This window comes from Lolium perenne, chromosome 7 (genome assembly GCF_019359855.2).
Source record: "Lolium perenne isolate Kyuss_39 chromosome 7, Kyuss_2.0, whole genome shotgun sequence".
Lineage (NCBI taxonomy): Eukaryota > Viridiplantae > Streptophyta > Magnoliopsida > Poales > Poaceae > Lolium > Lolium perenne.
Genome location: NC_067250.2, coordinates 262894264 through 262966352, shown reverse-complemented (window position 1 = coordinate 262966352; position 72089 = coordinate 262894264). Strand labels below are relative to the sequence as shown.

The following is a 72089-nucleotide window of genomic DNA, read 5'->3' as shown; positions in this document are numbered from 1 at the left end:
TTTAGGTACATTGGAGATGCAATGGAGGCTTGTCTCATCTATAAGGAAGGTGTTGTCACCATATGATAATTGGAGTCAAGCTAGGATGATCGATGAAATCTTATTCACTACATCATGCCATTGCTATCTCGGTAACAAGTATCTTATTCATGCATACTCCAATAGCATCCAACCTCTTGTAGGTTGCATCTTGGCATGAAATTATTTCGAAAATATTGCGGTTCTTGAAAAATTCTTTTTAAAAGAAAACTTCTTATTATACATTTGAGTAATTTGAGAAGATGCATATGATGGGAATATATATATAAATCATGTTTATGATTCACCTATCCCAAATATGCCCTCTAGCAATTTATTGCATATCAATTCCTCAAAGCACTCTTATGTGCAATATTGATGAAACTACGAAATAAGTCCCTATTTGTGATACTTGTTGCCTTTCTCAAACATTCCAACTAGCTTTACTTCCCTTATTGTTAGTTGTGATGTTTATGAGATTTTCTTGGTTGAAGCTCATTCATATACCACAAGTGAAAATTGGAGCCATAGGCTATATATGCTTTTTAAGCAAACATTCTTTGGTATATTTTATGACTTCATCTTGGATATCATGTCTTATTTATTTTATTAACCTCTTGTGTGTGCATGTTTCTTTATGGATTACTTTGTCCACTTTAGAAACTTATATACATAAGAGCGTTAATTCATCACCTTGATATCCTTGTTCTTTGCCGACCATCTTTTTTTATCCTCTTAATTTAGTGGTGTTGGTAAAGAAGATTTATGAGTGCTTGGTTTATTTGTTTTTATTCATGCACTCATATCTCGTCATTGTTGGACTCAAGTTGTTCTTGATAAGCATATTCTCTTTATCTTGGTTGTGTTCTAAATGATATAGAGGGAGTGAGGATTCCATGTTTGTGCATATTGTATTCAAATACAAACACTATAAATTATGCACAAACCTTGGGGAGCTTCCTTATTTTATTCAAAGCACTATATCTCTCTTACCATGATATCTTTGTTTGTCCAATTGGATCTTTGATTGCTTGCTTTATTTGTGAAAACTTTCTCCATCATGTTATTTTTATGCAATCTTTGATCCTCAATATAGTTTGACTTCCTTCCAATATTCATCATTGGATATGTGCATTTGATTCCACTCAAATTATGAGAAGTGCACACCTTGGGGAGGAACTCACATTATATTGGCTTTCTAAATTTTTCACCCATTTTGACAATCGATGCCAATGGGGGAGAAGTTTAGAGGGTTTAAGGGAATGGTTTTATACTTAAGTTTGGTTTGTGCTTAAGTGTTTTGCCTCTCATGCATTCCATATTTATATGTCTTGCATGGTTGTATATATATAGTGGAAATTGTCCCAAAGGTTAATCTTGACAATGTATGCAATGAATTCATGTTCATCACACGTGCATACATTGTGGGGGAGTTTGCTCTATATATATTGGCTCTACTCACATCTCTTCCATTAGTTGTAGTTGTGTGAGTAGAGTTGGTTTGATATGGGATAGTAGCTTTGTGTTACTTGACCATATCAAATACAACCTCTTGTATACAACTTATTCTTGGATAAGTTGAGTACTTGTCTCTTATATTCATTATATAAACCCTCCTATTGTGGTTGTCATCAATTACCAAAATGGGGGAGATTGTAAGGGTATATTGCCCCTATGTGTGGTTTTGGTAACTAATGACAACCCCTATGGACTAATGTTTTCATTGAGTTTATATGAAGGAATATTCCATAGGTACTACTTGTATTCCATGTGTTGGATTCAAGTATGGATGCCATGAAGATAAAGATACACCTTGTGTATTGGCATCAAGATCATCGGTATGAAGAGATATATATGTGATATGATCAAGAAGAAGAAATGAAGATGGAGTTCTCATGTGGAACTCAATATTAGCCATGCTCTATCTTAAGTGAGTATGAGAAGATACAAGGTTGAGTTGGGCAAGTTCAAGATGAGCATCTTGAGTGGATCACATGCTTGAAGCTTGCCGTCCATTTGGTGATAATGGACATGTGAAGATGTGCATCAATGGGGCCTTCCCATCATAGTGTATGGGGGAGCATTTGTGAGTCTTCACTAAGCAACATTGATCAAGTAAGGCATTCCAGCTTGTGTAGAGCTTGAAGTGTTATCATCAAGATCAAGCGGGATGCGCAAGGCAAAGGTATGACCTTGACAGGTTTTCCTTTTACCGGTCTCGAGGTGGTTTATGTGAGACCGGATTATAGGATAGATAGCCGCACTATTAAGAGGGGCTTTCGGTTGGGAAACTTGATCACATCGTCTTAGGGAGCTCAATCCTTTGCATACTTTGCATATCCTTATTGCTTCTTGGTGTTTCTATGTGTAAGGTTCTTGAGCTTGTTGCTAGCTTTACAACAAGCCCAAGTTCATCGAAAACGGAGTTCGCATGCATCTTCTATTGCATTTTCAAGGTTGAGTGATTTTACCCGTTATTCATGATATAAGGTTCTACCTTTTATATTCATGATAAAATCCCCTCCTACAGATTCTTGAGTTTGCACTTTCTATAGGATAGCATTTGTTGTTATCTTTCAAACAAAACTGGTTTCACTCGAATCGGAGTTCGGGAGCATTTGCTATTAAAGAAAAAGGGAAAAAGAAGAAAAGAATAAAAAGAAAAAGGGGAGGGGGGCTGCCGGCCAGCCGACCGGCCTGACCGGCCCACACGCCGGCCCACCCCGGCTGAAACTGGATCTGGTGCTGGTGCCAGCCGGGCCGCTCACTGGGGCGATTCCGGTCTGGGCCGGCCCAGCACCCGGCGCCCGCCGGCCCGCTCGCTTCGCCGCCGCCGACCGGCCTCTGGCCGGGCGGGGCCTTCTCCTCGCCCCCCCGCAGCCCCCCCCCCACCGTGCGCCCTTGCTTATACGCCGCACAGCGAGCGTGCTGCTCCGCCCGGCTGCCCATCCGGCTGGGCCGGATCCCAGGCCGGCCTGTCCGGCTCCTGGGCCGGTCGGCTGGCCGGCTGGGCCGATTTTCCTGCTCCTTTTACTGTGTAGTTTTTCTGTTTTTTCTCCAACGGTTCTTTTTCCCCCTTAGCTATAAATAGACCTTTATTACACCTTGAGCAATATAGTTCTTCCCCTTTCTTCACCTCCATTGTTGCTATTTGAAGAAGAACTACCTTCCCCCCTCGATTCCTCCTATGATTCTTGCCCATTCTTGAGGATTTGAGAGAGGAGATCTAGATCTACAATCCCCACCAATCAATTTCTCCTCTAAGTGAGGGGAACCCTTTGGATCTAGATCTTGGAGTCTTTTGTTGACTTTCCCCATTGTTCTTCCTCTCCAATATCATCTTAGCATTTGTTGCTTGGGTGGGATTTGAGTGTGAAGGACTTGAACACCTCTAGTGTTCTTGCTTTGCATCATTGCATAGTGTTGAGCTCTCCACCACGATTAGTTCGAGCGAGAGACCGTGAGCTTGTTACTCTTGGAGGGAGACCTCCTAGTTGGCTTGGCAGTTGGTGCTCCGGTGATCTCTTCAAGAAGATTGTGAAGAGGCCCGGGCTTCTCCTTCGTGGAGCTTGTGAAGTGGTTGTGGAGCTTGCCATCTCCGGAGAGGAGGAAAAGCTAACCATAAGGAAAGGGCCATTATCCTTCGTGGGTGTGGTTCGGAGAATAGGGTGAGCCTTCGTGGCGCGGGGAATCCTTCGTGGGACCTCCACTCCTCCAAACGTGACGTACCTTCTTGCAAAGGAAGGGAACACGGGAATACATCCTCGTCTCCGCGTGCCTCGGTTATTTCTATACCCGAGCTCTCTTTCCTTGTGATAGCCATCGTGCTTGAAGTACATATATCTTGCTATCACTTGTGCTACATATATCTTGTGCCTATCTTGCTTAGCTCTAGTTGCTATTGTTACACTTAGTTGAGCTTAGCATATTTAGGGTTTGTGCTTGTAGACTAAACGTTAGTTTAATTCCGCATTCTTACAAGACAAATCCGTAAGAGTTTTTAATTGCCTATTCACCCCCCCCCCCCCCCCCCTCTAGGCGACATCTCGATCTTTCAATCAGCAGATGAGGTTTTCTGGAGAGAGCACTCCAAAGCTTCGGCTGTCGCAAAGTTCCAAGACCGGGTCCAGCAAGTCCACCGCTTCTTCGATAAGTGCTACAAAGTTCTAAGAGTAATTTGGAAGACGATGTTTCCTTTGAACGCGGTCCCTCCCACGCTGTTGACTCTAATGTCGGAATTTAGCAACACCAAGAAGATTCGAGACTTGGTGCGAGCTCAAGTTTTTGCAGGAGCCAGATTTACACTTGCCCTCGTCCTTGCGCGTTATCCTTCGGCAAACCTGCTGATTATTGCCAATGCGGTTGGTAGTTTGGAGCCGCTCTACCCGAAGGTAGTATTGTAGGGATTCGTTGCATAGAAAACAAAAATTTTCCTACCACGAGAACGCAATCCAAGCCAAGATGCAATCTAGAAGACGGGAGCAACGAGGGGATGATCAAGACTCACCCTTGAAGATTTCCAAAACCTACAAGAGTAGGCTCTTGTTGCTGCGGTAGACGATCACTTGCCGCTTGCAAAAGCGCGTAGAAGATCTTGATCACGGCGCCACGATCGGGCAGCACCTCCGTACTCGGTCACACGTTCGGTGTTGATGAAGACGACGTCCTTCTCCCCGTTCCAGCGGGCAGCGGAAGTAGTAGATCCTCCTTGAATCCGGCAGCATGATGGCATGGTGGCGGTGGCGATGAAGAACTCCGGCGGAGCTTCGCTAAGCAATTGCGGGAGAGGTGGAGGAGAAGGGGGCGGCTAGGGTTTGGGAGAGGGGGGCGCCGGCCACTATAGGGTGCGGCCACCTTGTGGTCTTGGGGTGGCCGGCCCCCTCCCCTTGGCCCTCATTATATAGGTGGAAGCCCCAAGTGTTGGACTACAAGTCTTCGAATAAGACCCCAACCCAAAACCTTCCATGTGTAGGGAAACCTACCCAAGGTGGGAATCCCACTTGGGGTGGGATTCCCCCCTTCCATGAGGGGGGTTGGCCGGCCACCTTGGTGGAGCCCAAGGTGGACTCCCCCCTCTAGGGTTGGCCGGCCATAGGGAGGTGGAGTCCCTCCGGGACTCCTCCTTCCTTAGTGATTTCTTCCGGATTTTTCTAGAACCTTCTAGAACCTTCCATAAATGCACCGGATCATTTCCAAACTTGGAATATGACTTCCTATATATGAATCTTTCTCCGGACCATTCCGAAACTCCTCGTGATGTCCGGGATCCCATCCGAGACTTCGAACAATACTTCGAACTCCATTCCATATTCAAGTTCTACTATTACAACATCAAACCTTAAGTGTGTCACCCTACGGTTCGCGAACTATGTAGACATGGTTGAGATCTCTCTCCGACCAATAACCAATAGAGGGATCTGGAGATCCATAATGGCTCCCACATATTCAACGATGACTTAGTGATCGAATGAACCATTCACATACGATACCGATTCCCTTTGTCACGCGATATTTTACTTGTCCGAGGTTTGATCATCGGTATCTCTATACCTTGTTCAACCTCGTCTCCTGACAAGTACTCTTTACTCGTACCGTGGTATGTGGTCTCTTATGAACCATTCATATGCTTGCAAGCTATTAGACGACATTCCACCGAGAGGGCCCAGAGTATATCTATCCGTCATCGGGATGGACAAATCCCACTGTTGATCCATACGCCTCAACTCATACTTTCCGGATACTTAATCCCACCTTTATAACCACCCATTTACGTAGTGGCGTTTGATGTAATCAAAGTACCTTTCCGGTATAAGTGATTTACATGATCTCATGGTCTAAAGGACTAGGTAACTATGTATCGAAAAGCTTATAGCAAATAACTTAATGACGTGATCTTATGCTACGCTTAATTGGGTGTGTCCATTACATCATTCACATAATGACATAACCTTGTTATTAATAACATCCAATGTTCATGATCATGAAACTATGATCATCTATTAATCAACAAGCTAGTTATACAAGAGGCTTACTAGGGACTCCTTGTTGTTCACATAACACACATGTATCAATGTTTCGGTTAATACAATTATAGCATGGTATGTAAACATTATCATAAACACAAAGATATATTATAATAACCATTTTATTATTGCCTCTTGGGCATATATCCAACAGTCTCCCACTTGCACTAGAGTCAATAATCTAGTTTACATATGTAAAGATATAACACCTTGGCCTTCTGGTGCTTTATCATGTTTTGCTCACGGGAGAAGTTTTAGTCAACGGATCTGACTTGCTCAGAACCGTATGTATTTTGTAATTCATTTGCGTCTCAACGCATCACTCATTCTCTAAATGAGTCGGCATAAAATATGTTTGGTCTCTGGTGGAACCTTAATTCCGCAGTCTGAAATATGTCACTAATATTGTCATACACAATATAGCTTCAAAGTTCTGACACTATCGGAACTACACCAAGTTCTCAAAGAACCTCTTGACTTAACATCCTCAGTCATTGTCAAAACAATGACATATTCTGCCTTCGTTTGTAGAATCCGTCACAACATTTAGAACTCATCTAAATCTAGCATAGACAACTTCTAGCTCATTGTGCTACCTTTTAAACAACACTTAGCCTAATTTGAGATTGAAATTTTATTTTTATATGTGACCAAACTAATATCGGTGCAACACCTTACAGCGATTTGTTTGTCATTACTCATACAAAACTATATATCCTTGGTTCTTCTAAAGCACTCAGGGATATTCTTACTGTTTATCCAATGATCATCACATGAATCATTCTGTTATATGCTCCTAACCATTTAGAGCATAGGACATCTGATATTGTACATATTATTCGTGATCTAAAATCACTCATGTGTTTTTACTTGTTGAGTGTCAGATACACTCAAGTCTTGTTAAAACTTCACATGAAAAGAATACCTTCTTAATATTTCTATATTGAACTACTTCAATATCCATTCTATGTACTTTGACTTAAACTTATTATGTGTTTCAATCTATCTTCATAGATCTTGACACTAAATATGTTTCTGTCCATATTCTTTCATTGAAGTTAATTCTCAATGAAACCTTTTATAATCAAGTATATAATTACATCATTTATAACCAACTATATGTCATCTACATAAAGTATTATAAATATGTCTCAGCGCTCCCACTTAATTTCTTGCAAATGCAAGCATCTTCATCGTTTCTGATAAAATTCAAAACTCTTTGACTATTTCATCTGGTGAAGATTCCTACTCCGCGATACTCACTTCATCCAATTGAAGTTCGTATACCTATCTAGTATTCCACGGACTAGCAAAACAATTGGTTGTATCTTGTATACACCTTTAATACACACTTCTGTTAAGTAATGTATTTTGCCATCCTACTATCATATCTCATGAAAGAAATATGTAGCGATTACTAGAATAATCCACATAGACTATAAGCATTGCAACGGAAGATCTAATCTTATCGTAGTCAATTCTTTGAACTTTATCGTAAACAACTTTTCGACAAGTCGAGCTTATTCAAGGATATTCCATCCAAGTCCATCAATTTTATAGATCCATTTACTTTCAAAAAGTATTCATCTATCTTGGATTTCATGGCGTATAGCCATTTTAACGGAGTCAGGGCCCATCATAACTTCTTTGTTTGTAGTTGGTTTATCATTGTTCAAAATCAATCCTTTGTCCACAAATCATTTATTTGATCACAAAGTAAACCATACCTACAAGGTTCAATAAGTACTTCGATCTCCATGGCTAAAAACACTTTGTAGTCATGGAAGCCATGATCGTCGTGGCCGCTTCCGGAATCAATTTCTGATGCTGCGCTACTCTGATCATTATGCTCAGGTTCATAAACCTTACCAAGTTCTATTGTCCTCCCACTCAAATACTTCGCTAGAAAACAATTTCTTGGAAATAAGTAAGAAACATTGACAAACACTTTTGTCTTTTACTTCATAGTGAAAAGAATTCCCAATCAATTCTTTGGGATAACCAACAAAGACATTCATCCGATTTTGGTTGTAAACTTATTTACTTTATGCTATGTATTCCAAAATTTAAGAAAGGACTATTAGGGTTCATACCCATGCCATAACTCGTATGGTGTCATTTCAACGGATCATGATGATGCTCTATTCAGTGTAAAAGCGGTAGTCTCTAAAGCATAATTCACAAAAATATAATGGCATCAATATTTTATCTCATCATTGATCCAACAAGGTTTGGATACATCTCTCGGATACTCCATCATCATTATGATACTCCAAGAAGCATGAATTGTAGAACAATTTCATAACTCTCTTAGATGTTTACTAAAACTCGTAATTCAAATATTTCCACCATGATCCAATCATAGATATTTGATTTTTCTATTACGATGATTTCCACTTCATGCTGAAATTTATTTGAATCCATTCAAATGTTTCAAACTTCTTCTTTATCGAATATATCCACATATATACTCAATTCATTGTTGGAAGTTTTCATGAAGTAGAAGAATCTCCCGCACACAACTATGCCCAGTGAACCTCATACATCATCATGTATGTTTCCACTAAGTTAGTTGTCCGTTCAACTCTTGGCCTATGAACGGTATTTTAGTCATTCTCTTTAGAAAAGATTTGCAAGCGCCAAATGATTCAAAAATCAAATGACTCCAAAAATCCATTTGCATGGAGTTCCTTCATGCGCTCCTTTCTAACATGACCTAAATGGCGGTTCCACAAATAAGTGTAATTCGAATCATTTGCCTTATGGCATTTTAGCGTCAGTGTTATGTATGTGTGTTTCACCATTAAGATTTATAATAACTTATCCATCGTACATGGAGTAATGTCATAATTTGAACAACTCATTGTTTTTATTTGACCAGAGCAAAATAACAATTATTAAGTTCTTTATTATAAATTCTAAGGGCTAGATAGAATGCCAACGACGAACATAATAACACTTTATTTTTGTTCCAGACGTGCATTCCTATCATATTCCTTGTTAGTCATTTAGGCCATTGTTTTCTTGTGTTGCGTTGTTTTGTATGACACTTCATACCAACCCATATGGTACTAATACCCAAGAATTTCATTGTGTGACCAAACTAGGAATACAACCATAACATGTATATCATGTATATACACCTGAGCTAGACTTTCTAGTCTTTTCTTTTCTTTCTGCCAACATATCTTTTGTATTTTCTCTTTTAGCTTTCCTCATTATTCAGAAAAACACTTCAACATCAATAATTTCTAGGTTTGTTGGTCAAATACCAATAACCTTGAGGTTCTTACTTTGAAGTTGATCATCATATGACAAGTGTTCCGGATTTCACTATTAGTAACCTTTTAATATGATGAACAGTTTCACTCATAATTTTATCATATCATGAAGACTTTTCGAGACCATGTCTGTACATGCTAGGCTCGTTAAGTATAACCTCAGTATTCGCATGTGCAAATCTGGCTTGCACCCGTTGTATGCACACGTAGAATCTATAACACCCGATCATCACGTGATGCTTCGAAACGACGAGTCTTGGCAACGGTGCATACTAAGGACGATCACTTCATGGATATGCGAATATTATTAGTGCCCCAATAGTTGGAGGATTGGGACGCCTTGCGTCTTCAACCTTCGTACATTCCCATAAAACTTATGAGTTTATGTAGTCTCACCAAATTATATTCTATCATCTTGCAATAAGGTCTTAGATATCACATATATCTCATACCTTGATTATTTCTGAAAACTAAATTTTCAGCTCCTTACTTTTCAAACAGATTTGAACTTCAAGTTTCACGGAGACAAGATAACTTTAGGCACTAATTGAAACCATAGCTCTTTGAATCAACAATGTGAGGTTTACTAAAAGTTTGCAATAGGACTTAATCATTTCTTGATTCTTTAACAATATGGTACCAGTCCGTAAAGTTTATTTTTAGATTTTAACAGTATTTCTATCTCAAAAACAAGACTAGCGCTTGGTAGAAAACGGATGCCAATACTACAAATTAATTCAAAATACTACTCAGACTATGTTTATGATAATTAGTTCATGTTTTAATCTAATTACTAATGAACTCCCACTTAATACAACATCCCTCATAGTTGTTAAGTGGTACACGATCCAAATCCACTACACCAAAACCGATCATCACGTGAGATGATGTAGCTTCAATGGTGAACATCAACATGTTGATCATATCATCCATATGACTCGTGTTCAACCTTTCGGTTTCCGTTGTCCCGAGGCCATGTCTGTACATGCTAGGCTCGTCAAGCAAACCCAAGTATTCCGCGTGTGCAACATGGCTTACACCCGTTGTATGTGAACGTTGAGTCTATCACATCCGATCATCACGAGATGCTTCGAAACGACGAACTATATCAACGGTGCATACGAGGGGAGAACACTTTATTATCTTGATATTAATGTGAGGGATCATCTTATAATGCTACCGTCGCGTTCTAAGCAAAATAAGATGCATAAATGATTAACATCACATGCAATTCATGTGTGATATGATATGTCCCTTTAGTCTTTGCGCCTTCGATCTTCATCTCCAAAGCACGGACATGATCTCCATCATTAACGGGCATGATCTCCATCATCGTCGGCGTAGCGTCAAGGTCCATGGCGCCGTCTTCATGGTTGTTCACCTCATGTAGCAACTATTACAACTACTTTGAAATACTACTCAACATGAAATTTAAAGACAACCATAAGGCTCCTGCCGGTTGCCACAATACAATAATGATCATCTCATACATATTCATCATCACATTATGGCCATATCACATCACCAAACCCTGCAAAAACAAGTTAGACATCTCTAATTTGGTTTGCATATTTTACGTGGTTTAGGGTTTTCGAGTAAGATCTAATCTACCTACGAACATGAACCACAACGGTGATACTAGTGTTGTCAATAGAAGAGTAAATTGAATCTTCACTATAGTAGGAGAGACAGACACCCGCAAAGCCACTTATGCAATACAAGTTGCATGTCGAGCGTGGAGCAAATCTCATGAACGCGGTCATGTAAAGTTAGCCCGGGCCGCTTCATCCCACTATGCCACAAAGATGCAAAGTACTCAAACTAAAGACAACATAAGCATCAACGCCCACAAATTGTGTTCTACTCGTGCAACCATCTATGCATAGACACGGCTCTGATACCACTGTAGGGATTCGTTGCATAGAAAACAAAAAATTTCCTACCGCGAGAACGCAATCCAAGCCAAGATGCAATCTAGAAGACGGGAGCAACGACGGGATGATCAAGACTCACCCTTGAAGATTTCCAAAACCTACAAGAGTAGGCTCTTGTTGCTGCGGTAGACGATCACTTGCCGCTTGCAAAAGCGCGTAGAAGATCTTGATCACGGCGCCACGATCGGGCAGCACCTCCGTACTCGGTCACATGTTCGGTGTTGATGAAGACGACGTCCTTCTCCCCGTTCCAGCGGGCAGCGGAAGTAGTAGCTCCTCCTTGAATCCGGCAGCACGATGGCGTGGTGGCGGTGGCGATGAAGAACTCCGGTGGAGCTTCGCTAAGCAGTTGCGGGAGAGGTGGAGGAGAGGGGGCGGCTAGGGTTTGGGAGAGGGGGGCGCCGGCCACTATAGGGTGCGGCCACCTTGTGGTCTTGGGGTGGCCGGCCCCCTCCCCTTGGCCCTCATTATATAGGTGGAAGCCCCAAGTGTTGGACTACAAGTCTTCGAATAAGACCCCAACCCAAAACCTTCCATGTGTAGGGAAACCTACCCAAGGTGGGAATCCCACTTGGGGTGGGATTCCCCCCTTCCATGAGGGGGGTTGGCCGGCCACCTTGGTGGAGCCCAAGGTGGACTCCCCCCTCTAGGGTTGGCCGGCCATAGGGAGGTGGAGTCCCTCCGGGACTCCTCCTTCCTTAGTGATTTCTTCCGGACTTTTCTAGAACCTTCTAGAACCTTCCATAAATGCACCGGATCATTTCCAAACTTGGAATATGACTTCCTATATATGAATCTTATTCTCCGGACCATTCCGAAACTCCTCGTGATGTCCGGGATCCCATCCGAGACTTCGAACAATACTTCGAACTCCATTCCATATTCAAGTTCTACTATTACAACATCAAACCTTAAGTGTGTCACCCTACGGTTCGCGAACTATGTAGACATGGTTGAGATCTCTCTCCGACCAATAACCAATAGCGGGATCTGGAGATCCATAATGGCTCCCACATATTCAACGATGACTTAGTGATCGAATGAACCATTCACATACGATACCGATTCCCTTTGTCACGCGATATTTTACTTGTCCGAGGTTTGATCATCGGTATCTCTATACCTTGTTCAACCTCGTCTCCTGACAAGTACTCTTTACTCGTACCGTGGTATGTGGTCTCTTATGAACCATTCATATGCTTGCAAGCTATTAGACGACATTCCACCGAGAGGGCCCAGAGTATATCTATCCGTCATCGGGATGGACAAATCCCACTGTTGATCCATACGCCTCAACTCATACTTTCCGGATACTTAATCCCACCTTTATAACCACCCATTTACGCAGTGGCATTTGATGTAATCAAAGTACCTTTCCGGTATAAGTGATTTACATGATCTCATGGTCTAAAGGACTAGGTAACTATGTATCGAAAAGCTTATAGCAAATAACTTAATGACGTGATCTTATGCTACGCTTAATTGGGTGTGTCCATTACATCATTCACATAATGACATAACCTTGTTATTAATAACATCCAATGTTCATGATCATGAAACTATGATCATCTATTAATCAACAAGCTAGTTATACAAGAGGCTTACTAGGGACTCCTTGTTGTTCACATAACACACATGTATCAATGTTTCGGTTAATACAATTATAGCATGGTATGTAAACATTATCATAAACACAAAGATATATTATAATAACCATTTTATTATTGCCTCTTGGGCATATCTCCAACAAGTATTACCTGCCAATATAATTGTCGACAGGCTTGAAGAGGATTCGAAGACACCTGAAGAAAAAGAAACTCTGCAAGAGTAATTCAGGGTCATGCTCTTATTATAAATAGATAATTTGGCTACTACATCCAAGTGTTTGGATTGCGAAGTTTAAACTATTTTTTCGGTAGGTGCATATATATGCACTTTTACCACGTCAGTGCCATTGGCAAATTTTGGGAGGAGCAAATCTTAATTACTCGTTCAAGCGTATGTGTGTCCGTTGGTCAGCAAATTATTTGAGTGATCAGCTCGTGTTGCGGGTCTTGCTAAACCCATTGTATGCGCAACTTTGCTTTCAACCGATGCATATCCTGACAGCAGCTCCCGAATATTTCGGAAGCACTAACTCTGCCGATGACCCCGTCGTTCTTTGATACTTCAACAAGTAAAGTATGGAACGTGGGTCGTTTTAACGTAAATATTTCCTGTTCCTTGCTATTTGCAGCACTCTTTGAGGCAACTATAGCAAAGGAAGAGGGCAAAGTCCTTGTTGTTTTCGCGTTCTTTTAGCACTCGTAATTTCAGAGGCTTTTTGAAGCACAATCATCGGACGTGTTCTTCATCGCCCCAGCGTTTGCCGAAATATGCGAACGAGGCTCATGATGATATGGTTCGGGTGCTCCGAATTACTGCAATGCTTTTCAAGAAACCAAAACTTAAGTTCGCATTAATAAAGTAAGCAAGGAACTAAGGGGCGAAAGAGGGCCCTGTTGAAAAGAAAAGAAAAACTAAATGCTATCTATCTGCTTAAGCAAGGGGAGGATTCTTCTTATCTTCTGACTTATTCACCGCATCAGCGATTTTGGGAGGGTCATTGGTTTCACCAGGAGTCTCGGCGGTGATTGCCAGTGTCTTGGTTTCTTCTATGACTGTTGTGCCATCAACTGCCGAAGCTTTTACTGTCGAAACTTCTAGGGCAAGATCGGCTGGCTTCTTCTTCGTCTTTCTGACGCGTTCATCTTCCTTATTATCGTGTGCCGATGACTTGGAAGGGAGATCGATAATTTCCTATTTTATCCCAAACTTCGCAGCGATCCTCTGAAAGTCGCGATCACAATTGTCCGAGCGTGAGAAACTTCCATAGACTGTGATGTTTGTCCCATTGCTCCCAGGCATTTTCAGCTTGAGGTATGCGTAATGCGGCACAGCCATGAACTTGGGATAAGCTGGTCTTCCGAGTATAGCGTGGTACTACGATTCCCAGTTTACGACTTCAAACTCGATCTTTTCCTTCCTGAAGTTGTTGGGTTTGCCAAAGACGACATTCAGGTAAGCTTTGCCAAGGGAGTACGCCGGTGAAGTGGGGAGAATCCCATGGAAACAGGTGTTTGTCTCTTCTAGCATCCTCATAGTGATCCCCATGCTTTTGATTGTGTCAACGAATATCAGGTTTAATCCACTTCCGCCATCCATGAAGACTTTGCTCATCTTGAACCCTCCGATTTGCGCCTCAACTACTAAGGCAGCATGTCCTGGTTTCGGGATTGTCATCGGGTGATCCGCTCTGCTAAACGTAATGCTCTGAGATGACCACTCGACATATTCGGGGATGTTAGCCATAATGCTTTCTGCCAGATTAATTTCTCGGGTGAGCTTCTTCATTTCCCTTCTCGAAACACCTGTCCTATGGATCATGCTCATCTGCCCTCGTGGTGGTGGAAACGACTCGTTGGGGTTATGAGGCTGAGCCTGCTGGACCTGGTGCTGAGGAGGAGGGGGCGGTGGTGTCGGCTGTTGCTGCTGCTGGATGAGCTTCTGCATTTCGATGAACTGTCGACAATCCCTGAGCATGTGACTTGACTTTTTCTTGTTGTCTTTGGAGTCGATGTACGAGTGCAGGTAGCAGGGAGCATTTATCTGTTCAGCAAAGGGTAGCTCGGGAGTCCTCTGAGGTCGTGGTTTGTAATTGCCGCGATTTCCAGAGTTGTTCCGGCTGGCATCCTGCCGATCGTCTCGTCTGTCGTCATACCGATCGTCCTGCCGATCGGAGTAGCCCGCAGCTACCAGGTTACTGTCATCATAACTGCAGTCTTTTCTTTTCTTACGGCAATCCCTTCGTCCACCAGAATTGTGCTTCGGCTGATCGTCGTCCTCGTCGTCACTGCGCTGCTGTGGCCTTCGTACGTTGTCCTCGCCATCAGCCCAGCTGTTGGCGATTTCCATTAACTTGGTTATAGTTTTCGGCTTCTTGCGCCCAATTTGCTCTATGTAGGTTTCACGTCGGATGCCATCGCTGAAGGCATCGATTGCTCTGTCGACAGAAACGTCTTCGGCAGCGTTTAGGAGCTTGGTGAATCTTCCGATGTATGCGCGCATCGACTCCTTCTTCTTCTGTTGGCAATGTCGTAGTTCCTCAATCCCGACAGGCCTTTTGTATGTCGCTCGGAAATTTGCAACGAAAGCGTCCACTAGGTCATCCCATGATTTGATGGATCCTTTCGGCAGGCCTCTCAACCAAGCTCGTGCCGAATCTTTCAGGTAAAGTTGCAAGCACTGCATTGTTGCTATCTGATTTCCCTTGTGCAGGATCACAGTTTGTAAGTAATCGTCTATCCACGACCTCGGCTCCTGCTGTCCATCGTACTTAGCGGCGTCAGTGGGGGTGGGCTTGAACTTTTTGGGCGGCATCGTCTCACGGATCTTGTAGCTTAAGCATTCAGCCCCCCTTAGCTCGCCGTCGTTCTCTTGGCTTTCATCCGAGGTGTCACTGTCGTATTCCTCCCTAGCGGCGCGCCGTCGTCTTGCTTCATCGATTCTACTCCGGGTGATTTCATCTCGAGCGTCCCTCGAGCGGTGCTTCGAGCCACTGGCCTGTAACGCGGTCTTTTCCTTCCGTGGGACCAAGTTGTCTCCTTATATTGCGAGACTTTCTAAAGCGCCCCGGTGGGCTTGAGCCATAGAACCTTCAGGTCGTTGATTGATGAGGTGCTGCGAGATTGGCAGTTGCGCCCTCGACGGTTTTCGGCCGTAGCATACCCGCGGTGTCCGTGGTCATGAAGGACTTGGTCAGATTCGATGTGATTTCTCTAGCATCATCTTCCGAAAGCCTGGATAGCCTCGATCGGTTCTTGCCTACGCCTTGACTGCTTCGGGAGGCGCTTCCCCGCGAGCCCCTTCGTCGCTCGCTAGATTGCTCCACGGCGAAAAGACGTTTTTCGAGGGTAGCTTGCTCCTTTGATAAGCGCTCTCGGTTCTTCTCCAATATAGAGCGATAGGCGTTGAGGGTTCCAACCGAGGTTCCTGCGGGGAGTGCTGTGTTGTTAAGCACGGCTGCTCTGGCTGCTGCCCACTCTTCCTCCGCGATGGTGTAATCGTTGTTGTTGTTACTGGCGCTGTTTTCAAAACTTAGCCGCCTGCTGGAGCGGGGGGTGTGATCTCCATCTCCCCTATTTCTTGTGTTCCCTGCGTTATTGGCGGCATAAACTTGGTGGCGCGCTGCTTTCCAGGTGGCCCTCTTGACGATGCTGTCAACATTGTCCTCTCCCGACGAATACTGGGCGCTGCAGGTGAACGGTGTGTCGCTCGATCCCAACCCGTGCCTGGTGTCGCAATTCAAGCAGTAGTACGAGATCATCTCTGAAGATACGGTGTCATCGGATCCAACTGACATTGAAGACGTCGACCGAGGAGTTGAAGGCGAGTTCGTCGAGTCCGTTAGGCCAGCCGAAAGGTCGACTGATGACGACATGCTTGCCTCTGCGGCCCATGGTTGCGATTTCCTTACTAACCTGGGGGCACATGGTTCTAGTAGTCGAAGAATTCCTTCTGCGTTGACGTTGTAGTGGACGCTGCCGAACGTCATCTCAATGTTTCCATGTAGATCTGAGAAAGTCGAGCGTGAGGAGTCGCTGTGCGGCGTGAACTCGTAGGAACCGAATCGAATCGGGCTTCCCAGACTTGGCGATGATGACGATGATGGTGTCGACGAAGCTGCCGACGCCATGATTGGATCTGCCGATGTTGGGTCTTGTGCCGACAGGTTTCCCACAGACAGCGCCAATTGTCGAGGGTACTCCTCGGCAATGCCCTCCGATTGGGGCTTAGAGTTGATGGAATACTGTAGGCTGACACGAGACATCGGTAAACAGACAAGCGGGGAGAGCGATTTACCCAGGTTCGGGGCCCTCGATGAGGTAAAACCCTTACGTCCTGCCTGTCTGATCTTGATTATGAGAATATTGGGTTACAATGGGGTGCCGAAGGTTTCGGCTGTGTTCTCGTCGAGAGGCTAAGTGCTACGGCGACCTAGCTCTAGACTTCTGGTGGCTAAAGTTACTATGATTGATTCTGTCCCTCGGCAGCCCCTCTCCTGGCCTTTATATAGGAGGCCAGGTCTCAAGAGATCTGTCCGGGTACGACTAGGTTTACAAAAGGCCTAGCTCTAAACTTTCCTTGTTCGGCTTCCCTCTTGCCTTGCTCTTCAAGGGATCTTCTCCTGCACTGCCCTAGTGGCCCACCTTACCATCGGGTATCTTCATGGGCCTCCAGTTGGGCCGCACATGATAAGGTAATGTCGGTTACCCGAAAGGTAATGCCCACGTCAACGTTGTCTGGCTAAGTCTAGACATCTTGTGCATCCAGTCATGTAATATGGACGGCTAGATCTATAAAGTTCTTCGAATTTTTTTCAAAGAGTACATGATAGTTTTCTCAAGATCCCTTCTTCTTTTATACACATGACAGTTGTAAATTTCTTTTTTGGGACACATACGAAATACACCTGGCTCGGATCTCGATAAAAGTACATGGATGGGATTTCCGCTCGGTGTGAAAAGTCCTTTTACTCACATGATAGGTGTAGATTTCTTTTTTTAACACATAGGAAATACACCTGACCGTGGGACACACAATGTCGCTTTTGTATAGACCAGGAAACCATTCGTAATCTGTTTTTACTATGGGATGGCGGTATGGCCCAATTTTCTTGGCAGTGTTGTTCAATTAACTTGAACATTACCCCACAACATTTTGTATTTTGGGTCGAGACTTACGGGTCTCTGCACTCACTTATTTTAGTTGAGGTTGCAGCATTTTTTGGCCCATTTGGATCCTGAAATGACAGTTTTTGAAGAGAAGAATGCTCAATCTTATATGCAGGTGTAACACATCTCAGTGCACAGGCTGGTTGCGGTTATGGACTTTATAATTTGCATAAAGGTCTAGGTTATTAACTATTAAATCATCTTCTAAAAAAAGGTACATTTAACTATGGCACGTGCTGGCCGTCGGTCGCCCAACACGGGGTCACAAAATCAGTTGTTGTTCCTGCCGTTCGATTAATATCATGCGTTCAGCAGTCAGCTCATCTCTTTTTTTTTTTTTTTTGAGCAAAGTGTACGTGTTCAGACCTGAAGAAGATTACAACACACGCACACACACTGAAGCAAACTGGAGAACCACCACACAGCCTGAGGTCTACGAACAGCAGCGCCGCCCAAACGGCGCCAAAGATGAAGACGACAAGCGTACCACTGATCCAGAGCCAACCGGAGCCCGTCCGCAGCAAAGCTGCCTTGAAGAACTGCAGTAACCATCCGGCGCGACTGCCGGAATCGAGGACGATGAAGGAACATCGGCGGGGAAATACCCCGAGCCACCGTAGGCTCGCCGACGCCAACTCCCGCCGCAGCAGGAGCAGACATCGACGGTGACCACCAACTCCCGCAGCCCCACTCCGGAAGCTTCAGAGAAAGCCACCTCCTACACACTAACCTTGACCACCCCACGCCGGCGTTGGAGGAGACGATGACGCATCGACAAAGGGCGCAAGGACAGGATCCCCACCGAGCACGGACGGCCTTGTCGCCACACCATCCGCACGGAGGAACTTCCACAGATTCGCCGTCCCTGCACAGAGCAGCGACGAGGAGGAGCTCGAATCGGGAAGACCAAACCGCCGTATGCAGCTCCGCCGCTCCAACCGAAGCATCGCCGCCGGCAACACACGCCCACACCCTATTTACACCCGAAACGCACAGATCCGGGGTTCCCCACCCTTCCGCCGCAGCAGCGGTCGGAGAAGGAGAGGGGAACCCGCGGCGGCGCCGGGGAAACGGTGGAGCAACTGCGACGCCCTCCTCTCTCTTTCTCGATTTACTGTAGCAGAGGATAAGGAACGGGGCTTGTCACGTGGTCTGGATTCTTTCATGCTATTGCGCTGACGCGTTGTGTTAAGTCACTTTCCCCTGCTGCGATACATGCACGATCGCTTTTCCTGCTGCTCTGCGTGCGTTGAGGTGGGCAGGGAGCTATATCTTGAACTTTTGGTCATGTCAGTAGAGCCCTACATGTGCTGCTGTTGGCGGTGCTGCTCTCCATGGGTGGAGGGGTAGGTAGGTAGCTATATTTTGGTCATGCGGGTAGCGCCCATCTTGTGTTTCTATTGGGTTTTACAATTAAAGTAACCCAACAAAAAATTAGGTGTTTACAACAATACTCAGCAGCGATTTTAACAAAAAAAAACTGCAGTTTAAGCAAAAAAATACTTGTACAACAAATCACTAATATAATTACAACAATAATTAACGACAAAACGAGCAAAAATTGGGTGTTTACAATAATTGTCACCAATGATTTAACAGAAAACAAAAAATTCAACACCAAAAAGTTCTAATGCCAAACATATCTTAGCAACAATTCATCAACATATTTACAACAATAATCAATAGTAAAACCAACAAAAGAACTTGGGTGTTTACAACAGCAGTCAGCAACAATGTTAACAGAAAACAATAATTTCAACACTAAAAAATTCCCAAGCGAAAAATATATTTACACCAAATCGGCAATATATTTACAATAATAATTAACAACAAAACCAAATAATGGTTCTTATATGTCGTTATAGGATGGTATTCTACTGGTACATCTCTCCAAAATGCCTAATATACCAAAAAAAAATTATATGATATTACGGTTCTCAAAAGATTGGGTGCATGTCTAGTTCCAAAAGAAATTGCATGCGGTGGAAGAGTACTACTAGTGGTAGGGAAATAATCAGCTGGAAGTGGCTTGGGTCCATGCACGTGATGGTGCATGCATGCTCTGCTTTCGGTAGAAGAGTATGAAGAAAGGTGGGGTCCATGCGATAGAAAGGACAGGAAATAGAACCGGAGCTACACGCGTGAGTCGGAGCGACCATTGAAACGCGTGATCGGTAGACCGATCTCAAGCATTTCCCTTTAACTATGCTTCGAGGCTCAGTACACTTGCACGTTCTTCCCACGAAAGATGTGGATGCATGTATCAACACATGGTATATCTAGCCCGCCTTCTACGTGCCAATGCGGTTCACTGGGAGTTGGAGGGACCGGGAGCTAACTTGAGAGTACCACTGGAATAAGGAGTAGAGCCAGTGAAGCGAGTCGGTAAATAAATTTCGGCGTGTTCTTCTACTCCTATGGTAACGATACTCCCCAGCTCTACAGCGGAAGAGATCATCATAAGTTGAAATCACATGTTTGTTTGAACTTCCACCTGGAGGTTTCGAGATCGATCCATGTTTGCTAGAACTAGATATTTTGATGAATCTACTTGGCGAGATTATCTAGCGCTCTGGTACATGATATAATTAAGCATGACAATATATGCATGAGAAATTGACTAGCTACATTTTATACCTTATCAAATGTTCTTTTGATACGATTTATTTGTAGTGGTCACTTTAGACTTATGTAAAAATAGTTATAAGTAGGTCCTTAGACCATGTATCGACGTCGTCGTAGAGCTCGTATGGACAAACGAGAATTCGTGCCAAAACGACAACCATTGCCAAAGATGAGACCCGTAGATCGAAAGAAACCAGAAACCGTACCAAGAAATAAGAAAATCGACTAGAACCCAAGAGATCCGCATGACACATAACTTCATGTGTGCTTCACCGGCATTAGACGAACCACCAAAGTGAGCGTAGACCGGAGAGGGCCATATTCTAACTTTAAGATGCAGTCGGTACTTAACCATTATGAAGAAGACACTGAAAAACAATCTAAACAAAAAATAACAACCCTTTGGCCGACAATAGGCCATGATTTGCCACTCTTTCAAGCCCCAAAGACCATCGGGAGCAGATTGGGCAGATGACATTGTCACTGAGGGGGTGAAACCCTAGATAAATTTAACGATCGCCTATCTCTCTCTCTATCTATCTATCTATCTCCCTCCCTGGAGCCACACATACCGTGCAGTCTTGTTATCAGGTTAGGCTATGAACATAATCACATGGATGCACTGCCGACCTAATATTTGATTTCCAGGCTTGAAAAACTTCTCATATAGTGTGTTCTACCGTGGACAATAAAATTCATCGGAAGATGATCTAGTTTTTGAAAAGGAGGAAAAATGTTTGCCTCTCTATCGATTGATACGTATAGCCATATATTTTTTTAAAGATAGACAAGTCCAGCAAATGTAACCGTACACAATAAGGGAAAAAAAACAAGCCCGAAGTCTCATGCTCACTACCACTAACCATATGATAAAAGGAAAAAAAACATAAATAAATGCACAAATTCAAGGCAAAGACTTCAAGAAAAAAAATTGTCAGATGTGTACAGATGATAAGAGTCCAACCGTAGGTTAATCTTAGAACTTTTGTCCCCAAAACCGAGTTTCAAGCTGTCACCAGTAACAAGGTATCGATGTGGCGTGCGCGACGATCGAAACCACTTCTATCATCAGCACTTGTTTCAGAAGGCATAAATACCTAGCTTTAAATTAATAAAATCATACGGCCACACATACAGGATACTAATAACGGCTTGCAACACCACGCATGCCACAAGCACACACATATATGAAACAAGCCCATCTTGAAACATGCGAAGATCTTCTCGCTCGATGCTTAAATGGAAGCAAACAACAACAGTTGACCAGCCAGTCGACCTTGATCACAACACCACAGGATCAGCACCAGGAATCCTCCGGCAAAGCACCAGCCTCCTCCATCGCCGAAGAGGGCCCCTACCCTCTCGCCCTGGATCGAAGGGCGTCGCACCGTCAGACGAGGAGCTGTTCACCCTTGAACAAGGAGAGTTGCTGACCAATACACAATCACATGAGGCAACATCCCGCAGTCATTCTCTCATCGACGAGCACACAACTAAAGCTAACAACTTCGACAAGGATAACCGAGACGAAAAAGGAAAGCTTGGGGGCAGCCACTGATCACGGAGATGCAGGGGAGACGAGCGAAATACCAAAAAATAGTACCTTCACACACACACACACACACACACACACACACAAAAAATACCCTTAGCCTTGACTTGCTTTTATTTAGTTTACATAAGTTATTTAATTTACTTTATTTACTTCTTACTTGTATTTCCTATTACTAATATGAAACCTTATGCTTGACAACTACAAGGTGGAGTTAGGGACACAAGGCAAAAACTTTACTGTGTAGCTTGTTAGAAGATGAGAGAAAGAAGACAGCTTCTAAGCCAATTTCCCGAGAATTCGATATAAACCCTCAATTCACCCTTGTGAGGAAAATACGATTGCTACAACACTTTGCACTTGGAGTCCGAACGAATTGGTCCACACACATTGTTGTCCATCACCCACTCCTCACCATCCACATCGTCAAAGAAAAGAGCCACCACCACCGCAACACCGCTTGCTGGAGAGCCATATGTGTAGTCCGCCTTTTGGGGCCGTCGCCCCATCATCCACGGTCTCGCACCCCGCGTAGTAGCACACACCACCACAGTGAGTGCAACGACAAAGACGGGAGATGCCAGCACCAGATCCAGACCAGCCCGGTCTAGATCCGACCCAAGCTCGGGAGGAGACGAATCATGGCAGCGGTCACGGTGGGCCCGCCTGGCCCGGATCTTGTACCTTGGCGACGCACAGCTAGGGGTGGGCCCAGCCTCACCACCACCAAAACAAAAACCCTACATGCCCATATTGGGCCTAGAACTGGGTCGCGCCATCGTAGTCGTCGCCTGGTCGCCGAATTTTGTCTTCCTTGCTTGGCCCATGCGGCCCTCCGTCTCCGCCGGCAAGGCTCATCGCCACCGCGCCACACCACCAGACGTTGGGCTCGATCGACCTTCAGCGACGCACCGCCGCCACCAGAACCACCCTACGCAGCCGGCAGCACGAGCGAGTAGGGGAGGGTCGCCACCTCCGGCACTGCCTGGACTTTGCCATGCGGCTCCCGCCAGCGACGACGAAGGAGGGGAATGAAGGGGAAAATGGAGGGAGTGGGGGTGGAGGTGGCTGCCCCTGCGTCACCCACGGGAAGCGACCAGGCATGATGCATTTCCTTTTCTGTCCCCAACAACGAGATCGTCACCCTCAAGATTGAAACACTCACCTCACCTCTCACGGTGAAGCCTTGTTGCTTACGGAGTTACGGTGCGAAAAACTGGAACTGAACTTCTCAACTAAATGATGTTGCTACACTTCTACTACCAAAGCCCTGGCTGCTGTTGCTGCTGCGACGGTGTCACTCGGCCGATGCCAGCCTGACGGGTCGTCGACGCCCTCCTCGACTGTAGAAGACGAGGCGATACTTGTGAGCTTGTCCATGCTCTGCGCGTCGCCGGTGATCCGACAGGGTGGGATGCGAGCGAGCCGGCGGTAGGAGGATTTTGATCTTTGAAACAATGGAAACCCAAATTCAAGGCATACATGGGCCGACCGAAGCCCAAAATTATAAGATTAGGATAGCCAAATGGTGGTAGGGCTCAGTTTTTTTTGACTTTTAAGAGTTTATTAACACGTAGAAAAAGCGGAAACCACAAATGAAGCCCCAGATCCATAGTGCCCGTTTAAAAGAAAAAAATCGGACTATATACATGAAAGAGTTCGGATGAGTTTCAGTTCACTCTGTTCAGTGAGAAATTTACTCTTTGCACTGTATTTGTCTTTCAAAAGCACCATTTCCATCAAACCAGTTCGTTGGACCTTACGTTCTCAGTACATATTTTATGTTCAGCAAACCCTACTCGAATGTGTGGCTAAACTCTCCCAATCCAGTCAGCTTATGTTATGATATTCTCTGGCTAAACTCTTCCTATCCTTTTGTTTGAAATGCAATATAAACAAATAAGTCAACACAAAATGGGAAATCTCTTTTTTGTAGCCTAGGTTACATGTAGCCCGGTTCCTTTTTAAAAAATCAAAAAAATTAATTTTATAGTTTTAGAAAATAACATTTATAGATCATAATATTATCTATATCATGGTATTTCTTTCAATTTTTTCAAGATGTCTAAAATGAAATTTCCATAGATTCAAAAAACAGTCTACATGTAACTCAGACTACGTATCACCACTCTCTGCACTATCTCTGTAAAAGTAACATTTAGGTCCAAGCCAAGTGTCGATGAAAATCAAAAGTGTGCAAAAGCATCATAACTTGGCGAACCCAAAACAGCAGATGACACTGGAGCAGCCCATACAATTTATAAGGAGTGGCTATTACATACAACCACGGCAGGAGGCACAAACCGAGCAACGCTTGAAGTTCACTCTGCCAGCCTAAAAAGGAAACAAAACTCTCGACGCCGGAAGGTAACTAAGCAACTCAACTCAACGGTTGACTGTCGTTGTATTTTCAGTGCAGTTTTATTACAAAAAAGCAAGAATAGCATATCCATTAGGTGTGGCTTGCAGCACCGGCTGTCGCTTGAAAAGAAATCGAACGGCGTTCGGAACACCGTGAGGATTATCATCAATCAGGACTTATAGGAAGTTTCTAATGTCCAACTTCCTGACGTCAGGCATGACCTCATCTTTAAACTCCTCCCTGGAGGCAAATCATGTCAGTGAGTTGCTATTATTATAGAAGGATACAAAATTATAAATCTCATGAAACTTTACAATGACTTAAATATATTACTCCCTCCGATCCATATAAGTTGCCACTAATATAGATGTATCTAGACATATTTTAGTTCTATTATTATAGAAGGATACAAAATTATAAATCTCATGAAACTTTATGATGACTTAAATATATTACTCCTACCAAGCGGATGATTGGACTACATTATGTTCAAACTTGGCACTAGATATTTCTGGCTTTCTAAAAATAACTATTTGAATGATCTGAGGAATAATAAAAAAATGATATTAGTTAAAGAAGCATGCCTCTTTAGTTGACCCTCCATCGCTTCGACACATTCCTTCTTAAGTTCTGACAGCTCGCTTTTAGCAATTTCCATTTCAAGTTCTTCCTCGATCTTGGGAAGATCCTCCTTCCGAATGCCAAGCCTAATACAAGTTCCAAAAGTTAAAGAGAATAAACATGTGCAAGTAAAACACATGCTACTGCTAAAACTGATAATAAGATAAAACATGTCTAGTCTAGCATGGACTTAACAGTACAAAATCTGCATCAGTTGCAATGAATCCAGATCACCAAATATAAGGAACAAGACACAAAATAAAATTAATGAAAATCAACCATAGGACTGCATTCTTTTTCCCAAGGGAAACCAGAAATGACAAATCCCTTGTAATGTCTAGGTTAAAAGCTATCAAAGAAGTGATACTAAGGTAATAACATGCAAATGATCCATTCAGTGGTTAGCAAAGATGCATCTATATGAAACTACCAATGATATTATCTTGCAATTGAAACAAAACGGGCACTATCAAGATAAGATGAAGATACACATATTTACACACTTTTTGTTAATCTTATCAAACTCGGCAACCAGGAGAGCCATATTCTTCTTGTCACTCCTCAGAAGGGGCTTCTTGATGTCTTTTTCAACTTTCTCAAGGGCTTCCATCATCAAAGCCTCAACACCAAGATCATCTATAAGCCCACTCCTTTATCAAAGAAAAGAAATGTTCATATAAGAAATCAAAATAACTAAAATGCCAACAAATGCTCATAGAAAAGAACAATGAGCATTTCTGACAAGTTTTTATTTGGTCAAACATTGACCATTTGGAAAAACAGAATGTTGATTAGGTTACCGACATACTTTTTCCTGATCTCCTGCAGGGTATTCAAGTACGTCCTTGCGTCAGGGATGCCTTTCGTGAAAGTCTCAATAGTATACTTAATTCTCTGAGAATCAGAAAGAAGACCTGCCCTGCATTTAGACAATGGTAGCATAACAGGCGATCAGGTCACTGACAACAATCTGGAATGAGATTTGACTAAAACAGACTTACAAGAGAGGTACACTTTTTGTTATGATGGGACATTCATGCAGAACTCCTTTTACAGATGGTTATGTCCCAACACGTTAATTGATAAAAAGAAAGTTATCAACAAAGACGCATTAAAATGTGCATGCAAAACTTCTTTAATTTCCGAGAAATACATTTTACACCAAGAAAAATGGTATCTTCGCAAGATTATCAGCACGTAATATAAACCTTGAATCCTTTATTATCATACTGATATTGTACTCTTACAATATAAGGCTTGGTTTACTAGAACCTAAACACCGCCAGTAGAACATTGTGTGGAACAGTACAAAAAATGAAAAGACAACAGCAAAGTGAGAAGATGGGCCATGAATAGATGCAAATGCAATGCAGAAGCCTATATTTTTTTCTTACTTGTCTCTTACAGTCCTCATGACTTGGGCATAACCAGCAACTGCTGTTGGGTCATCTGGGTCAATTGTGATCTTCTCCTTCTTAAGGACACTAAGTGCTGTCTCAAATTTTTTCTTTACCTCAAAGAATATGCCCTTCAATAGGTCTATCGGAAAGGAAATAAAGGAATTAGGACTGCATAAAGTAAATTAAATCTAGCAAGAACAAAAAAGCAGTACTGGGGACTACAGTCATCATTAAAAAAAGGAACAAAAACAATAAATTGACAAGCTAAATGAAAACTCAAAATGAGAGCATAAACTGCATGTTCACGGAAAGAGGAAGTAATGGTTGATGCGTCATTAAAAAAGCACAGCTCAGCCACAAGAGAAATATTCAGTAGACTGAAATTAACAATGAAGGAGCTATTAGGTTTTATTATGCAGCAGCACCAGCAGTTCACTAATTAAAATATCGCGACAAACCATGAAAGGGTAGAGATTACAAATTTTCTAAAGCTTGATATGAAATTCTCACATGAAAAGGCCGTCAAACTAGAGTCGTCATAGTTTGACAGTTATTCCAGAAATAAATTTACGGGACAATGCACAGAATCATAAACACTCATTAGAATCTAAATTCCAGAACTAACACTCCTATACATTATGATGATGTGCTAATCTCATACAAATGCAGAAAAACGTTAAGATGCATACCATCTCCGCTGACAGGAGGGCGGTCAGCTGGAGCTGCCTCCTTGGCATATGAGCGGACTTGGGAGACGCCTCCATTGGCCAAAGCAGCTTGGGCAGAATATAGCTACAGGAACATTTAATCAACAAACTGATGCGTTTCGGTGTAAATAATAGCGGCGTCAAAAACGAAACATCACAGCGAAAAAATAGCTCAATACAGAAACTTCAGAAGCTGTCACTGACGTTGCACTAGATGCCATATAATTAACAAAACGTATGGCAGAATAAGTTGACTACATTGCTACGACCTCAAATTCGACGGTGAGGCCCTGTGGACATTTCGGGGCGAGGAATACTCGACAGGAAGAGCACTGAGACATGACGAACTGGGGCTGGAAGATCTGGAGCTCTACTCTATCCCCTCCAGTCTCCTGCACCGGGCAATTAGGAACATTTCCCCGCCTCACCGAGACGCTCCCGCTCGGCCCAACCCAATCGATCTGACAACCGCGACCGAATCGAACCGCATCATACCCGGACACCCAACATCACACGCCCACCGCATCCGGCGTATAGCACTACGATGGAGGATCAGCGGAAATACATCGCGGGGAGACCGAGATCCCGCGGGGCGTCGGCGCGCCGGAGAAAACGGCGCCGGACCAGATCTACAGGGAAGGTAGGGTTTCCGACGGGCGGGGGAGCGAGCGAACCTGGCGGGAGCGGGAGACGAGGCGGGCGGCGAGCGCCATGGCTGGCTGGTGCGGCGGCGGCGGCGGCGCTAGGGCAGCAGACGCCTCTCCGCGTAGCGAGATGGGATGTGACGGGAGGTGGAGGGGGGGAATTGTCAGCGGCACTGGCAGGCAAAAGGAGGACAACCGAAGCGAGGAACCTGGGCGGGCCGAAGATGGGCCAAGTGGGCCGCAAGCGAGGCCCAATGGAATGCCATAGGCTTCCAGGTTCCAGCTCGTTATGTTGAATGGGTAGTGGGCTGCGGGCGTGATTGGTAGGTTCCCATAGAGCTGGAAAACCCTAGATTGTTTCCACGGAGCACCCTCCTGATGTGCTCTAGCGATGCAAAAAAAAAAGTCAGCCTAGGTAACTCGTGTGACCATGGAGATGAAAGAAGCTCACACTAGGGAAAAATGGGGCCACATAAATCCGGTCATCTCGCGATGAAATCCTCTACCATTTCTAACCCCACTCTCACCTCCATTTCATCAACCTCACTCTCACAAGCTCGATTCTCTTGAGGGCCGGTAAGTAGTACACTCATTTCTAGTCGACGACATCGAAACTGTTACCTCATCTTCCTTGAGTTGTCCTCCTTAAGACTCAGCTCCACCGATGGCTATAAGTAACCACACATCCATCTTGGTTGGGTAAGTATGTGATCTTGTCATGGTAGATCTAGCTAGGTTGCGCATGTGTACTACTTGTTCATGGGAAATACGTATGCTTGTAGTGTGGAAGTTTGTCTAAATCTCAATTGTAGGGTATATACGTGTGATTTCTCTAGTATGGAGGTTGTTGGAATCAATCTTTGCTAGTAGTATGATCTAGTTCTATGTTAAACATGAGTGTGTCTTGTTTACCTTGAGCTTATAGCTAGATCATGTGTAGCGTTGATATTGTCTAGCTTCTGTAGCTTGAGCTTGTGTACTGGATTTGGTTATTCTTGTCTATGCATCTTGTGTTCAGTTAGACCTGCATGTGTTTACATTGATCTATCGTGCATGATCAATGTAAGGCTCAATTTGTGATGACTTAAGCCAGTCTATGACTAGCATTTGTGACTCAACAGATCAATTCGTTCGTGAAAAATTCTCAGACGAGAATGCGGGGGTGTCTCCATTCGTGCCTCTCTCACTCATCACGGAAGGCCTATGCCGAGCCTAGTGAAGAGCGTAGCTTCACAGGCGCTGATACGTACAAAATGTATCAATGAACTTTGCAGATTATTATATTAAAATCCTTAGTTGTAAGTGCAAACAGAGCTTGGCTCTGGTGGTTAGGTCCCTTGTGGTGGACGTCCACCCAGGTTCAAGTCCTAGACTTAACATGGGTGAGTGGTGATTTCGTCAACCTCAAGATATGCCGGCTCAGTCCCTCGGAGGTGCTCATAGGGGTAGGGTGTGCGTGCGTTCATAGGGATGTTTGTACGTGCGTGTTTGTGAGCGTCTGCGTTGTACTGTGTTCTCAAAAAAAATCCTTAATTGTAAGGAATAATATTATATTTATTCGGGCTAATATACCTTAATTATTAGTACGATAAAACGAAGAATAATTCTATGGCTACATGAGTGCCTCCGTATATGCATACTATTGAGAGATATGGTTCTTGGTTCCACAAAAGGAAAGCACAACTGTGTGGGTCTGAGCGAAACACTGCATACATCTGGCATCTAAATTGTCCACGGTCGTTCGTTTGCGCCGCCAGGCTGACGCCAAAATGACCGCAAGGGGTGAAATATTCATTTGCGTCGGGGCCACTTCAGCGGTCCGACGTATTTTGGACATGCAACTGTTTTTTTTTCCTGCTCCTTCTTTTCATTTTTGTTGAATGAGCAAGTTTAAACGCGAAAACAATTAGAGTATTGAATTATGTCTTCTTGCCCGAATCGAATAGATTAGCCATAAACAATTCACCGGATAGATTACTCCAATCAAAAAGGTTCAAACATATTTAACATATAAATAAGAACAAATTTAAAAACATATATAAACTAAAAACTAATTTTTGGCCTTCTTGTTAGTGATGGGATTCGTAGCATAGAAAACAAAAAATTTCCTACCGCAAAAACGAATAACAAGCCAAGATCCAATCTAGAAGATGGTAGCAACGAGAAGATCATGAGACTAACCCTCGAAGATTCCAAAGCCTACGAGACTAGATCTCGTTGTTGATGTAATCGATCACTTGCCGCTTTCAAAAGCGCGTAGAAGATCTTGACGGTGCCACAGTCGGGCAGCACCTCCGTACTCGGTCACACGTACGGTGTTGATGACGACGTCCTTCTCCCATTCCATCGGGCAGCAGATGTAGTAGATCCTCCTCGAAATCCCGCCAGCACGACGGCGTGGTGGCGGTGGTAGTGGAGATCTCCGGCAGGGCTTCGTCGTAGCCGTGCAAGAGGGAGGAGGAGGAAGGGGTGGCTAGGGTTTGGGGAGAGGGGGCAAGGGCTGCGACTTGTGGTGCCCTTGGGGTGCCCCTTGGTCCCTTTAAATAGGTGGCCAAGCCCCTTAGGTCGTCCATAAACCTTCCCCCAAGTTTGACTGAGTTCCGACAGGTTTCCGGTTCCAAAAACCTACTCCTACTCGGACTCTTTTGCCAATTCCGAAATTGCATTAAGGAAAGACTCCTTTTCCCTTAAGGCAAAGTGGTTGCACCTATTATGGAACCCTCCGGACTTCCTTAGAAAGCCCGGGTCATCCCGGACACTTCCGGAACCTTCCATAATATTCCAGACTATTTCGGTCCTTCCAAAACCTTCTAGAAGCTCCGGTTAAAACACCGGACTTTTTCCGAACCCCAGAAAATGACTTCCCATATATGAATCTTACTCTCCGGACCATTCCGAACCTCCTCGTGATGTCTTGGATCCCATCCGAGACTCCGAACAACATTCGAGCTCCATTCCATATTCCATATCTACTTAAAACGACATCAAACCTTAAGTGTGTCACCCTACAGTTCGAGAACTATGCGGACATGATCAAGACTCTTCTCTGATCAATAACTAATAGCGGGACCTGGAGATCCATAATAGCTCCCACATATTCAACGATGACATCGTGATCGAAAGAACCATTAACATACGATACCAATTCCCTTTGTCACGCGATACTTTACTTGTCCGAGGTTCGATCATCGGTATCTCCATACCTAGTTCAACCTCGTTACTGACAAGTACTCTTTACTCGTACCGTGGTATGTCATCTCTTGTGACCTTGTCACATTCTTTCAAGCTAATTAGATGTCATTCCACCGAGAGGGCCTAGAGTATATCTATCCGTCATCGGGATGGACAAATCCCACTCTTGATCCATATGCCTCAACTCATACTTTCCGAATACTTAACCCCATCTTTATAACCACCCATTTACGCAGTGGCGTTTGATGTAATCAAAGTACCCTTCTGGTATAAGTGATTTACATGATCTCATGGTCGAAGGACTAGGTTACTATGTATCTGAAAGCTTATAGTAAGTTGAACTTAATGACTTGATCTTTATGCTATGCTTACTATGGGTGTGTGTCCATCACATCATTCACCTAATGATATGATGTTGTTATTAATAACATCCAACGTTCATGATCAAGAAACCATGATCATCTATTAATCAACAAGCTAGTTAAATGAGAGGCTTACTAGGAACTCTGGTTGTTTACACAACACACATATATTAATGTTTCCGGTTAATAAAATTATAGCATGGGTGTAAACATTTATCATGAACACTAAGATATAACAATAACCAATTTATTATTGCTTCTCGGGCATATCTCCAACAGTTAGAAGGCCCTGCCTCGTCATCCTCACTCCTGCGCCTCTTGCTTGTCATCTCCTCGTCGGAAGAGGAACTGGAGGACGAAGCGTCCGTCGAGGAGTTGGAGTCGGACGAAGTGTCGTATTCGTCGTCGTCATCGGTGAACGGACGACGACAACGACGCGCCACCCGCGCCGGCGCCCTTGCCCGGGCCCTGGCCTCCTTCCTTGCCGCCGCCTTGTCGTTCGCCGCCTCCTGCGCCTCCAGCCGGGCGAACTAGGCGTTGGAGTCCTCCTCCTCCTCATGCCCCTCCTCCTCCTCGTCCTCGCCATCGCTGCCAGTGCCGCCTCCGTCCTCCTCCTGGCCGTTGCTGGCATTGGCGCCTTCGTCCTCCTCCTCCTCACTCGGCGTGGAGGCAGGGTCGCTGGGTGGAGCCCGGATCGCCTGGCGTCGCAGGGGATTCCCACCAATGCAGCCATCCGGGCGGCTTGCCCTCGCTCTCCGAGTTCGATGACAAGATGTAGTCGCTCATGGCATGCCGGTGTTGGAGAAGAAGAAGAAGGAGGCGGTTCGACGTGAATTACAGTAGACACATGGGTTATATTCTGTGGGGATTAATGGCAGCGCGTATAACGAAGAGGTCGGCGGTTTCTCTTCCGTGGAGGTTCGGCGCTCCATTCCGGCGGTTGGCGGGTTGATCGGCGCGGTTGCCACTTCGGCGGTTGACATTCGCGCGCTTGTTGTGCTTTAATTCGAGGCCGATCGAACCAGGATCGCTGCCAGGAGGGTCTGTGGGGGAAGCGAGCGGACGCTAGGCGTGACCGCGCAGCGTCCGCGGAGACGCAAACGTGCAGCATGCGTCGCGTTTGCGTCGCTGTGGACGCCCTGGACATGATGTGTCACCCCGCTGGAGCAGGGTGCAGACGCATTTCCGGTCCGCACGGACGCAAACGGTCGCACAACGTCCGTTTGCGTCGCGCCCTGTTGGAGATGCCCTTATGAAAAGATCGAACTCTCTTGTAGCTACTAATATCAAAGTAAACTTTAAGAGCATCTCCAACAGAGGCGTGAAACGGTGTGCCATCGCGTTTCAACCGCTTTTTGCCGCGTGTGCTCTCCGCGCGCCTCCAGCGGACACGCCAAACCGGCGCGCGAAAGTAATTTTTTTCCCGCGCGCTATCGCGGCATCCTGAGCGCCAAACTTGCCGCGTCGCTTCGCGCGCGCTATAAAGCGCCGCGTGCGCGCGCAACCAACCGCCACGGAAAGTTCCAACGCTTCGCCTCACCCCGCCGCTTCCCTGCGCCACGCGTCGCCGCCACCTCCGCTCGTTCGTCGCCGGGATGCCACCGCGCCACCGCGGATCGTCGGGTTTCCGCAGCGTCCGAGCACGTCCGAGCGAGACGTTCTACGCGGAGATTCGCGCCGGCGGCTTCCGCGTCACCCTCGACACCTTCAACACGCTGGAGCTAGCGGTGCGCGCCTACGACGCCGCCGCGTGGCGATTCCGGCGGCCACGGCGCAACCTCAACTTCCAGGATGTCGAGTCGCTGGAGGAGGCGGAGTTCCTAGCGCCTGTGTCATGCCTCGTCAGCGAGGACCGTCGCCGCCACCTCTAGTCGCAGCGCCGGATCGCCATCGTCGAGCGCTACGAGGAGCTGATGCACCAGTGGAGGAGCAGTTTCCCAGCGACATCGACAACACGGAGGCCTTCTTCGCCGACCTTAGGGTGCAGCGTAGGTCAGCCAGGCACCACCATCGCGCCATCTCCGAGTTCGAGCTCGACAACCCGAACACGAACTGTACCGACAATGATCCTCGCTGGGATGACGTTTGGACTGAGACAACCTCCGACGACGACGAGTAGAATTTGTTTTTTATTATCTATGTATTTTCAATGTTTTTTAGATCTTCTATTTGGACTATGTTAAATCAAAATATGTTTATGACGCTGTAAATTAGCGCTTTCGCTGTGGGCGCTTTTTCAGCGGACCACCCGTGCTGCGAAATAGCACGTCTGGTGGAGGGGATTTTGGCGCAGCGCGCGCTAAGTATTTGCAGCGCACACAAAATTGGTTTTGCAGCGCCATATTATTGTGTCTCTATTGGAGATGCTCTAACCCCGCATCTTGCCATGTATGGATACCTTTGAGGTTTTCAGAAATTTTTTGGCCAAAAAAATCACCAAAGTCTGAAAGTTTTTGCTCCTCTTGATTCTCAACACTACAAATTTATTAATTTTGGTGTATGGTTTCTTTGTTGTATAGGAGCGAGCAGTCTGGTTTATATAAGGTGTGACTAGTTCTCTCAGATAATTAGTGGCACATGTTGCAACCCACAATTAACACGGATCATGAAGCGAATCTAATGGTTTGGAGGCATTTTATAGTTACGACCTCACTCACTTACAGCTGAAAAAATCTTAGTTGTAACCCAACTTACAACTCAAGTGTACAACGATGCAAATCTAACTTTGCGTGAGAACTAGGGCACGTTTGGTAGTTTGGATGGACCTTGGCTCCCATCGGTCCAACAAATTTTGATCCGTTTGGATGCCTGCAGCTCGCTGCGCTCTTGCATGAACCGGGTTTTGACGCACCCCGGGACAGGTCCTGGAGGAACACCCGGAATGGCAGTTTCACCGGGGTCAGGCCCATTGAGGCCAGAAGCCTGCACGCGTGGAGAAGGGAGGCGGAAACGTCGCGTCCCTTTGGGAACACATGCCATAATTAGGCTCACTGCTCCCTCTCCTTCCTCTCACTCGCGACCCTCCCCCAAACTGTCACATCACCCGTTGTCGTTGCCTAATCGACGGTACCCCGGAGGAGGGATCCTCACGAGGGGGAGAAGAAGTAGGGGCCATAGGACGGAGTGCACACGGGACGGTGGTACGCGAGTTACCCAGCTTCGGAACACCTGCACGATGACAGGGCCTACTGCTGCTTGTCTGGAATTATCTGGGCGCTTTCGCGTTGTTACAATGAGTTGTGGTTGTGCCTCTAGGGCTCCTGGGATCCGGCTTATAAAGGCGCACGGATCTAGGGTTTACATGGAGAGTCCTAGCCGGATTACAGACAGCCTAGCTACGGTACAATATCTTGCCGTGCACGTCACGGATCCGCCTTCCATATACATCGTACTGGATCCGGGTTCCTCATGGGCCTCCATGGATCCGGGTTACTCCTATGTCGGTACGGATCCGGCTTACTGATCCTGGGCTGGACTTCTTCCTTCATGATCAACAGCAACTGGGCCGCCCGATGGGCCACATGCCTCATCACCGTCTGTGGGCCACCCGGGCTTGCCGGATCTAGGCACTGTCGATGGTACACCCATGAAGTATACCCACAACAGTAGCCCCCAGAGTTCTCCGAGTTTCGCCTGCTGTTTCCGCCATGCTCGCACCTTAGGCTTCCGGCTTCGTTGGTAACGCGGAGAAACTTGCAGAACTCCAACTTATTTTCTTCTTTCCTGACCTTTAGTCAGAAAAATCCCCCATCCTGCGGAACTTCATCCATCGACAGTTTCAAACATGTCTCCGGGTTACTCCCCTGCTTGCGAATGAGAACTGCTTATCTTCACATTTTTACCCGGAATCTTAACAGACTCAGACGGTTCCGCCAATTCTGGCGCCATTTTCGCGCGATTTGCGCGGTAACTTATCTCTAGCCATTTTTACTGTTAGGGTTTGGGACACGTGTCACACATCCAACGGCGCGACGCTTGCGTTCCGACCACAGGATGCGGAGCACGAATCTCGTCCCCCAGCCTATAAATATCCGCCGTCGACCCTTTACCCCTCATTCACCCCCCTTCTCATCTCTCTGCCGAGCGCCGCCCGTGAGCTCCTCCTCCGCCGTGCCGGAACCCGCCGGAATAGTCGCCGGAGCATCGCCGGAGCGAGCCCACCACCGCAGTGTTCTTCGTGTTCTTAACTCCGTCGAGCCACCGCGCGGAAAACTCGCCGCCGGCAACTCCGACCACCACATACGCCATTACGGTAAGTCCTCGAGCTTCACTTTCGCGCCGTAGTTGGTAGGGGTGAACTTGGGGAAGACGATGTGGGATCCGACTAAAGATAGTTTCCGCCAAACCCTTTTTCTTCATATGTCTTCAACGACTCCGCCTCCGACCTCGGAACCAATCATGGCGACCCCAATCTCCTCCGCCCCTCCTCCCTTTGTTCCAATCAGGCTGGATCCTTCAAAGGATTCCGGCAAGGAGGCTGAGGGGACCTCTGCTCACCCGGAGAAAGCCTCCGGGGCGGGTCAAACGGAGCATCAGGCGGAAGAGGTTGCCAAGAAGTCAAAAGCTCGGAAGCGAGACTCCGAAGCTAAGGGAAAATGGTGGCCCTGCACCACCACCGAGATGGAGCTAAAGAACCTCGAGGCGGAGGGTTTCCTGCAACCCGGAAGCTGGAGGTCAGTTTCCAATGAACTAGCTCCGGCTCCGAGGGACGACGAGATGGTGCTGACGAAGGCACTGGTGGAGCGCGGATTTTCATTTCCGCCTTCGGATTTCTTCTTGGAGATTCTGAAGACGTATGGGCTCCAACCTCACAATATATCTCCGAACAGCGTGCTTGCCATCAGCAACCACGTCACCCTCTGCGAAGGCCATCTCCGGGTAACCCCCGAGCTCTCTCTGTTCCAATATTTCTTTACTGTCAAGAAGGAGAAGATCCGCCAAACTTCCGAGTTGGCAACTTGCGGATCCATCACCTTCATCCTCCGCCCGGGTCGCGTCTACCCCCCCACCGACCGCCACGAATCCGCGAGGTACTGGTCCGGGGGTTTCTTCTACTTGAAGGACGTCTCCGACCCCGCGAGCGAGAAGAAGCTGCCACCTTTCAAGAACTGCCCCGCCACCGAGATTCCGGCATGGTCACACTGCCCCCACCTTTCCGAGTCACCCCAGCTCACACGCGCCGTCAGGCGGATCTGTAAGCTGACGGAAGAGGGGTTGACAGGGAAGGACTTAACCCTCTCCTGGTTTACCAAGCGGATCCAGCCGCTCCAACACCGGGACCGCCTGATGTTTGAATACACAGGGCGCGACGACGAGATGCGCGCCACAAAAGATAATCTTTCCGCCGACGCCATCGACAAGAGGATCCGGCTCCTCCTCAAAATCCCACGTGAACTACACGTTCACGTGTGCAACAAAGACATTCATACGAATGGATCCGGAACCGCGGTACGTCGTTTCGACTTTAATCTTTTGTTTCTCTTCACATCTACTTTTTTGTCTAAGTGTTTAACTTTGCATTAGGTCGAGGCGCTTGAGGAAAGCGAACTCGGAATTCTCCTCCGGGTTTCTTCCACCGGCAACACGGATCCGGACGTCGCATCGGAGGCGGAAGCTCCTGAAGCCCCACGCCCTGCTAAAAGGAAGAAGCCAGCCCCTTCCAGCCCCTATGCGAAATGCCCCCGCGAAGTGCTTAGCACTGCGGCTACCCGGAAAGCGGAGGCGGAAAAGAAGCGCCTCTCGCTGATTAATACCAGCAACAAGGGGCAACCTGCCATCCAGCATTTCTTCAAGCCTTCCGGGTAAGCTTCCAATTCCAAGATCCAAGTTCTGGTTTCACGCTCAAACTTATTTTATGTTTTTTCTGAAGCTCCGGAAGCCAGCCCCCCAAGGCCCCAAGGGTCCCAAAGAAGAGAGCCAAGCCATCTCCGGCTTCCTTTCCAATTACTCCTGAGGTTGAAGTTCCGCCCAAGGCTTCATCTGCCAGCAAGCCGGATCCGAAAGACGTCATCGACCTTGATGACCTTCCTGAAGATCCCGCCCACCATGGCGACTCCGCCAAGGGGACCTCCTCACCCGTTCCTCCGCCAGATCAGCCGAGCTCCGCGTTCGCGGGGCCCACTGGAGAAGAACAGGAGCAAAAAGTTAAGCTCCTCCAAGTTACCAACGCGACTCGAGTCAACCTCCAACCAACTCCGTCCCTCCAAAAGCTTACCCTTGCACAACGTCACGCGGAAGTTTCCGCGATGCTGAACAAGGTGTGGGGAAAGCCGGACGAGGAGATGCGAGAGCTCGCGGACCTGGAGGACAGCCTGAAGGATTTTTTCGCCAAGCACAAGGAAGTGCGGCAGGTAATACTAGCCCCCAAGCATTGGGTGATATAGTTCCGTGTAACATGTATTAGCCAATGCTTTCCCAAAATGTACCTTTAGGCGGATTCTTCGCTAGCTCCCCAGACTTTAATATCCGACTAACTCTTTGCTGCTTCGCAGACCACGCGGAAACTGCACGAAGATCTGCGCGTGCACGTTCTGGAGCAGATCGCGGAAATCGAGGGGCTGCGCCAGCATGCGGAAAATAGCAAGAGAGACATCCAGCTGCTTGAGACCCGCCTTCAAGGTACGAGATCCGGGTCTTTTTACTTTTTGTTCTGACACAGTTGTTTAGGATGCATAATATGTTCAACTTTCTGCCTTCAGAAGAAACTGCCAAGCACACCTCATTCGATGAGCTTTCCGCCAAGGTCAAGGTGCTTGAGGCGGAGAACGAGTCCCTCAAAGCCTTTATCCAAGAGTCCTCTAGTAAGGAGACTGAGGCGAGGAAGGAGCTCTCCGAGAAGCATGCCCGCGACCTGGCGGAGCTAAACGAAAAACTAGAGAAAAGCCAGGGCCGCACGCTCTCCGTGATATCCAAGAACAGAGCTCTGGAAGCGGAGGCAGAGGCCATTGACAAACTTATCTTCCGTAAGCGTTTTTCCGTGTCGTTGCTCCGACTATGATGTATGCACTTTCTAACGGAATTGAACCTCCTTCTTCCACAGCAAGCCTTGGCTTTGAGTGGTCCAAGGAGTCAAACCTGAAGAGGACGGAGGCATACGACGAAGCGCGGATTTCAATTGACGCGTTGTTTGAAGCCTGTCGCGGAATCGCCAAGGCTCTGTCGCTGAAGAAGGCCAAAACCACGATCATCGATACGATGACCAAGCTTATGCGACAGGTGCCGGAGTTCATCAAGGACTGGCAGAAATCTTCAGCACGCGGAGCCGCCTCCCTAGTCCTGGCCACCTGCAAGGCTCACTTCCCCTCGCTCAACCTGGCGGATGTTGCACGCGGAGCCCCCAAGGATTCCGACATGGGTGCCCTCCTCGCGGAAACCGAAGGCTATGAGTAGCTGTTTGTCAGGCGAGTGGATCACTCGTTCTGGTATAACAAGCACGATCTGGCCGAAGGATTTTCCGATGCAGAGGAGGAGGCAGGTGAGCCAGAGTATTATGGGGAAGGATCCGGGTCAAGCGGCGAGCATTCCGAAGGAAACTCTGGAGACGACTCTGAAGCCGGATCTGGTGACAGCGACGACGGCTCCACCTACCAGCAATCTGAAGAGGAGGACTCCGAGTAGAGTTCCTGTTTTTAGACAATGAAACAAATTGCATCATTTTGGCCCCGGAGTGGGTTTGTAATAATACTTTAAATTCTTAAGTAGCTAGGAACGAAACGATTATGCATGGGGCGGAAACACTTATCCTGCTATCCGTTAAATGTTATGTGCATGTTTCATTTTGTGTCGGAAAGCAAGTGCTGATCTCATTGTTTTCCGGCTTGCCCGCTTGACCTTCCGCAAGCCGGAAGACCTTAGCCGGAAACACTCGCCAGCGGCGACGAAGCCCAATGGCAATCCGTCAATAACCGCGGAAACAAGCCCCCAGGCATAGGTGCCGGAAATCGCTACTAGGAATCCACGAGTTCGCAACAGAGAACAACTTAATCAGAAAACTTAAGCTCACGCCCTAAAGGGCGATTTTTGAAAATCACAACTTTTATACACGCCTAGGCGGAAAAATCCAGCTCTGCGGTTTTAGTCGGAAAACATACACGATCTAAAAATGAACAAGTAAAGGAGGTAAAAGACTCAGAGAGTGAACCATAAGCTTTATTTCATTGATCATGTATAACTATTACAGAGTTTGTAACTCGGAAAAAATATGCTAAGTGTAGAAAGGACGTAGCTGTGCGATATTCCAAGGGTGATCTGTTTCGTCGTAGATATCATCCGGATCCTCACGCTTGCGTTTCCGGTGCCAGTTAGCAGGTCTATCCCTCAGCTCGCGGAAATCAACAAGGTAGTACGACCCGTTATGAAGCACTTTGCTAACGACGAAGGGTCCTTCCCATGGAGATTGCAGCTTATGGTCTTTCACCTGTCGAAGGCGGAGGACCAGGTCTCCTGCCATGAAGGAGCGTTTCCGAACTCGACGACTGTGATAACGTCGGAGCTTCTGCTGGTAGATGGCGGAGCGCTGGTCAGCTAAGTTCCGAGCTTCCTCGATCAGGTCCACAGATAGTTGTCTGGCCTCGTCAGCTGTTTCTTCATTGTAGGCGGAAACTCGCGGTGAATCGTGGATGATGTCGGAGGGAAGCACGGCTTCGGATCCGTATACCAGGAAAAAAGGGGTAAACCCTGTTGATCTGTTAGGGGTAGTTCGTAAACTCCACAGGACAGCTTCCAACTCATCAGCCCAAGCTCCAGCTGCTCGTCGCAGCGGTCCTTCAAGGCGTGGTTTAATTCCTGATAATATTAGGCCGTTAGCCCTTTCAACCTGACCATTGGATTGTGGGTGCGCCACAGATGCAAGGTCTAGCCGTATCCCCATCGTCTCACAATAATCCCTCAACTCTCCTTGAGCGAAGTTCGTGCCATTATCTGTGATTATGCTGTGTGGGATGCCGAATCTCATTACGAGGCTGCAGACGAATTTTAGTGCCGTAGCACCATCGGCTTTTCTCACTGGCTTAGCCTCGATCCATTTGCTGAACTTGTCAACAGCGACCAGGAGGTATTCAAAACCGCCAGGAGATGATCTTTTTAACTTACCAACCATATCGAGCCCCCAGACCGCAAATGGCCAGGTGATAGGTATGGTCTTCAGCTCTTGGGCTGGAGCATTTGGTTGAGTAGCGTAGTACTGACAACCTCAGCAGGTCTTGACTATTTTGTCAGCGTCTTCTTTAGCTGTGAGCCAGTAGAAACCTAGCCGAAAAGCTTTTGCAACGAGCGATCTGGGGGCGGCATGATGCCCGCAGTCCCCTGCGTGGATCTCTCTGAGGATTTCAATGCCATCTTGATTAGAAACGCATTTGAGAAATACCCCCGCTGCACTTCGTTTGTAGAGCTGTCCATCAACAATTGTGTAGGATCTTGCTCGTCTGACGATCTGTCTTGCGAGGACCTCGTCCTCAGGCAACTTCTGATCGATGAGGTAGTCCAGGAAAGGCTGTGTCCAAGCCGGAATGATAGCCATCACTTCCCTAGCCGGAGACACTGCCACTTCTGGATTTTCCGGGTTAGCGCCCTTCACCGAGGGTATCCGGAGATGCTCCAGGAAAATGCCAGGCGGAATTTGCCTCCTGCCGGATCCGAGCTTGGATAGCATGTCTGCCGCTGTGTTATCGTCTCTCCTGACGTACTTGACTTCGTATCCGAGGAAGCACTTGGCGATCTCGTCAACTTCGTCTCTGTAGGCCGCCATGACGGAGTTTCTGGCGTTCCAGGTTCCGGTTACTTGTTGTGCCACCAAGTCGGAATCTCCACAGCATATGATGTGCTTGATCCCAATTTCCTTAGCGATGCGCAGACCGTGTAGTAGAGCCTCATATTCCGCCATGTTATTTGTAGCTTCGAAGTGGATCTGCAGAACGTACTGCAGTTCTTCTCCGGTAGGGGACTTCAGGGTGACTCCGGCTCCTGAGCCTTGATGCTGCTTGGATCCATCGAAGTGCATGACCCATGTCTCTGGTTCCGGCTCCAGACTTGCATCCGGAGCTTCTGTCCAATCTGCAACGAAATCTGCCAAGACTTGGGATTTTACCGCGGTCCTGGGCTTGTAAGCGATGTCGAAGGCGGATAATTTGATGCCCCATTTAGCCGTACGTCCTGTTGCGTCAGCGTTGTTGAGAATTGTTGACAGCGGAGCCTTGCTCACAACTGTTACTGGGTGCTCTTGGAAATAGTGCCTCAGCTTCCGGCTGCCCAGGAACACTCCATAGGCTAGCTTCTGAAAGTGAGGGTATCTTTGTTTTGACTCCGTCAGCACCTCGCTAATGTAGTAGACAGGTCTTTGGACGTCATATTCATGACCTTCTTCCTTTCGCTCCACCACGATGACGAGGCTGATGACTTTGTTGGTAGCTACCAGATAAAGGAGCATTGGCTCTGACTCTGCTGGAGCTGCCAAGATAGGTGGGGAGGTAAGTATTTCCTTCAACCCTCGAAGAGCTGCGTCAGCTGCGTCATCCCAGGCAAATTTGTCTGTTTTCTTCAGCAACTTGTACAGAGGTAGCGCCTTCTCGCCAAGACGGCTAACAAACCTACTGATTGCTGCGACGCAACCAGTTAGTCGTTGCACATCTTTGAGACAAGTTGGCCGTTTGATACACAGGATTGCCTTGATCTTTTTCGGGTTCACCTCAATGCCTCTGTGAGAGACTATGAAGCCAAGGAGTTTTCCGGCTGGCACGCCAAAGACGCACTTCAGCGGATTCAACATCATCTTGTACCTGCGGAGGTTGTCGAAGGTTTCTGTGAGGTCGCTGATCAAGTCGGATCCTTTCCGGGTCATGACCGCGATGTCGTCGACGTAAGCGTGCACGTTCCGGCCAATTTGGTCCTTCAGGCACCGCTGCATCGTACGTTGGTAGGTAGCACCTGCATTTTTCAAACCAAAAGGCATAGTAACATAGCAGTAAGTACCAAATGGGGTAATGAATGAAGTCGCCTTTTGGTCGGATTCCTTCATCCGGATCTGATGATATCCGGAATACGCATCAAGAAAACACAGAAGTTCGGCCCCCGCCGTCGAATCAATGACTTGGTCAATGCGCGGCAAGGGGAACGGATCCTTCGGGCAATGTTTGTTCAAGCCAGAGTAATCGATGCACATTCTTAGTATTTCAGTGTTCTTTTTGGGTACAAGGACGGGATTCGCGACCCAATCGGTATGGATAACTTCTATTACAAAACCTGCTTCTAGTAACTTTGCTAGTTCCATTCCTATGGCGCGGCGCTTCTTATCTCCAAAGCGTCGCATAGCTTGCTTCACCGGTTTAGCCCCCGGATTTATGTTGAGGTAGTGCTCGGCGAGTTCCCTAGGTACTCCGGACATGTCAGAAGGTTGCCATGCGAAGATATCCATGTTAGCGCGGAGGAACTCGACGAGCGCGTCTTCCTATTTGGGGTCCATGTTGGCTCCGACTGAAACCTGCTTGGAAGAGTCGCCTTTGATGAGGTCGTGCTTCTTGGTTTCTATCGCGGCCTTGAAGGAGGTTTTCTGCTCGGAGATCTGCTTCTTGGTGGTCTGCATCTCAGTTGGATCCACCGCGGCTCTGTAGCCTTTCAGCTCTTCTCCAGATATCACAGACTCTGCGAAGGCGGCTTCGCCTAACTCGCACTCATGAGCCTTTTTGTAGTCTCCGGATACGGTAATCATACCTTTAGGACCCGGAATCTTGAGCTTGTTGTAGATGTAGCACGCTCTTGCGTGGAACTTGTGGTAGGTGGGCCTGCCGAAGATGACGTGGTAGGAGCTCTTGAAGGGCACAACTTCGAACGTGATCTTCTCTTCGCGGAAATTATGAACATCGCCAAAAGCCACGGGAAGTGTTATGCTGCCGAGGGAGTTCGCCTTCTTACCCGGAACCACGCCATGAAACTCAGTGGTGCTGTGTTTCAGCTGCTCCTTGGTGAGGTTCATCCGCTCTAGAGTCTCCAGGTACATGATGTTCAGGCTGGCTCCGCCATCCATGAGGCACTTGGAGAAGTCATACCCATCTATGCGGGGACTTACAACCAAGGCGTAGCATTCTTTTGGCACAATTGCGGGGTGATCCTTCCTATCAAATGTGCACGGGATTTCCGACCACCTGACGTATCGGCACGGCGGAACTATGGCGTTCAGGATCCGGGTAGCTGACTTGGAGGCGCGTACCGTTGGGGTCCCGAGGAAAGTGTGGTAAGCCCCCACGCTCTTTTTGTCGAATGGGTTGGATTTTCCTGCGGATCCTGCCTTGGTATCCGGCGAGTTATCATCCTCATCCATCGCCTCAGAACTATCATCCTCTTTGTCCTTGTTCTTGCCCTTGCCACCTTTGCCGCGTGGGCGGTGCTTCGGGCGCGCTTGTATCCTGCCTCCGGGTCGTTCTTTAAATCATTGACCCACTTGCAGTTGCGGTTGGTGTGAGTGGACTTCCCTGTAACCGGATCCAGATGGGCCAGGCAAGGCATGTCTCTGTACTCTTCGTAGGTTTGCGGAGCGCGGGATCCGCCAGCAGTGACCTCAGAGGTATGCTGCTGACCCCTGCCGGCTCCGCCTCCACGACCGCGTCCTCTTCCGCCTCCTGGACCTCCGTGTTGAAACGCCATGGCGACCATCTCGGATCCGCCACTCTTCTGGTCATCAGGATTCTTGCGCTTATGGCTGCTGCTTCTACCGTTGTCACGGTTCTTCTTTTGTTGATGCAGGGTGATTGCTGTAGCTGCGAGATCACCGCCTGCGTCATCATCGGCGGCAGTGTGATCGCTGGCGATGGTGATCATGTCATCCAACGTCAGTTTGTTTGCATTGACCAAGCAAGTTAGCTTGTGTCGTAGCAATCCTCCTCGCTGCAAGCCCCCAATGAAAGCGTGCATTGCTGTGCGGTTGTCGACGTTCTCGCACTCGTTTCTGCATGCCAACCATCGGGTGAGGAAATTCCTCGATGTTTCGCCCTTCTTCTGGATACAAGCCTGCAGGCCGCTTGTTGTGGCAGGTCTCTTGTAGGTGCCCCTGAAGTGTTTCTCGAAAGCGTTCTTCAGGTCAAACCAGCAAAAGATGGAATTCTTCTCGAGGTCGCTGAGCCAGATCCGGGCTGGACCTACAAGGTACAACTGAAGCATGCGGCAGGCGATGTTAGGGGTTCCTCCGGCGAAGGTTACAGCATTATAGTAATCCTCAATCCAGGTATCCGGCCTTTCCGTGCCATCATAATTCTTCAGATTTCCGGGTAGCTTGAGATTCATCCTTGGCTTTGGTTCCTCTCGAATCATCCTGCCAAAGCACTTTGGACCAATATAGTCGGTTCTGTACTCGTTAAGGCGATCCCGTGCGTCGCGCGGGTCGTGGCGGGGGGATTGTGAGCGAGAGCGAGATCTCCGGCCACCGCCTCCGCCTCCACCTCCACCGCCACCGCTAGGTGGTGGCGAGGGAGACCTGCGAGGTGGACGGTCTGATTTCTTGCTTCCGCCATCTGATTCTCCTCTGCCTTCCTGGTGCTGGCTCCGGCTCCTGTGGCTGCCTTCGCCCTGGCGCTGGCTGCCCTGGTCGTTCCGGCGCGGCTCCGGGTCACGGCTCCGGCGAGGCTCTGGGTCACGGCTCCGACGAGGCTCTGGGTCACGGCTCCGACGAGGCTCTGGGTCACGGTTCCGGCGAGGCTCTGGGCCGCGGTCTTCATTCCGACCCCTCCTGGGCTCGGGCTCACGAACATTGTTCTGGTTCCGGCGTGGTTCCGGCGAGCGCTCCCTGTTTCTGTTTCTTGGCAGCACGTTGTCGCGGATAATGATCCCACCATGCCCTGGGGGCCTGGTGTTTCCGGCTGGACTACGGCGGCGAGGGGGTCGCGGGTAACCATTGGGTGGAGGGGAGGGGTTGCGATATTTGTCTCGCCCAGAGTACATCGCGTCCTTTCCCTTTCTTGGATCTGACGAAGGCGTCTTTGACGGAACCGGGATCGGATTTGGGTGTTCCCTGACTCTTCTTCTGCGCTCCGAGGATCCGGTGTGTGATTCATCATCGTGATGCCGATCGGCGCGGGCGTCCTTCTGCGCGGTGGATACACAGTTATCCGGATTGGACTCCAACCGGCGCGAAGTATCTGCCTTGCTTTGCTGCTGCATTGCTGAAGCGATAAGTGTGCGGAGGTAGTTGATATCAACTTCTTCGTCCTTCTTCTTCAACAGTTCCGCAGCTTTTTGCATGTTGTCCTTTGGGGTTTCCAGCGGCTGGTGATCTGCGGGCGTGTTGAAGGGTATTCTGCGAGGCGGAATTGCTTCTCTAACAATTCGATCGGCCTCCGCCTGCGCATAAATCATCTTTACTTCCCACTCTTTCGCCATGCCCTTGACCTGCTCGAGTGTGGCAGTAATCTCGCGATCCTGTCTGTCGAAATCTTCTGCTAAACCTGCAGCTCGTTCCCTTTCTTCCCTTAACGCGGCTTCGGTCTCGGTGAGCTTCTTGGCAGTGGCCAGCATTTCTTGTCTAGTGGCTTCTAGAGCCTCCAGATCTGCAGCGTCACCCGGTGTTATAGGTGTGTTAAGAACTGCTCGTGCAACCATCTCTTCGGCCGCCAGGGTTTCCTCCGAGGAAGAATCCCTGCGGGGTCGCTCCCGTGACATTGGAGATCCTTGATGGGATGGCTGAGGGTCGGATTGGCTGGCTGGCTCTTCAGATCCGGTTTGCCCCAGTGCTGCTATAGTTGCGAGAACCTGCTTAGGCTGGGCGGAGTCGACTTGAGGCTGATCACCGAAACCGTACTCCCCTAGCTTGCGGACGAAGTCATCAGATTCCATGGAGGGGGTATCTCCGAAAATTGGGCTCAGATTGCCCAAAATCGACTCTTCAACCGGAGCTTCGCTTTCTCCGACAGGCTGAGCCTGATCCGGATCTGCGCCGTTTTCCGGTGCCTCTACCTGCTCAGGACCAGCTCCGGCTTCTTCATTGGAGTTTCAGGCTGTATGGGCCAAGAAGTGTACGAAGTGGCACCTCTGCTTTTCTAACACCTGGGAGACCCAGGCGGATCTGCATTGGTCTTCCACCGTTGTTTCCTGCTCAGGGGCGGATTGGGTGGGCTTTGAAATTTCCAGATCCAAGGCGGAGTCTTCCTTAGGAAGTTCCTGCATCTCAGATCGGATCTTTGCGACAGCGTCCAGCTCTGCGGCGGTCGCGTCTGTGTTACTTACCAGTGGGTTTCCGTCGGAATCGACGGTTTCCCCGATGAAGATGTGTATGCCGCCTATTGGGACGATGGAGAGCTTGACGGGGTTTGTCCTAGCCGGAATCCAGCACTCATCCGGAGGGACGATCGGCAGATTTCCGGCGTAAAGGACGCGCCCCACAGCGATGGTGTCGTCGTAGCTTCCCATGGCGGAACCCTCCCGGTTCCGGCCTCCAGACGCCACAGGCCCCACGGTGGGCGCCAACTGTCGTTGCCTAATCGACGGTACCCCGGAGGAGGGATCCTCACGAGGGGGAGAAGAAGTAGGGGCCATAGGGCGGAGTGCACACGGGACGGTGGTACGCGAGTTACCCAGCTTCGGAACACCTACACGATGACAGGGCCTACTGCTGCTTGTCTGGAATTATCTGGGCGCTTTCGCGTTGTTACAATGAGTTGTGGTTGTGCCTCTAGGGCTCCTGGGATCCGGCTTATAAAGGCGCACGGATCTAGGGTTTACATGGAGAGTCCTAGCCGGATTACAGACAGCCTAGCTACGGTACAATATCTTGCCGTGCACGTCACGGATCCGCCTTCCATATACATCGTACTGGATCCGGGTTCCTCATGGGCCTCCATGGATCCGGGTTACTCCTATGTCGGTACGGATCCGGCTTACTGATCCTGGGCTGGACTTCTTCCTTCATGATCAATAGCAACTGGGCCGCCCGATGGGCCACATGCCTCATCACCGTCTGTGGGCCACCCGGGCTTGCCGGATCTAGGCACTGTCGATGGTACACCCATGAAGTATACCCACAACACCCGGCGGTTCCCCTCCTGCCGACCAATCCGCCGCACCACCGCACGGAGGAGCACCGGTACCGGAGGAGGAGACATCGGCGAGCAGCACCGCGACATCGGCCGCAATCTGCTCCACAGTCTTCATCGGCATCTTCCTCGGCCGGAACAATGGCGGTAATGACCTCTCCTTCTCACCTTCGTACTCGTTCTGCCAGAACATGCCATTCTCGGTCATTTGCGACGACATGCACATTACATCTGCTAGGGTTTCCATTTGGATAGCATTCGGATTGATGTTTGCAAGGTGTTCGTCCTCATTTCTTGTTGTTCTTATCCATTTCTTGCTTTTCACGGTCTCGATTTGCTTAGATCTGTTACTCTAATATTTGATTATGGTAGATCCTTCCTAGATCGGACTGTGGATTGCTGAAACTGTCAGATCTTACTGTGCATGCAAAGAGGGGAAGAGTTTTTTGTGCTAGGGTTTAGCATGTTCAGATTGCTGTGCGGAATGAGTCACGCTAGTTTGGTCTAGATTGTGTTGTTTCTAATTGCACTAGGCCGATGATTGTAACCGGGTACCATAGTATGAGGAGATGATTGATCAGAACCTATGGCATGACTGAACATCACCATGTCATTGGTTCTGATCAAACATCTCCTCCATATGTGCTCATTGTATGAGGCCTATGCTACCTTGCTTGGCATGTTTGTACTTCTTCAGTTGTGCAATGGCCAATGATTTAACTCTGGCACAACGGAAGGCAGGGTGCTGCCCTCAAACATAGTCGTGTGTGCCATAGTTCTTGCACACTAGACTTAGTTTGCGGACAGTCCATTTGTCTGCCGTGTGATCCGATTTATGTGGCCTCGTTTTGTTTGTCTACTGCATTGGCCAATGATTCAACAATGGCACACTGAAAGGCAAGGTGCTGCCTGATGACCCACAAGTATAGGGGATCGCAGCAGTCTTCGCGGGTAGTATAACCCAATTTATTGATTCGACACAAGGGGAGACAAAGAACACTTGGAAGCCTTAACAGCGGAGTTGTCAATTCAGCTGCACCTGGAAACAGACTTGCTCGCAAGAGTTTATCAGTGGTAACAGTTTTATAGCAGTAGCAGTAGTGAAATAACAGCAGCAGAGTAACAAAGACAGCAGTAGTGATTATAGTAAACAGCAGGATTAAAATACTGTAGGCACGGGGACGGATGAACGGGCGTTGCATGGATGAGAGAAACTCATGTAACAATCATAGCAGGGCATTTGCAGATAATAATAATACGGTGTCCAAGTACAAAGCAATCAATAGGCATGTGTTCCAATTATAGTCGTACGTGCTCGCAATGAGAAACTTGCACAACATCTTTTGTCCTACCAGCCGGTGGCAGCCTGGCCTCAAGGGAAACTACTGGATATTAAGGTACTCCTTTTAATAGAGTACCGGAGCAAAGCATTAACACTCCGTGAACACATGTGATCCTCACATCGCTACCATTCCCTCCGGTTGTCCCGATTTCTGTCACTTCGGGGCCATCGGTTCCGGACAGCGACATGTGTATACAACTTGCAGGTAAGATCAATAAACAATGAATATCATGATGAAACAATAACATGTTCAGATCTGAGATCATGGCACTCGGGCCCTAGTGACAAGCATTAAGTATAACAAGTTGCAACAATATGATCAAAGTACCAATTACGGACACTAGGCACTATGCCCTAACAATCTTATGCTATTACATGACCAATCTCATCCAATCCCTACCATCCCCTTCGGCCTACAGCGGGGGAATTACTCACACATGGATGGGGGAAACATGGCTGGTTGATGTAGAGGCGTTGGCGGTGATGATGGCGATGATCTCCTCCAATTCCCCGTCCCGGCGGAGTGCCAGAACGGAGACTTCTGGCTCCCGAGACGGAGTTTCGCGATGTGGCGGCGTTCTGGAGGCTTTCTGGCGACTTCGACTTCTCCCCGTGCGTTTTTAGGTCGAGGCCGATAAATAGTCCGAAGGAGGGCGTCGGAGGCCGGCCGAGGGGGCCACACCATAGGGCCGCGCGGGCCCCCCTAGGCCGCGCCGCCTTATGGTGTGGGGCCCTCGGGCCTCCACCTTATTTGTCCTTCTGGCTCCGTCAGTATTCTGGGAAAAGCCAGTATTCTGGGAAAATAGGGCCTTCTGCATAAATTCCGAGGATTTTCCCGAAAGTTGGATTTCTGCACAAAAACGAGACACCAGAGCAGTTCTGCTGAAAACAGCGTTAGTCCGTGTTAGTTGCATCCAAAATACACAAATTAGAGGCAAAACAATAGCAAAAGTGTTCGGGAAAGTAGATACATTTTGGACGTATCACTGCCCTCAAACTTAGTCGTGTGTGTGTGATTACTTGCACACTAGACTCAGTTTGAGGGCAGTCCCTTGAGCTACCGTGCGATCCAATGTATGAGGCATCACATGTTTTTAATGTTCGGTTTCATCTATATACTTGTGAGCTGGCACATCTCTAATGGCATGTGTTCTTGTGGCAGTCTGAGAAGCTCAATCTTGGGTCACCTGAAATCCCCGAGGAGGGACCGTCGAAGAAGCGAAGGGCGGCTAACGTTGACCACTTCCAGCCGGACGTAGGGCCCGACTAGTTCCTGCGCATCGTCTTCAGGCCCACCTTCAGCCGACTACGCATCCCTCAAGATTTCGTCAGGTGGTTCGGAGAAATCCCTTCGAACATCATCGCCACCACCAACACTGGCTGCAACTGGAGGATGACTACGGTGAGAGAAGGCGATGACGCATACATCGACCAGGGGTGGGCTGCCTTCACCGTCGCTCATCAGCTGCAGATAGGCCAGTTCCTCATCATCAAGAAGGTGTCCACCTTCGAATACAATGTGGTCATCTTCGAGCACCTGCACTGAGGTGATGACCAGATGCTGTTACCATGGCGGCGCCACCAGGTGTGTCGTCTTCCAAAGTCATGTCTGAAGCTTACCAGATTCTGCCTCGCTGCTACGATGTCTGTGTCTAGTTGTTATTTCTGTCATCTGTTGAACTATGATCGTCTATGGTGTGTCGTGAACTATGATCGTCCTGTGTCGTGAACTATGATCGTGTTTGAACTATGATCAGTGCTAAGTTTGCCTGAACTGTGATTTTGTTCTTGCTTGTGCTATTGATCACTGGTAACCTCATCACCGAAGGTAAGAGGTAAGCAGAAGCAGATTCTGGGTTGCAACCAAACAACGGGGGCGCTCTGAGCTGCTACAATGCCTGAAAACTGACATACCAAACAGACAGAGCCCAAATCTCCACGGGGCCGAAAAAACTCTGTACAGGTCACCAAACAACAACGTGGGTTTTATGGCCCATATAGGCCGTCTGCGACGCTCAGGAAATTTATTCCCGATGCGTCAGTGGTGCAGGAATCTGATGCAGGCTACCAAAAGCGCTCCTAGCAATTTCCTTTTATATAAGCAAACGGCCGCTAGCCGGCTAAGCGCACTGGTTGGAGCAAACCAACAAGATGGATGTGACTCATGACTCGGTCGATCCTCTGTAGTCAACCTGTTAGCTCTACGTGAGTAATTTAACCTGCCGGCCGGCCTCATCGGAGAACGGACAATGATGCAAGATTTGTCCGGGAGCTTCTCGTTATTTGGTCGATCCAAATAATAACTTGGATGGTTGCACACAAACTGCACCACAACAACTGCTCGCTTCCAAGTTTCGTTCCAACTTTAGGAGAACTGTTCGTCTAAGTATTTCTACCATGTCGTCTGGCTGGAGACAACGCAGATTCCCATGGCAACCGAAATACCAAGTCCATGTTGATTGTGTTGCTTCTCGTACTAAAAAAAAAGGAAAATGATTCTATTCCCCCGGGGGACGCGCGCGTCGCAACCTCCTGATGGAGCGTCGTCCGATGGACTTCCATCGTCGGGCTGATATTGCGCCACGTCACCCACGCGCGGACAGGGCGTTACTCCTATCCCGCATTTGCTGCATCCCACCCACCACCTGGTCGAGACGGCGTGGGGGCTCGTGGGTTTCGTGGTGGAGAGGTTGGCGACGGCGGAGCGAATCCGCGCGCCGCCGACGGTTCCTGCCACCGGAGAAGACGACGCGCTCCTCCGCTTCCTCCGGTGAGTTGGCTAGCTCTTCCTCGTCTAGGACTTCCTCCTCTCCTGCTCTTCCCCCAACCCTAGGACTTTTTTCCGCTGCCTAGAACTCCGCGGTGGCGTTGCAAATCCGCGCACCGCCGATGATTTGCTTTGATGTGCGCCTCCAGTGTTGCTTCCCGCGCGATTAAAACACGCTGCCTTCATTTTCGTCCAAGTAATTGTTTGGTACCCGTTGAATCCTCACTTTTCCCCTTCATTTTCTAGGTGTTCTTCAAGGGAATCTTCGCCGGCATTCGATTCGAGTCGTTCCGAGGAATTTCTGCCTGTGCAATCATGGCTGTAAGTTCGAACTCGTTCTCGTGTGGATTTTATACTATGATTTGTAGGCGTTTGTCATGTTGATTTTGTACCCTGCGAGCTACCCCTGTGTATTTCTAGGGCTGTAAGTTCGAGCTCGTTCTCGTGTGGATTTTGTACTAGGATTTGTAGGCGTTTGTCATGTTGATTTTGTACCCTGCGAGCTACCCCTGTGTATTTCTAGGGGTGATATACGTTTCTTTTTTGCTATCCTGTGTGCTTGCTATTGCTGCATAGGTTCATAAATTTAGCTATATTCTAATTATATTGCAAATCCTTTATATTTTTGCTACATTCTCTGTGATAATTGCTATCCAGCTTGCATGCAAATGTTCATGATTGCTACATTCTCTGTGATAATTGCTACGCTGGTGATGATTTTCTTGTATGCTTGTGCTTCATTTGTGTCTTTTGCTTTTATTTAGTTTGCTACATAGGCCATTGTGTTTATAAGTTTTGTTTACCATCTATGTACATTATGTACATGAATTGCTGCGTTATCATTTTAAATGTTTTTCTTTTGATTTTTTTTGTGTTCTTCATTTTTAACAGGAAGATGGGATTGGTCATTGGGTTTCCAAGGATCGTTTTGCTGCAAAGCGTCTGCATGCTCTTGCTGCAGAGCTCGATGATCCGAAGAGACGTATTATTGAAGAGCAGAGTGCATTTAGAGCATTGTTGAATGTATCTCCATTCAACATTCCTAATGCTCTAATAGACTTTGTTGCCTCTCATACTAGCCCTGGTTTGCGGGAGTTCAAGTTCCACAAGAAGAGGATAGTTTTCACAAAAGATATGGTGAGGAAAGTTTTTGGAATTCGATGCGGCGACAGACTTGTTGTTCAGAAGAAAGGTGAGCATCCTCAGCTGCGGCAGATATACATAGAAGAAGGACAATCAAGGCCTTTCATCCAGCATGCCGTTAAATTGCTCAAGGCTTGTGATGTTACGGATGACCTCACCATTATCAGAACATGGGATCTTATATGTTTGGCTACGGTTATTGCCCCTGGTAGCGCAAATCTGATTAGCCTTGACTATTTGGACTGTATGTTGGACCCTCGGAGGACTCACGAGTTTGCATGGGATGAACACTTGCTTGAGTTAGCAATGCAGGAGGTTACAAAAATCAATAGCAAGACAGCAGAGGTAGTGGTACCAGGAAATGCTAAGAAAAATGAGTTTTGGATCACTGGACCGTTCGCCCTTCTAGCTGTACGTTGTTTGAACTTACCCCATGCTCTGTTTTGTTTTTTGCTTTTTTGCTATTTTTCATGTTTTAATCTTCGCTATCAGAACTGAATTTGTTTATGCTTCCATCCTTTCTTTGACAGGTTGTCTACATGGATCACCTTGATTTTCCACCAAATCAACATGTCATTAACTACTCAATTCCTAGAGTATGTTTTGTGACCAGTAGTGATTTCAAGTTTGTTGTCCAAAATGATGCTGATAGGAAGATCCTGAATAATAAGACTGTTTTTGGAAGGCGTCCGGTGAGTTACTCATAGCACCGCTTGGTTTTTTTGTAGTTTTTTCTATAAGATCCTTATTTTCTTCTCTTTTTTTGTTGTGTAGTTTCTTGAACTGTCAAACACTCCTTATGGAGTTGCTGCTTTTTCCAACCGTGATCATGTTGAGGAGCCTGTTGAGCAGCCTGTTGAATCTTCTGAAGTGAACCCATCTGCCTCGCTCAATGAATGGCTTGTGTTTCCTACTAGTCAGGATCTTGAGGTATAGTACGTTGTTTTCAGCCTTTTTTCCTCTATTATTTTTCATGTAATTGCTGCATTTTTTATATTGTCTTGCTACTTTACATTTAACAATGTTGCTACTATAGTTACTGTTATGTGCTACCATGGTATCATCTGAAAACCTCCAGCTTCATTAGCATTTATGTAGCAAACCAATACTCTTTGCTAACATGTTATATATTTTTTGCTACTTTATTTTAACAATGTTGCTACTACAGTTAATGGTATGTGCTACCATGTTTTCATCTCAAAATCCCCAGTTTTTATAATGAATGCAACAATTGCTCTTTTATACTGCTTCATTAGTATTTTATTAGCTGTATCACCTCCATTTTATTGCTCTTACTGATGTATGTGCTATGTATCTGTCGACAGGTTCCAGCTGCTTACAAGCATCTGTATGAGAAACACAGGTCTATTTATGGTCGTGATCTTGACACCACTCTCAAGAATTTTGGTGTTGGTTTGAAGCAAATGCATTCGCAGCGCATGGCAGCTTTGCTTATTGACATAGATGCAGCAAAGAAAGAAAGTGATGGTCCTAGTGTGCATTTCCCAAACAGAGGTGGAGTTGAAGATGAAAATATGGACGGTCTTGTGACAGACATGATGATGAAGGTACTTCCAATCATGATGATGAAGAAATCCCGACAGCTGATTAGAAGAAACAGACAACGACGAGTTTGTTGTCGAAGCAAGGGCTGCTGTCATGGACTCACGCACACTCGTCGTGGATATGCCGCAATCTATTGCTGTTGTTGGATTCTTCTCTTGGTGGAGATGTTGCTGGTGAACAGGTTTTGTTGACAGCCACTGTGATGTCACCTACAAACCCACCATTTGCTCGTATACCGGAGGGTATATCTGTAGAAGCTTGGAATAGAGCCCCCGACCCTCCATCAATGGAGCTATTCTCTCGGGATCCGGATGTAGTTGTTGTGTCCGAAGATCAAATCACTATTCCCGCAATGAAATTACTCCGCTTTCTTGATGTTCCTTCTGTAGTGAAGCTTGACGACACATGTAAGCTTTGACGACACATTTGCTTTATTTATGTGTTGTAATTGTAGTTTTTTGATCGTCTAACTATCTGTTCTTTTTTACTAGCTTCTGAGCAGCCTAAAGTTATGGAGGGTACAACACCACCCATACCATCCAGGGATGCTGAAGATCACTTGGGCGAGAACGTGTCACCGCAACATCCTACAAACACAGGTCATTTTTGCCTAAGCAAGTTTTTTTCATCTTTCATTGTTCATGTTTACTAAGTTTTGAAAGTTTTTGCAGATGTTTCAGTTATTAAGAGAGCTAAACTTTTTGCTGCCGATGGCAAACTAAGTCTGATTGCTGGTATTCCTTTAAATGTGGGCTCAACTGTTGTTGTGGCTGAAAGAAGCCCTTCTCCTTCTGGTATTCCTTGAGCTTAAAATGTTCATTTGCTGCATTTTCATTTTTTTGTTGCTACATTATGTATACTGTTTTGGCTACTTTACATAATAATTGTTGCTACATTCCTCCTTTTTGTTTAAATGTTTATTTTTAGTACTCACTTGCTTTTCACAGCATAAAATGGTTTTTGTCTGTGTTTTTCTGCTTCAGATGTTGTTGCAGATGTTGTCACAAAAGATGCTAGTACTGGTGCTAAAACTGTTGAAAAGAAAACTAGGTACAAGAGGGCTGCCAAGGGTGAACTCTCTCCTCCGAAGCTGAAGAAGATTAAGGTCTCTCAAGATGTTGTGCGTAAGTACGACAAATATGTTTCACATGGACGGAAATTCAAGAGGAAGAAGAAGAATGAAGTGGCGTGAGTCCTCCGTGTCATTTTTGTTTATTTTTTGCTGCATGGGTTTTGTGTTTCATCTTACCCTTTTTCCTTCATTCTTTGAAAATAAAAGTGTTTGTTGGTTTTCCATTGCTGCAGCAAAGAGTTTCTGAAGATTGGTCGATTCTTTTGCTCGTACAAGTCCTTCATTGGAGCTCTTCGTCCACGCCAATATTTGAGCAATGTAGTGATGGCAGTTTGGACAGAGAAGTTCAATCATGCAGCAAAAGCAAGTGCTGAGAAGAATCCCCGAAATCACAAGAGATATGCTTTCTCTCCGTACTTTGCGGTGAGTAATTTATTGCATTTTTCTCTTCCAAGCTTGTCCAATGTTATCACTTGTTTCATCATCTTTTATTGTTTTCCAAACATACAGGAAAAGCTTGCTGTAGAAACCTCTACTTTTGACCCTGCCTCTGTCATGAAAGAGTTCAAAATTGCATGTAGCAAATTCAAAATTCTGAAAGATGACATGGTGAGTTTTTCGTGTGTGTTCTTGTTTCTGTGAGCAATTTCAAGGTTTCTCATGCATGTATATCTTCTTCATTCTTAAATTATCTCTCTGTTTGTATGTAGCTTTACCTGCCCATTGTACAAGCCGATCACTGGATTGTATGCTGCATCAACTTCTTGTGCAAGCAATTTCACATTTTTGATTCAATGATGCCAGAGAATGGTGTGAGCAGCTTAGCAAAAGCAGCAAACAACTTGGTAGCAATTTCCACCTTTTTTTCTTAATGTTTTGCTTCAACTATTTTTGTCCTTACTATCCCATGCTGTTTGTTTTTTCCAAAGTTCTCCAACTTCGTCCGGACTGCAAACGAGTCCAAAGTTTCATGGGTTGACTTTGGGAAATTCAAGGAAACCACACCTGACCATCCACAGCAAGACACTTTGTAAGTTTGCTTCACTGTTTTTTGACAATTAAATGATACAGTCATAATGTTTCTCTGCTTCTTTCCTCTTTTTACTTTGTTTTTCACCATTTTTTTTGGTTGATGCAGGTATGACTGTGGATTCTACAGCATTCTTTACATGGAGCACTTCAATGGGAAAGTCATGCCAAATTTCGAGAATGATGTAGTTCCAGATTTTCGAAGGTTGCTCGCAGCAAGCCTAATCGACAACAGGGATAACCAGAGTGATGATGTCGACGTGATAATGAACGAGGATTTGCAGCAGGGATAGTTTAGCTTTTGTTCAAAACACATGGTGTTGCTGCCTTTATGTAACTGTAACCATGTACTGGAACATGGAGTAGAACTAGGCTTCTGGTGATGGTTCTATATGTTGGACCTGTTAGTTGAATGATCAGTTCTTTTTATGTTTTTCTCAGTACAATCTACCAGATATAAGTTTAATGTTGGCTCTGGAATATGGATGATGTTTTGAGTTTAAGTATGACAAGTATTCTCATGTTTTATGGTCTTTTCCAGTATCATTCTCTTTTTACTTGCTACATAAGTTGATTTTGTTTGCTGTAAATACATAACCCACTTTGCTACCATGCTCATATATTTTTGCTGTCAATTTTACCTGTGGTACATGCACTTCCGTCATTTTTAAGTGTTGCTTCACACAAAGAGTTTATCTCCCTGACAATGTAATAAACAAGTTTTGCTTCAAACCAAATGTTACCTAACCTTTTATTTTTCAACATGCATGCTGCAAGCAATTAGGTTGAGCTTTTCCATTTTCTACTATGATGCAAACACGATGATACAATAAAATGCTTCAATGCTTCAACCATCAAGAAGTTGTCAATTCAAATGATCCCTTTTGTGTCCCCAGTATGACAAATATAGTATGTTCCTGACTGGAATTAATTTGTTGCTGCAAACTCATATCTATTATGCTGTTTTCACAAGCTAAAAGTCTTTGCATCTGCATCTGTTTGTTGCTGCAATTTTTGTCCAGTATCATTTTACACTATCCAGGTTACAAAATAAATATAAGACAGCCTGGGGTAGAAAATCAACAATGTAGCATCTGTAGCATTTTATCAACATTTGTAACTTTGTATACTATAATTGTAAGCATCTGTAACATATCTCAACATTTTTCAGAATTAAATGTATAATTCCTCGCTGAAGCAATCTATAACGTCAAATCTGCTCCCGCTTGCATTGCATCTTCTCTAGCCAAAGCAATTTTCATGTACTTGCAATCCTTTACAGATATGTGATCTTCATCACCACAGAATGGACACTTCTTCTTCCTGTACTTCCTCTTTGGTTTTGGCTCTTTTGGTGTTTTAGGTTCACTTTGCTTCTTCCTTCTCTTCTCATTTGCCTCATCCCGCAGCTCGACCAATGTCTTCCTCCGCTTTTCTGTTATCTTTGGGCGACCTTTTGGCTTCGTACGTGGAGGATTCTTCACCTGGTGACTTGCAGTACCATCTACTGTTGTTGTTTGTTGCTGTGGAGCTTCAGGTTTTTGCTGTCTCTGGTCCTCACTCTGTCTATGCTGATAACCTTCTCCTTCCTGCTGCACTTGACCTTTTGCTTTCAGCATTGTAGCAACAACTTTGCTTGCTTCGTCAACAATGCGGGATACAGCAACATATGTATCATCATCAAAGCATGCGTCAGATGCCAACTGGTTCATCTTTCTGCACAGTGAGTTGTACTTGAGTGTGTTACTTGTTGGGACACCAAATCTGATTGTATTTGTCCCAGGTTCAGGGGCATGTGTTGTTGCTGCTGCAGACCACCTTTCAAGCATATATCTTCCTGGTATTTGCTGCACATTGAGGTGCACCATCACCCTAATGATATGTGGGCATATTAAACCACACATCTCAAACATGTTGCATCCACATGTGTACAATCCTTCTTCAGGGTTAACTGCAACCCGATAAGTTTTCACATCAAGGTCTTGATTTGGAACAAGATCAAAACATAAGCCTTCTGCCTCTACATGGATAGGGTAAAATCTTGTTGAACTCTGAACCATTTTTTGGAACCTGTCGAAGACTTCCCTTGTGTAAAATTTCAATGCCTGTTCTTCAATGCTGTAACTGCATTTTGTTTTTGTCACAAATGTAATTAGTAAATGCTCCAGTAATAATAAAACAATGCTACATATTCATTGGGGGGACAATGTATAATTGTTGTGTAGCATGGAAGAGTCTCACCTGCCCCAAAGCTTTGCTGTCGTCGTCTCCATTGTGAAGCCCGCATTGTCTTCACGATCCAACATCAAATTCTGGCACAACTCATACTGCTGCACGAAATTCCACACGGAGTCACTAGGGCGAACCAATGTCTTGAAGTATGAGTTAAGGCCTTCCGATCTTCCAGTTGTGCTTGTGAATGGGAAAAAACTTTTCCTGAAGTAAACTGGTGCCCATGTCTTTCTGCTCTTCCACATATTATTGAGGTGGTTGTTCTCTGCCATGTCGAAGCTTCGCAGCATATGCTGCCAGCAGAATTCAAACTCCTCAATAGTATCAGTTCCATATATGCATGAGTAAAATGCATCTGCAAATGGATGGCCTTCTCCCAAATTTGGACCAAGCTTTTTCCTTGCTAGGTGCAGCACATGGTAGCGGCAAAGACATCCGTGTACTTGAATTTGGAAATACCTTGTCAATTGCGTAGCCATAGCCTGGTCCTGGTCTGTCATTATATGATGCGGGTGCATCTGATTCATTGCGAGCATCCACCTTTCAAATACCCACTTAAATGTTTCTGTTGTTTCATCCGGTAGCAAAGCACAACCTAGAACAATCGTATGTGTGTGGTTATTTATTCCCACGATTGGAGCAAAAGGAAGATTATACTTGTTGGTGCAAAAGGTTGTGTCGAAGAAAACACAGTCCTTGTACTTGGGGTATAGTGCTCTGGTCCTTCCATCCACCCAGAATAATCCTCTGACAGCATTGTTTGAATCAACTTGTGTGTCATAAAAGAAATTTGGACTTTCTGCTTTCCTGCGTTCAAAGTACTCAATCACCATGCTCATATCACGCTGTGATACTTCCTCTCGCAGCATTGTCCTTATGTTAGACACATCTCTCTTCACGTAGCCTAGCGTCCTTGGGTCGCCACCATGCACACTTCCTAGACAACCCATTATCTGAGCGGTTGTAATGTTTTGATTATGTAGCGTCTGTAGGAATTGGAAATCTTCTTCTGGGACTTTCCTATGTGATCTGTAGTAGCGTCGCCTCCCTGCTAGCTTCACCATTGGGTGGGTGTGATCTTCTTTAAAAACGATGTGAGACCAATGGCCATTCCGCTTCCCAACAACCATATGTGCTTTACAGTCACATCGAAGCAAAATATTACGCTGCTTTGATTCGTTCACGTCCATCTCAGAACCAGCTTGTTTGCTTCTTGACTTTTGCTCACCAATGTTGCTCATATCAACAGAAGCTTCTTTTACTTTTGCAGCAGCTTCTTTGCTTCTCGCAGCAAACATTCTTACATTCATTCTTTGGTTTACCAGTATGCACACACTCAAACACTCTGCTCAGTATTGTGTCCTTTGGCACTCCTCGTGCTGTGCTATACTTGGTGTTTCCAATGCGTGTGCCGAAACCAAGCTTCCACGCATAGTCATTGTATACTTGTTTTGCTACTTCAAGGTCATCGAACATCATCCCAACAAATGGAACCACAGGCTGTGAACAAATTTCTTCACCATCTTCTTCAGCAACATTGGAAGCACCTGCACTTGCTGTACTATTTGGTCCAGGAACAAATTTTGCTGCATCATTCCCATCTTGATCAGCACCATCATAACCTTCTGTTTGCGCTGGCTTGTTGAGGTCAAAACCTTGAAGGATGCTGTCGGCAACAAACCCCTGTCGACATAACATGAATTGTTGTTATAGTCTTGTAGCTAGAAGCAACTTTTTCTGTAGCAATATGCAGTCCAAAATCCAGACTACCTCTGCAGCACTTTTTTTTCCTGTTGAACTTTTTTTTGAGAAGTATAAATGACCAACTATATATGATGAAGAATATGTGCAGCACTATATTTGTAGCAATAATTTTATATGCAGCATCATTGCTGCATGAGCACAAATATTTCTTAATACAAAGGCCAATTCCATCACGTGTAGCAATTTTCATCACCTGGCTACACGGTTACTAGGTCTACAAGTTTTTTTGCAGCATAGAAGCAAACTGCAGCAGCAGAACTCGTGGAGATTCAGAGAGAAGAACTCACCGATGCAGCTGGTTGGTCATCTTCGGGGTTCTGGTTGAAAAACACCGGAGGGTTGTTGAATCTTCCATGGATGGGTTGCTGCAACGGCTCTCCTGCTCTGGCGTTCGCCGTATCTGCCGCAGCTCGCCGGCGAGGACCCTGGTTAGATCCAGAGCTTGAAGCAACAATTGGCGGTGGGACTAGGTGGTTCTTATGGCCTGGAGGAGGGTACAGCACGGATCGGAGCAGATGCGCCATGGATCACGCGGCGGAGGTTGCTGCAGGGGCTTGTCTCCGGCGGTTGCCGCGCGGCCGTCGCCGATCTTGAGAGCTTGGCGCCCGAGAGGAGAGGTTGGCGACGGGGGAAGCTGATTTAGCTGTTTTGCTGCAATTCGCAAGTTTTTGCTGCCCGGCAGCAAAAGCGGGACAATGTCTTAATTCCGACCAGATCGTACGGTGGAGGTTGTTCCATCCAACGGCTGGCGACCCGGGGGCTGGGAAATCAGATCCCCCGGGGGACGCCCAGCAGTTTCCAAAAAAAAATGTTTGTAATCCGTAGAAGATTGATGAAGTGGCTAACTACTCACAGCAATTATAAATAACCATGCAACTAGTAGCAATCATAGAGCAAGCAAGAACAAGCAGTGAAGAGAATCTAGCTGGGTGGTCAACTCCGGTTCATCCGTCAGCATGGAGGCGGCACTGGCAGCGGCACAATCCCTGTTCACCCCCGCCGGCACCAGCGTACCACTTCTCCTACTCGTCGCCGGCGCCACCGCCGTCCTGTACGCCGTGATCAGCCGCCGGAGCAGCGGCGGGCTACGCCTCCCGCCGAGCCCGTTCGGCCTGCCCATCCTCGGCCACCTCCACCTCCTCGCCCCACTGCCGCACCAGGCGCTGCACCGCCTGGCCGAGCGCCACGGCCCGCTCCTCTTCCTCCGGCTCGGCTCCGTGCCCTGCATCTCCGCCTGCTCCCCGGACGCCGCCCGCGAGGTGCTCAAGACCCACGAGGCCGCGTTCCTCGACCGCCCCAAGCCGGCGGCGGTGCACCGCCTAACCTACGGCGGGCAGGACTTCTCCTTCGCGCCCTACGGGCCCTTCTGGCGCTTCATGAAGAAGGCGTGCGTGCACGAGCTCCTCGCCGGCCGCACCCTGGACCGCCTCGCCCACGTCCGCCGCGAGGAGGTCGCCCGCCTCGTCGCCTCCCTCTCCCTGGCCGCGCCCGCGCCCGTCGACGTCAACGCCGCGCTCATGGGCCTCACCGGCGACATCGTGTCGCGGATGGTGATGAGCCGGCGGTGGACCGGCGACGACAACGGCGCCGAGGAGTTCCGGAGCCTGGTCGCCGAGACGGCCGTGCTCACCGGCACGTTCAACCTCCAGGACTACATCGGCGCTTTCAGGAACTGGGACGTGCAGGGCCTCGGCAAGCGCGTCGACGCGTTGCACCGCAAGTTCGACGCCATGATGGAGAGGATCCTCACGGCGCGGGAGGCCAAGCGCCGGCACCAGAGGGACAGCGCCGACGCCGGGGAAGGTGCCGAGGAGAAGGACATTCTTGACATACTGTTCGACATGCACGAAGACAAGGCCGCCGAGATGCCGCTCTCAAGGGACAACATGAAGGCTTTCATGCTGGTACGTACTCCACAAAAGCACGTCGCATCAATTTCTCGATCTGTTCATCAACGATGTCAGTGCTTAACAATCAATGATCGCTGGCTCAGGACATCTTCGCGGCGGGGACGGACACGACGACGATCACGGTGGAGTGGGCGCTGTCGGAGCTGATCAACAACCCGGACGTGCTCTGGAGAGCGCAGGAGGAGATGGACGCCGTGGTCGGCAAGGACCGGCTCGCCGACGAGTCAGACATCCCGAACCTCCCCTACCTGCAGGCCGTGGCCAAGGAGACGCTGCGCCTTCACCCGACGGGCCCGCTCGTGGTGCGCCAGTCCCCGGAGCAATGCAAGGTGGGCGAGTACGACGTGCCGGCCGGCGCCACGATATTCGTGAACGTATGGGCCATCGGGCGCGACCCGTCGAGCTGGGCACAACCGCTGGAGTTCCGGCCGGAGCGGTTCCTGGACGGCGGTGCGAACGCCGGGACGGACGTGCGCGGGCAGCACTTCCACATGCTGCCGTTCGGGTCCGGGCGGCGGATCTGCCCCGGCGCGTCGCTGGCCTTGCTGGTGGTGCAGTCCGCGCTGGCCGCCATGGTGCAGTGCTTCGAGTGGCGGCCTGCCGGCGGCGCGGACAAGGTGGACATGGAGGAAGGGCCCGGGCTGACGCTGCCGCGGAAGCGCCCGCTCGTCTGCGCCGTCGCGCCGCGCCTCCACCCCCTGCCGCTGCCGTGAGTGAAGCACCGCCACGTCAGATGTAAGGGGAAAAGATTGGCGCGTTCCGAAGCCCGCCATCAAAAAGTCAAAACCAGGCTTTTTAGATGCAGGCACAGATCTTTTGTACCACGTCATTTTGTTTGGGCTTGCCAACAGCATACTCTTAGGTCGTTTGGAAGCCGGGCTTTCATTTCGTTTGTAGCATTTGAAAATGAATACATGTATTCATTTCATTTACATTGTAATTTCAGAAATATACACTTGTTTGGTTGCCACAGGAATTGCAAATGACAGCAGAATTCAATATTGAATGTGTAGAGGCTTCCATAGAGAATTGCAAATGACGGGTTTCAGCTTGGAATAATGTTTACCCATGGAGTCATTTTGCTAGAATTCCTAAATGAAATGACAGCACAATTCTGTGTCAACCAAACAGCCCACCTATGGAATTCCAAAATGAATTCCAGGATTCCAGGCCCAAATGATGGATACCAAACGACCTCTTAGGTGTATCTGATATTCCACTATGGCATTACCGCCTTCTTTATTACAATTGTAAGTTTTTTTTAAACAATTAAATCGTAAGTTAGCATCGTCCCGGTTAACAAAAATAAGCTTGAATCCATACTACTATGTTTTTATTTACTTCGCCTACAATTTTTATCACAGTCAAAATGTATCAAGTTTAACTAAAAAATTATCAACATCCATAATAATAAATGCATATAATAACAATAATACTATGAATTTTATATTGTCGATGTCAATACTTTTTCTAATTATTTTACTCAAACTTACCAAAGTATGATTTTGACTAAACTCAAAACCTAAAGTAATTTTGGACGAAGGTAGTAACAATTTATACTTTACCACATGCAACAATTATTTTCAATTTTTGCAAAAAAAAAACCAATACTTTTAAAGTTAAGTATCTCGGTTGTGTTGGATCACTAATTTATTTCAAGAACACCAAAGAGACCACGAAAAGTCTAACTTAAGATTTTCTGACAAACCTTCTCATTTTGCCTCAAACTTTGATCAACAGCGTACACTTTTTTTCAAGGATACGTCATGGAGCATGGAGAGACGTATCTATTTCATAGAAGAAGGACCAGAAGGCCATTGTACAACACACTTCTGGCACAGCCACCAGAGAGTGCAACACCACACTACCCTCGAAAGGCGGCATCACACACAGTCTACGAGACTACTCGCGACATCTCCACTTACCCACGTCTACAAGACTACCTCTGAACAGTCCAGCAGCACGCCACAGCTCCGCTTCGTCTGAGATCCGGGTAACTACCTCGCTCAGAGATGGGGTGGCGCCTTCAAAAACGATGTCGTTCCGATGGCGCGACAAGCACCAGCAGACAAGGGTGACAACTGTCCAGAGGTCCCGTCCTTGCCCGGACCTCCCTGTTTCAATTGGAGCCAAGGGACGAAGCTTGTGTCAGAATGTGGCATCCAATGGATCTTACCCCACCATCTCAGACACGTTGCCCAAACCTGCCTAGTCAGGACGCATCCAAGCAAAAGGTGATCAGAACGGGCAGGTTGCCGGGTGCGGGAGGCCACGTCTACTCAACCACCTGTCCGCAGTCCAGCATCTGTTCTTGGCTGCCAGCCAAAGGAATGCCCTGCAGTTTGGCGGAGCTCTGGACCGCCAAATCTGAATAGCTCCAGCCATCTCCACTCTAGCTCCAAACATCGCACGATAACAAGATCGCGCAGAGTAGCAGTGGTCATGCTCCCATCTCCATCTGAAAACATCCTCCACGCCTTCAGCAAGGGCAATGCTCGTCAGACGGTCTGCTAGTTGGAAGAGCTCTCCGACAGCCAAGGCGCTCAGATCCGGAGGGACGTCGTCTAACCAGCTCCTGGCCAAGCCCCCGCGGACCCGTCGCCGCCTGAGGGCGCTCCTCGGTACCGCCGCCAACAGATTTGGCGCTAATTCACAAATCTGCCCATCCGGGAGCCAGTTGTCCGTCCAAAAGAAGGTACTCGCCCCATCTCCCAGCACTGAATAGGTTGCCCCTTCAAAGAGCTGTCTCGCCATCTTGGGCACCTGAATGTTAAGCTCTTTCCACGGCTTGGAGTCGTCCATACGCTGCAACCACAACCATCTGGTCCTCAAAGCCAAGTTCATCATCTTGATATTGGGGATCCCAAGCCCGCCCCATTCCTTAGGTGCACAAACTTTGTCCCAAGCCACTAAACAGTGGCCGCCCTTTCTTCCCTTACAGAGGAAGCCTCTTATAATTTTCTCAATCGCTATAAGTGTCTTGGCCGGTAGATCAAGTGACATCATGGCGAAGATGGGTATCGCGGAGAGCGTCGCGCGTAGCAACTCTTCAACAGCGTACACTGAGGATGGGTTTTCATGTGAACTGCCAATGCTTCCAAGTTATGATCCAATTCACATGGGCGTTCATGGCCAGAGTTGATATCCAATAGCTGGCATATATATAGCATGTTCAAACTTCAGAGAAATCCTATTACAGAACCCATGGCCTCTATAATATTTCAGTAGCAAACTATAGAAGTACCAAGTGGCGCTATTGCCTCGCATTACCTTACTTTTTTTTGGGAGAGAGCATTACCTTACTGAATGAGGTCCATTAGCTAGCTAGGTAGGAACGGGAGGCACTAGGAACTCGTGAAGTACCTGAATCTAGAGTTCAGTTGCGGCGAAGGAGAGATGAGCCTAAACCGATTTGGGCATTCATACGTCAAGAATTAGATTGGCTATAGTGACTAGGTCGCAAGGCCATTATGCTGGAGATAATGGTATCCGTGCTCGCTTGTTGTGGAACACGTGGGTATTCCTCTTGTTTCCAAACTTCCCAAGTGGTGAGTAAGGTGTGTGAGGGATGGATTTGCGATTTGGCGTTGCGGTCCCAGTCATATCAAGCCACGAATTATTGAGGAGTTGAGTTGACCAAAGATGAAGATGAAGATATGAGTGAATAGACCAAGCCACTCTTTGATAAAGCCCCACAATATAATGGCAAACAAACATTTTGTGAAAAGGTGCTCTGCCGTTTCCGAAACTCTCTTGCGTAGGGGGCACAAGCCTCATTGGCTTATCCCCGCTTCTCTAGGCGATATGCGATCCAAAATTTTGAGAGCAAGCTAAGCAAAAAAAAACTTGGTTTTGTTTCAAGCCCATACTTTCCAAACCATTCTATTCATGTGAGAGGAGATGGCTCATAAGAATTGTGCTTTGTATGTCGAAGCCGGGAATATGTGCCATTAGTAGATAAGGTTCAAGTGATTTCTTCCTGAATGCCCTCTTGAAGTTGGAAGCTTTTGATTTGTGTCGGAAGGCTCACAAATTGCTCCTACTAAACAAGGGAGAAGGTTTCGGTCAATTTGATTTTGCCAACCCAACCGTTCCCATGAAGTGCCCACTCGACACTCCATGAGAGAAAATCGTGTATATGAGAGTGGCAACATTTTTTTGGTTTTGTTCCATGAAACCAAGGCGAATCCCAAAAGGGTGTATTCTTTTTATTACCCACTATAATGCGAGTGGCAGCCTACATTAGGTCCATATCCACCTCCGTGTTGTGAAGTGTATATGTGGATTGCCTAGCCCTTTCCATTAGTTCGGATTTTGGTTCAAGTGGCTAGTGCATGAAGCTTAACATGGTATCAGAGCCCCAGGTCTCGAGTTCAAATCCTGGCTTTCACATGGTTTTCGCAATAAAGCCTAAAAATTGCTGTTGCCCCCCTCTTACATGGTTTTCGTAATTAAGCCTAAAAATTACTGTTGCCCCCCCTCTTTAGCCACCTCTGTTTCGGTGTGCTCTTATTCTTTCTGAAGGAGATATGCCCTAGAGGCAATAATAAAGTGGTTATTATTTATATCTTTATGTTTATGATAAATGTTTATATATCATGCTATAATTGTATTAACCGAAACATTAGTACATGTGTGATATGTAGACAAACAAGAAGTCCCTAGTATGCCTCTTAAACTAGCTTGTTGATTAATGGATGATTAGTTTCATAATCATGAACATTGGATGTTATTAATAACAAGGTTTTATCATTGTAAGAATGATGTAATGGACACACCCAATTAAGCGTAGCATAAGATCTCGTCATTAAGTTATTTGCTATAAGCTTTCGATACATAGTTACCTAGTCCTTATGACCATGAGATCATGTAAATCACTTATACCGGAAAGGTACTTTGATTACACCAAACGCCACTGCGTAAATGGGTGGTTATAAAGGTGGGATTAAGTATCCGGAAAGTATGAGTTGAGGCATATGGATCAACAGTGGGATTTGTCCATCCCGATGACGGATAGATATACTCTGGGCCCTCTCGGTGGAATGTCTTCTAATGTCTTGCAAGCATATGAATAAGTTCATAAGAGACCACATACCACGGTACGAGTAAAGAGTACTTGTCAGGAGACGAGGTTGAACAAGGTATAGAGTGATACCGAAGATCAAACCTCGGACAAGTAAAATATCGCGTGACAAAGGGAATTGGTATTGTATGTGAATGGTTCATTCGATCACTAAAGTCATCGTTGAATATGTGGGAGCCATTATGGATCTCCAGATCCCGCTATTGGTTATTGGTCGGAGTGAGTACTCAACCATGTCCGCGTAGTTCACGAACCGTAGGGTGACACACTTAAAGTTGGATGTTGAAATGGTAGAACTTGAATATGGAATGGAGTTCGAATATTTGTTCGGAGTTCCGGATGAGATCCCGGACATCACGAGGAGTTCCAGAATGTTCCGGAGAATAAGATTCATATATAGGATGTCATTTTATGTGAATTAAAATGACGCGGAAGGTTCTATGGAAGGTTCTAGAAGGTTCTAGAAAAGTCCGGAAGAAATCACCAAGGAAGGTGGAGTCCACATGGGACTCCACCTCCATGGCCGGCCAACCCTAGTGGGGGTGGAGTCCCAAGTGAACTCCCCCTTAGGGGGCCGGCCACCCCCCCATATGGGAGGTGGAACTCCCACCTCTAGTGGGAGTCCTAGCTTGGGTAGGTTTCCCCACCATATGGAAGGTTTTTGGTTCGGGTCTTATTCGAAGACTTGGAGACCAACACTTGGGGTTCCACCTATATAATGAGGTGCCAAGGGGTAGGGGCCGACCACCCAAGAACCACAAGGTGGCCGCACCCCTATAGTGGCCGGCGCCCCCTCTCCCCAAACCCTAGCGGCCTCTCTCCTCCACCACGTCCCGCACGCTTAGCGAAGCTCCGCCGGACTTCTCCACCACCACCGACACCACGCCGTCGTCTTTGTCGGATTCAAGAGGAGCTACTACTTCCGCTGCCCGCTGGAACGGGAGGTGGACATCGTCTTCATCAACAACCGAACGTGTGACCGAGTACGGAGGTGCTGCCCGTTCGTGGCGCCGGAGCGATCGTGATCAAGATCTTCTACGCGCTTTTGCAAGCGGCAAGTGAACGTCTACCGCAGCAACAAGAGCCTCCTCTTGTAGGCTTTGGAATCTCTTCAAGGGTGAGACTCGATAAACCCCTCGTTGCTACCGTCTTCTAGATTGCATCTTGGCTTGGATTGCGTGTTCGCGGTAGGAATTTTTTTGTTTTCTTTGCAACGTTATCCTACAGTGGTATCAGAGCCGTGTCTATGCATAGATGGTTGCACGAGTAGAACACAATGGTTTTGTGGGCGTTGATGCTCTTGTTATCTTTAGTTTGAGTACTTTGCATCTTTGTGGCATAGTGGGATGAAGCGGCTCGGACTAACTTTACATGACCACGTTCATGAGACTTGTTCCTCGTTCGACATGCAACTTGTATTGCATAAGAGGCTTTGCGGGTGTCTGTCTCTCCTACTATAGTGAAGATTCAATTTACTCTTCTATTGAAAACATTAGTATCAACGTTGTGGTTCATGTTCGTAGGTAGATTAGATCTCTCTCGAAAACCCTAAACCACGTAAAATATGCAAACCAAATTAGAAGACGTCTAACTTGTTTTTGCAGGGTTTGGTGATGTGATATGGCCATAATGTGATGATGAATATGTATGAGATGATCATTATTGTATTGTGGCAACCGGCAGGAGCCTTATGGTTGTCTTTAAATTTCATGTTGAGTAGTATTTCAAAGTAGTTGTAATAGTTGCTACATGGAGGACAATCATGAAGACGGCGCCATTGACCTTGACGCTATGCCGACGATGATGGAGATCATGCCCGAAGATGATGGAGATCATGTCCGTGCTTTGGAGATGAAGATCAAAGGCGCAAAGACAAAAGGGCCATATCATATCACATATGAACTGCATGTGATGTTAATCCTTTTATGCATCTTATTTTGCTTAGATCGTGACGGTAGCATTATAAGATGATCCCTCACTAAAATCTCAAGATAATAAAGTGTTCATCCTTAGTAGCACCGTTACCAAGTCTTGTCGGTTCGAAGCATCTCGTGATGATCGGGTGTGATAGAATCAACAAGTACATACAACGGGTGCAAGACAGTTTTGCACATGCGGATACTAAGGTGGCCTTGACGAGCCTAGCATGTACAGACATGGTCTCGGAACACGTGATACCGAAAGGTAGAGCATGAATCATATGGTTGATATGATGAACACTTTGAGTGTTCGCCATTGAAATCACACCTTATCTCGTGATGATCGGGCTTAGGTGCGGTGGATTTGGTTCGTGTGATCACGAAGACAATGCGAGGGATATTGTTTTGAGTGGGAGTTCACCTAGATTTTTAATTATGTTGAATTAAAATTTGAACTCAATTTGTCATAAACTTAGTCTAAATTTTTGCAAATATATGTTGTAGAGATGGCGTCCCCAATCAATTTTAACCAGTTCCTAGAGAAAGAGAAACTTAAGAGCAACGGTAGCAACTTCACCGACTGGTTCCGTCATGTGAGGATCTTCCTCTCTGGCGGAAATCTGCAATATGTGCTTGATGCACCGCTAGGTGACCCTCATGCAGAAACTGAAACCGATGAAGTAAAAGCTGTTTACGAGACTCGAAAAATTCGGTACTCTCAAGTTCAGTGTGCCATCCTGTGCAGTCTGGAATCCGATCTTCAAAAACGTTTTGAGCACCACGATCCTCATGAGTTGATGAAAGAGCTGAAAGCTATTTTTGAGACTCATGCGGCCGTGGAATGCTATGAAGCATCGAAACAATTCTTTAGCTGCATGATGGAAGAAGGCAGCTCCGTTAGTGAGCACATGCTCGCCATGACCGGGCATGCGAAGAAACTCAGTGACTTGGGAATAGTGATTCCTAACGGGCCCAGGGGATTAATCGTGTCCTTCAATCATCGCCACCAAGTTACAAGAAGTTCGTGATGAACTACAATATGCGAACATGAACAAGGAGTTACCTGAACTCTTTGGCATGCTAAAAGCTGCTTGAGATTGAGATCAAGAAAGAGCACCAAGTGTTGATGGTCAACAAGACCACCGGTTTCAAGAAACAGGGCAAGTCTAAGGGAAAATTCAAGAAGGGTGGCAAGAAAGCTGCCACGCCTCTGTGAAACCTAAGAACGGCCCTAAGCCTGATCTTGAGTGCTATTCTTTGCAAGGAGAAGGGACAACTGGAAGCGTAATTGCTCCAAGTATACGGCTGATACGAAGAGCGGCCTTGTCAAGAAGAAGAAAGAAGGTATATTTGATATACATGTTATAGATGTTTATCTCACGGTTCTCGTACTAGTACCTGGGTATTTGATCTGGTTCGGTTGCTCATATTTGTAACTCGAAACAGGAACTAAAGAATAAACGACAAGCTGCTGAAAGATGAAGTGACGATGCGCGTTGAAGCGGATCCAAGGTCAATGTGATCGCAATGGCACACTTCCTCTACATCTACCTTCGGGATTAGTTTTAAGCCTAAATAATTGTTATTATGTACTGCGTTGAGCATGAACATTATATCTGGATCTAGTTTAATGCAAGACGGTTATTCATTCAAGTCTGAGAATAATGGTTGTTCTATTTTTATGAATAATATCTTTTATGGTCGAGCACCACAAAAGAATGGCTTATTTCTGTTAGATCTCGATAGTAGTGATACACATATACATAACGTTGATGCTAAGCGAATTAAATTGAATGATAATTCTACTTATATGTGGCACTGTCGTCTTGGTCATATTGGAGTGAAACGCATGAAGAAACTCCATACTGATGGATTACTTGAATCACTTGACTTTGAGTTACTTGATAGATGCGAAGCATGTCTAATGGGTAAAATGACTAAGACTCCATTTTCTGGTATGATGGAGCGAGCTACTGACTTATTGGAAATCATACATACCGATGTGTGCGGACCAATGAGCGTAGCATCGCGCGGTGGTTATCGTTATGTTCTAACCTTCACAGATGATCTGAGTAGATATGGGTATATCTATTTCATGAAACATAAATCCGAAACTTTCGAGAAGTTTAAGGAATTTCAAAGTGAAGTAGAAAATCAACGTAACAAGAAGATTAAATTTCTACGATCTGATCGTGGAGGTGAATATCTGAGTTATGAGTTTGGCATGCATTTAAAGAAATGCGGAATACTTTCACAATTGACACCGCCGGGAACACCTCCACGAAACGGTGTGTCCGAACGTCGTAATTGAACTCTCTTAGATATGGTTCGTTCTATGATGTCTCTTACTGATTTGCCGTTATCATTTTGGAGTTATGCATTAGAGACAGCCGCATTCACTTTAAATAGAGCACCATCAAAATCCGTAGAAACGACACCGTATGAATTATGGTTTAATAAGAAACCTAAGCTGTCGTTCCTGAAAGTTTGGGGTTGCGAAGCCTATGTAAAGAAGTTACAACCGGACAAGTTAGAACCCAAAGCGGAGAAATGTGTCTTCATAGGATACCCTAAGGAAACTATAAGGTACACTTTCTATCACAGATCCGAAAGCAAAATCTTTGTTGCTAAGAACGGAACCTTTCTTGAGAAAGAATTTCTCACTAAAGAAGTGACTGGAAAAAAAGTAGAACTCGATGAGATTGATGAATCTATACTCGTTGATCAGAGTAGCGCAGTACCGGAAGTTGTACATGTA

General features: G+C 46.7%; 2 protein-coding genes and 1 long non-coding RNA gene across 3 annotated transcripts; 2 read left to right on the top strand and 1 right to left on the bottom strand.

Annotated features, from left to right (window-relative positions):
- Positions 1-24440: 24440 nt before the first annotated feature.
- Positions 24441-28116, bottom strand: LOC127312978 (probable ATP synthase 24 kDa subunit, mitochondrial). The gene is made up of 7 exons (XM_051343524.2): positions 27971-28116; positions 27279-27381; positions 26584-26728; positions 25998-26108; positions 25693-25839; positions 25153-25275; positions 24441-24808 (listed from the first exon to the last, which is right to left on the bottom strand). The coding sequence occupies exons 1-7, from the start codon at positions 28007-28009 to the stop codon at positions 24745-24747; spliced, it is 732 nt and encodes a 243-aa protein (XP_051199484.1). The 5' UTR covers positions 28010-28116; the 3' UTR covers positions 24441-24744.
- Positions 28117-56159: 28043 nt separating this feature from the next.
- LOC127315311 (uncharacterized) lies at positions 56160-56706 on the top strand. Its single transcript, XR_011749017.1, has 3 exons — positions 56160-56239; positions 56324-56424; positions 56533-56706. It is a non-coding gene; the product is annotated as an uncharacterized lncRNA (long non-coding RNA).
- A 4619-nt stretch (positions 56707-61325) lies between these two features.
- LOC127312981 (3,9-dihydroxypterocarpan 6A-monooxygenase) lies at positions 61326-63335 on the top strand. The gene is made up of 2 exons (XM_051343526.2): positions 61326-62323; positions 62413-63335. Exons 1-2 carry the CDS (start codon positions 61376-61378, stop codon positions 63040-63042), a joined length of 1578 nt encoding a protein of 525 aa, XP_051199486.1. The 5' UTR covers positions 61326-61375; the 3' UTR covers positions 63043-63335.
- The last annotated feature ends 8754 nt before the right edge of the window (positions 63336-72089 follow it).

Bases quoted from the DNA above. Each gene is read 5' to 3' on its own strand.
- LOC127312978 (XM_051343524.2), bottom strand. From the start codon at position 28,009: ATGGCGCTCGCCGCCCGCCTCGTCTCCCGCTCCCGCCAG. The intron at 26,729-27,278 runs GTATGCATCTTA...CCTTTCCGATAG, and splicing joins CCCTCCTGTCAGCGGAGATG to ACCTATTGAAGGGCATATTC. The intron at 24,809-25,152 runs GCATGCTTCTTT...ATTTGCCTCCAG, and splicing joins ATGGAGGGTCAACTAAAGAG to GGAGGAGTTTAAAGATGAGG.
- LOC127312981 (XM_051343526.2), top strand. From the start codon at position 61,376: ATGGAGGCGGCACTGGCAGCGGCACAATCCCTGTTCACCCCCGCCGGC. The intron at 62,324-62,412 runs GTACGTACTCCA...TCGCTGGCTCAG, and splicing joins ACATGAAGGCTTTCATGCTG to GACATCTTCGCGGCGGGGAC.